Source organism: Grus americana, unplaced genomic scaffold (assembly GCF_028858705.1).
Source record: "Grus americana isolate bGruAme1 unplaced genomic scaffold, bGruAme1.mat scaffold_76, whole genome shotgun sequence".
NCBI lineage: Eukaryota > Metazoa > Chordata > Aves > Gruiformes > Gruidae > Grus > Grus americana.
The window spans coordinates 658320-720895 of NW_026561971.1; the positions used below are offsets into that span (position 1 = coordinate 658320).

General features: G+C 52.1%; 1 long non-coding RNA gene across 2 annotated transcripts; it reads left to right on the forward strand.

Annotated features, from left to right (window-relative positions):
• The first annotated feature begins 29754 nt into the window (after positions 1–29754).
• LOC129201017 (uncharacterized) lies at positions 29755–44726 on the forward strand. Of its 2 annotated transcripts, none has more exons than XR_008575208.1 (3): positions 29755–29962; positions 32137–32371; positions 44509–44726. It is a non-coding gene; the product is annotated as an uncharacterized LOC129201017 (long non-coding RNA). The 2 variants fall into 2 exon arrangements; XR_008575209.1 differs by lacking the exon at positions 29755–29962 and adding an exon at positions 30555–30700.
• Positions 44727–62576: the final 17850 nt, after the last annotated feature.

Genomic DNA, 62576 nt, shown 5'->3' on the forward strand with positions numbered 1-62576 from the left:
ATCCTTATCTAATCGAAGTTTACTTACTGGCAAGATTGGAGTCTTAGATGGACTTTGGCGTTCCTTGAGTATTCCTTTTTCTAAGAAAACTGCAATCCGTTTTTGAGTACTCGGAATAGCCTCATCTGCAATCGGGTACTGTTTCATTGATGGAGGTGACCCTCCTTTTGTGTTCATTATTACCGGTTCTGCGGCTAACGATAATCCTATCTCATCACCAGAGCTGCTCCACAGTTCCCGGGGAAGTGCTTCAAGTCCTTTTGGGATTTTAAAAGCCGACCAAATTCCTGCAAAAGATCACGTCCTAGCAAAGACACAGGTGAATCTGGAGGTACCACAAATCTTCCCCATACCATTTTTTCTGCAATGATCATTGGAAGTGGTGTCGAAATAGATTTTATTTCTTGTCCAACAACCCCTCTTATAAGTACCTTTTCTTTAGAAATCCATGTTTGTGGGAGTGCATCATTCAAAAGGGACAAGGTTGCTCCTGTGTCTACTAAAAAATTCAACAAAAAGTCCGTTTAGCTTTGCAGTGATCTGTCCGTACTCGTTTACCTTCACTCCTGCATTGGACATCTTCGCAGTCCTTCGGCAAGCGTGGAGTTCAGCTTATTATTTTTCTGTTGTGAGTGAGGGCACGGTGGATACGGTGGATTTGATCCTCGTCCAGCACTTCCTGGGCGGAGTGGGCACTCCCGCTGGGCATGTCCTATCTTCCCACAAGAAAAACACTCTAAAAGGTTGGGATTAGATTGGTTAGGGAAAGGAGGAAAGGGAGCCCTTTCCATCAGTCTTTTTCCGTCAGTTGTGGCTAAATTCCAGATGGGGTCCTCAGTGGGCCAGGGATTTAATCCTTGACCTCTCTGAGCAATTTCTCAGTCCTTTAGAAGAATTTTCTCTCCCTCATCCATCTGGAATAGTTCTCTCAGCAAAGTTTTCATGTCACTCCAGTTAGGTGTGTAATCAGTGACTATTCCAGCTAGCATTTGTGCACATCCATCTGCATCGTCTCTTCATCTTGGCATTTTACTTTGCCACGTGATCAAGTCACCTTGTTTCCAAGGTTTGTGGCGCATCACAGCAGTCACTGCAGGGCCATCAGGAGGAGCTCCTGGTCGTGCTCTGGGATTTGGGATGTAATGCATTTTCGTGGCAAACATCCTGACCTGCTTGGGGAAGGTCAGTTTCCTCGGCCTCAGGGGCAGAGGGAAGCGAGCTTACCCGTAGTTTAGATGGCTTACGTCTTTGATAAGACCAATCCTACCAAATATACCAATAATCAATACTTGGACTTGCAGTATCTTCTAAAATGATCCTTCGAAATGTTAACTTATGGGGCTTAAAAGTTCCTTTGCGGGGGGGGGGGGGGGGTGCAAATATCCATAGGTCCTCCCCCTCGAGTTCGAGTTAGGAATGGCCATTCCTCCTGACACAACCCAATCAGTCTTGTCTTTTGTAAAGTCTGTGCCCCATAAATCTTACTCCAATTTTCTAAAACCTCAGCAAGGGGCTTCCCCCTTTCAATGCTGGGTGTAGTTCCCGTTTCTTAAATTTCTTTTCCTCTTACCAAATCTTTAGCAAGTTTAAACACAAGAGTACTCCCAGTATTGTCTGGAATCACCCGTGTCCAAGTCTCTTAGGTGAACGCACCTATTTTTGTTATGCCAGCAATGAGCATTGGTCACGGGTTTGTCCAGAGAATTAGCTGGTGCTCCTTCCTCTTGCGTCCTAGGGTCCCATCTGGGTCGCCATCTGTTAGAGGGTATGAGAAATGGACCAGACGTGAGTTGCCCTGGGTTTGCTTTCTTGCAGCGCTGGATGCACGGGGGAATCAGCTCCGCCCAACGTGCACGCAGGTGATTACCAACGCACAGCTTATATAGACTCAAAACATACATATTCACCATTTTTCTCAAAAAAAGGCAGCCCTATGAGAATCATTTCTTGGAATTCATTTACGTAGTCTCCTCCCCGTCACGCATGCTCAGTGATTTGAGTCGGTGGCCCTCAAGGGGTCTCTGGTGGTCGTCAGTGGTCGCGCAGCCGTGTTTGCTGGATGACCCTCTTCTTGCAGGCACGCGCAGTATCCTCGCCATGGATGCACCTGTCCGTAACAGCTTACTTCATAAGATTAATATTCCCGGGCCTAGTGTCCGGTTGGGTAGGGACTGTACGTGGAACGTAGGAGCATTGTACATTGCCATGGTCAGTTAGCTTCATTACCTGTTACCTTGATTACAAACTAATTATTCCAAGCTAATCATTCTGTAGTTTCTGTCTCACGGCCTCTATGCCACCATTACATTTTCCCCTTTTTGGAAGTTTCCTTCCAGGCCTTGAGTAGCTTTCTGGTTAGCATAAGTTTTCTTAGAGCTAAGCTTCTATATTTTCTACAGTTCCCTCCTTTTGGTTTTTTTTGCATCCCTGCAATTATTTATGTCTCCAAGCTCCTTGCAATTTTGCTATTATACTAGAAAGACAGGGTATACAACATTGAAAAATCACTGTTATACATGCGATCCCTTGATACCAAGAAGCATGATTTTGCAATTGCATTAAAAAAAAAAATAAATTTGCAGGCACAACGAATACTGAGTTCCCTGTTCATCTCCATCCAGAAGGCTCGTTTTCACTGGAATATAAGTTCCAGGTACCGCTAAAACTCTCCCAAATAAAACTTCTGCTGGAGATGCACCCACTGGTTGCCTCGGTGTGTTTCTAATGTCCCAAAGTAGTAAATTTAGCGCTTCTGGCCACTTCAAGCCAGTTTGTTTACAGGTTTTTAGCTAATTTGGCTTTGATGGTCCTAGTCATCCTTTCTACTTGCCCTGATGATTGTGGGTGATAAGGTGTGTGCAATTGCATCTTGATGTTTCATGAATGCTAAATTTGCACTAAAATTGCGGCAGAGAAATGTGCTCCTCTGTCCGAGTCAATTATTTCAGGAACTCTGTACGTAGGTATTCTCTCTTTCAAGAGAGCTTTAACCACCGCTTTTGAGTGGTTCTTTCGAGTTGGGAAAGCCTCCACCCAGCCGTGGAGATATTAGCCTGTGCAGGCTGCCCATGGACGTGCTGGTAGCCGGGGATGGACGCCGGCAACAGCAGGGGGGCTGGGGCCACCGCTGTGCCCTCTGCGCTAGTGCCACCGGATTCCCCAGGCATGGAGCTACTGCCTTGGGTGCCATTTTTCAAGGACCCCCTGTGCTCCCTCCCCCTCCCACACAGGCACGGAGCCGTTCTGGAGAAACAGCTTTTAATTGACAAAACACAAAAGGAAAGGTGCCATCAAAGCTACTCTAACCCCCCTCCCCCCCCCAAATACACCACCCCTCCTCCCCCATCCCCCACTCCCCCCACCTCCTCCTCATCCCTGCTCGGGCTCTACTTCCCCCCCTGCCACCCCCGTGCTGCCTGCCAGAGCCCTGCGCTTGCTGGCCGGCTTTGGCAAGGCGCTCTGCCCCCGCTTCTTGCCCCGCTTCTCGCAGATGGCAGCCTGGGACGGTGGCAGGGCCATCCCCGCAGCCCCCCACGACTCCTGGGGCTCCATCCCCATGGTGTAGAACTCTTCCATGCTCAGGATGGCGTCGGTGATCTCGGGGACGCTGTAGTCGGGGGTGAGCAGCTCCTCGGGCAGGGAGAGCGAGGCAAAGTGGCAGTGGGGGGTGGCTGTGCCGGTGCCACCAAGCTCCCCAGGCCCAGGGCTGCTGCTGAAAGCATCCTGGCTGACCCCCACCGTGTCCAGGGAGCAACCAAGGAGCCTTAGGGCCTCTTCGAGTGGCACCTCCTCGGACACGGTGAGGTCGCCTGCCAGGTCCCCAAGGGCTTGGTTGTTGGGTGCAGCAGAAGGGCAGGAGGGGTCGTAGCTGCCCAGGGGGATGTTGCTGCCCAGCTGTGCCTCCGCAGGGGTTGCTGCGCTGCAGATAGTGAGCTGGGCAGGCTGCTCCTCGGTGTGCCGGTTGCTGGGGATGGACGTTGACAACACCGGGGAGGCAAGGGCCACCGTGCTCCCCTCTCTGCCCATGCCACCATGGTCCCAATGTATCAGGTTACTGCCAGCATACTCCTGGATGACCTCCACCCCGTCCAGGGAGCAACCCAAGAGGCTTAGGGCCTCTTTGAGAAGCTCCTCGTCGGACACCTCAAGGTCTCCTGCCAGGTCCCCCAGGGCTTGGCTAGGGGAGTCATGGCTGCCCGGGGGGATGTTGGTGTCCGGGTGTGCCCCCGCAGGGGTGGCCGTGCCGCAGGTGTTGGTCTGGGCAGGCTGCCCCTCGATGTGCTGGCAGCCAGGGTTGGACGTCGGCAACAGCAGGGGGGCTGGGGCCACCACTCTTCCCTCTGCACGGGTGCCACAGGAGTCCCCAGGCATGGGGCTGCTGCCAGGAACATCCTGACTGGTCCCCACCGCATCCAAGGAGACACCAAAGAGCCTTAGGGCCTCTTGGAGAAGCTCCTCCTCAGAGACTTCCAAGTCTCCATCCGGGTCCCCAGGGGCTTGGTGGTGGGGGCCAGCAGTGGGGCTGCGGGGGGTGTCACGGCCCGGGGGGATGTTGGTGCCCGGGTGTGCCCGCACAGGGGTGGCCGTGCCAGAGCTGTTGATGTGGGCAGGCTGCCCCTGGATGTGCCGGTAGCCAGGGATGGACGTCGGCAGTGCTGGGGGGGCTGGGGCCTCCGCTCTCCCCTGATAGTTTTGGGGTGTGAGGTGTGTCGGCTGTCCCTGCGGGGTCAGAGGGGCTGCCCAGGCTGGGAGGGTCCTGCAGCCCCTGGGGCCCCCCCCACAGGGCAGCAGCCGGCAGAGAAGCGGTGCCATGGCTGAGCATGGAGCTGGCCGGGGCAGGCAGGTTGGTGACCGTCCACTCGATGTGGAAGACCCAGGGGTCGAAGAAGCAGCCGCATGGAGCCCTCTGCAGACCTGTGTGGGTGAGAGGGAGCCGTGCTGGGCCAGGGGGTTGGGGCCCTCCAAGGACAGCCACCGAGCTGGCCCCGATGGCCCACATCCCCCAGCTCTGTGCTGGGCACGTGGGGAGCTTGTGTCCGGGGTGCTCCGCGCGGGGTGAGCTGCTGTGCTGGTGGGACAGGGTTGCAAAGCAGGGAGGAGACTGGCTTCTAGGAGGTGAAGCGGGAGAGATGGCCCCAAGCATTGGGGAAATTCTCTGGGACTTGGATTTCCTGGGCCCGCATCAGCCAGGCGAGAGCAGGGACGCTTGCCTGGGCTTGCTGAAGCCCTGTGCCAAAAGTGCCCTGGGGACAGGGCTGATGGGGATGCTGGGCGTGCGCGGGGGCCGGGGATGGCGAAGGCGGCGGGGTGGCAGAGCAGCCAGGGGTGCCGTACCTGGTGGTGGTAGTGCCTGGGGGCCCTGGGGTGCCACGTGCAGTGAGGGTGGCCAGGCTGCGGGGAAGGGCTGCTGCTGGCGGGGCAGTGGGCACAGGTTGGCTGCGCCTGGAAGAGAGACAGGAGCGATGGCCGATGGTCACCTCCGCTCTTGCCCCCAAGAGTGTCCCTTGGGTGCAGGGGTCAGGGTGGGTCTGTACCTTGGAGGTAGAAGGTTTGGGGAAGGGCAAAAGTCTGCAGGAGTCGGGGTGCCGGGGGGTCCCGGGGGCCGCGTGGTGGGAGCCGCAGTGGTGGCGGCGCCATGTTGCGTTCTGTCTGTTGGCTGCTAAGGACTCTCTGGCGTCTCCCAGGAGGGAATGTGGGGTGTCCGCGTGTTCCGCCCCGCCCCAACAGCCTCCCCAGCCCCTCCTGCCTGGGGAGGGAAAGGGTTCAGGGGGGGCCTTGCTGCGTTCCCAGAGCTGGCATGTCCTTGGGATTGGTGGGACTTGGTGGGACGAGTGCCACGCCTGGAGTGCTGTCATGGAGGCTGCAGGCTGTTCAGGAGGGGTAGGCAGGGCAGGCGAGGTGGAGGGGTCGCACTCTGTGGAAGGGAGAGGTTGGATGGTAGAGCCCTTCCAGTCAGCAAGGATGTGGTGGAGAGCCTCTGGGTGAGGCTGAGGGGCATGGAAAACAAAGCAGCTGTTGCAGCGGGTGTCTGCTACCGATGGCCCAGCCGGGATGCCCGCACTGCGGAGTTATTTGATAGGCCCTGAGGAGAAATCTCTGGACGAGCAGCCCTTGTCTTGATGGCAGATTTCCCAGCCACCACCTGGGAATACCATACTGCTGTGACGAGCAGGTCTTGGCAATTCCTGAAGTTAGTGGGCTGGAACTTCTTTTGTCCCAAGTACTCAGGGAGCCTACTCGGAAAGATGGAGCCTTCCTAGACTTGCTAGTTGTGAATGGGGAAGGGCTCGTTGGTGACGGGATGGCCTTGGCCAGAGTGATCCTGAAATGGTTGAGTTTAAAAGGGTCAGTGTCATGAGAAAATAGGCCGGCAGTGTTGCTACCCTGGAGTTCAAGAGCGCAAAGGTTAAGCCCTTCAGGGAGGTACATAGCAGAGTGCCCTGGGAATGTCGGTTGGGAGCCGAGGAAGGGCGTGATTGTCTTGAGGCTTTGAAGGGCCTTGCAGCGAGCCCTGTCCCCGCTGGAAGGGATGCTGGTGGTGTTCAAGACAAAGGCGTTGCAGCCCTTGTCATCTTGTGTGTCCGTCCATGTGCCCGCCAGCCCGCAAGGTGTGTCCTGCAGGGACGCGTCCTGTCCTGGCTCCCCCGCCAAAGGGCTGCTTCCCCTGGGGAAGGAGATGGGGGAGCTTCCCCCCCACCATTGCCTGCCCCACCGGCGGTGACTCGACCCTGGGGGTGGCTCGGTGCCCTTTGAGACTCGCCGGCCCTGATCTGGGGCTCAGCGGGGCTTTTGCACCTCTTGGGTGCCGTTTCCCTGGACCCACTGTGCTCCCTCCCCCTCCCACACAGGCACGGAGCAGTTCCAGAGAAACAGCTTTTAATTGGTAAAACACAAGAGAAAAGGTCCCATCAAAGCTACTCTGACCCCCCTCCTCCCCGTGAGCTTTTTCACTCCTTCCCAGTTAGACTCCCTTCGGCCTCCAGTGCAGTTACCTGTGGGGATCCCCCTGTCACTCCAGAAATACGGACGGGTTCTGCCCTTTCATAGCCTGATGGCATTAGGGTACACTGTGCACCCGTGTCCACAGGAGCCTTCTACTCTTGTGGGTCTGATGTGTCCGGATCCACACAGTCCAGTAAACCCGGTGGTCCCTTTTCTCCTTGCGGCTGGAGGCAGGGCCCCTCTAATCCTGCCCATCATAGCTGTTCCTCACTTCTTGTTAAAATGACTTAGAAGTCCCTTCAAGAGGATCTTAAGTAAGATCAGCCCTCCACTCGCTCTGGGGAACTGCCCACTGGCAACTGAAGAGGCATTTTTCCTGGAAGAATCCATCTTTGTGATGCTTTTGCCTTGCAGCTCACGTATTCATGCCTGTAGGGTTTTCCATCCGGCGTCCTCATGTCCTGTCTGTGGTCACGCAGGTAAAACCACAGGGTATCTCCTGGTGTGTACCCTCTATATCCTCTCTCTTGAGCAGAGGCACGCTTACTCCTAATAGCTGAGCTACTGTTCCGTACAGGTGGGGAGTAGGACATATCCTCTCTAAATGGCTGGAACTCCCGGGACAGTTTCTCCACGGCCGAGACAAGGCAGGAAGAGAGGCTTTCTTTGTACTGCCGGACTTGGCTAGCCATTTTATCCACTCTTGTCCCCTCTTTCTCTTCCCAGTCCATAACTGCTAATGAGTTTCCATATGACGATGGTGCACTCTCTACAAGCTTCCGCCACGTGGATCACGTGCACTGGACTTCGTCCAGCAGTTCAGCACCTGGTTTGGAGTGGCCCAAATAAACGGTGTTCATAGGAACTCCACTATGATCGTCTCAGCAGAATCTCCTTCTGGGAACAGTGAAAACCAATGGCCTCTTATTGAAATGGGTTATTTCTTGGTTTTCTAGGCTTTTTTTTTAATTTTAGCTTTTGCAAAACTGAGAATTGCAAGTTTCCATGGAGCTCACAAAATGGAAGCCACTTTTTTAGAGCCATAACCTCAGCCCTCTGTACTCTTGGTTACTGCAGAAAAAGCAAAGGTATACAGAGAAACGATCCATTGGCGAGCTGTGTGTTTAATTGACGAATATTATTACTGTCCAAGGAGTTGTATTACAGATTGATCTTTCCTTTTTGAAAAATCAGAGGCTGTGTTTACATTGCCGGGGAGTAAAAAAGTCACCCGAGTGCCTTGGTACCAAGAAGCCACCTCAGCATAGTTGTGGGGTTCTCCTCTGCATAACTTCACCTGCTTCCTAGTAGACACGGTGCTGCCCAAGCTCGGGGGTTTCCAGTGCTCAACCCAGCTTGGCCTGAGCCACATCAGGAGTTTCTACCCTGTGCAGCAAGAATTTCAGAAACTTAGGACAAAGCGTTCCGTCCCTGCTGTTCTGCTCACACATACCTTGGTGTAAGAGAGATTGGTAATTGGCAAGGAAAGAATTCCTTGTTGATTTGAGAAATCTCCAAGTGACCCACAGAGAACCCAGTCATCTGGAGGGTACGTCCCTACTGAGCACGTGGCCCGTGGACTGAGCTGCGAGATAGGGAAGCTCCTGATGTCGGCTTCAAAGCAAGCCTCCTCCATCTGGTTTTGCTCCAGGTGGCTGCTTGGTTGCCATTTGTTTTCAAAAGACACTAGCACTGGGAATTCAGCTTGGGGGCTTGGAGAGGGAGAGAAGAAGCAAGCATGTCTTTCCCAAGGGCAACTGCTTGGTGGAAGGGGAAGGACGCCCCTCTGTAGCAGCGTCAGCGTAGCTTCCGGGTGATGCAAAGCTGAGAGAATCTCCCAAGTCAGTGCTGCAGGAATGTGGCAGTTTGAGGACCGTGTTACAGCTCTTCTTTTGCATATCACTGTTGCTCAGGCAGGGTGAGAGCTTTGGTTTCCATTCCTGTTATCTCCAGGAGGAGACGGCCATGGGAACCACCGCTGCTTATGCAGTTCCGTGCAAAACAAGCCTGTGGCATGAGAAGAAAGATTTGGAAGACTTTTTTACTGCCTTCCAAATGATTTTGCATGCTCAAGTAAAAGAAAATCATCTCAGTTACTGAGACTGAATTAACTTTTTATTTTCCCTCTCCTTCAGGCCCATCCGAGGAAAATGGAGGAACAAATTGTATAGGGGACATTTGGGAGTTGAGGGGGTGTAGGTGTGAGATTTCAAGTAGTTTGTGCGTGGCAATAGTGAGAGAGCCTGTATTGTTCCAATGCATTTAGGGCTAACTGCCTGCTGCTGATCCTCCCTCAGCTCTCCCAGACGCACATCAGTCTGTACAGCCTTAGCACATATGTTGGAGAAAGAACAGAGGGTGCAGAAAATTAGCAGAATGAGCTTTTTTTAACACCTTCATTGTATCATATTACACTGCAGCCTTAAAATCAGGGTTAGCGAGAACGTTTTTCTCCAGCCGCAAGCTTTAAGCAAATACTGGTAACTGATATAAATGAGCAATATCAGGGCAGCAAGTAAGGTCTTTTAAATCTTTTAAATTGTTGTGGGGTTTTTTTCTTTGAATCGCTTTAAGACTTGAGTTACAGTAAGGCAGTTTCTCATCTGCTCTGCCAGTCAGCACAGTAAGCTTATCTGAACATCCCACTATTAGCCCAACTGAGCTACATGAATGTCACATTTGCAGTCGGTGCTTCCATTTCATTGGACTGTTTTACTGTTTTACAGCATAGCTCTGCTCTGAAAATGTTAGAGACTATAGCTAAAGACTGAGAGAAGCTAATGGATGCTGTGTGCTTTTTTCCAACTTGAAGAGCATGGACAAGTTCAGAAATTTTTGATAGAGATGATATGAAGATGAATTAAGAACATAAATGAATTCAGGTGGAATTTCTCTGTATCTGCTAAAATGCTGCCTTTCTTCTTCCCCTTGAGGTAGAGTCCATTTAGTGGAAGACTGTTCTCTAAGTACTGGAGACCTTGAGCGTGAACGGTATCTTCTGGATGGGGGTGCCCTTGCCCTTGAACGGTGATAACCATCTGACCTTCACCTGCAACGATTGTTACGACTCTTCCCTTCGCCTCTTCTTGGATACGGTGGCGATCGCGAGTGGGAACGAGAGTGGGAACGACTAAATGAGTGAGAGCAGGAGGCAGTGTGGGAGAAGCACTGCAGGGAGACTTGGACCTTAAAGAAACCCAAACAAACCGAGGAAAACAATAGAGGAAGTTAATTCAAACCAGTCACTGGGCTGGGAAAGAAGGCCTAAATCTTGGGGGACCTCAAGTCTGGTGGCCTCCTGGAGAAGAAACAATTACCGTGAGAGATTTGGTGCTTCTAGAGAGCAGTGCCTGCCTGGAGTCTGGTCGTCAAAAACCTTTGCAGAAAGGTATGTTGTGAAGGAGCAGCAAAAGACCTTGCTAGTGACTCACACCAAAGGAACTCGGGGGGGAAGACTGCTGCCCCTGCCCGGTTTTGGTTGGGAGGTGTCTGCAGGAATGGTGGGCTGGCTGGTGTCAGGTGTTTCAAAGGTGCTATGCGGCCACAGCACCACTTTGCATGGCAGAAGGTGACGTGGTAACTTTTGGTAGACTGATGACAGGGGTGAGACAGACCAGCTGTTGGATGCATATTTGGCCTTTCCCAGGTCTAGAGCAGCAGCAGCAGCAGCAGCAGCAGCAAGCTGTAAGGCATGACAGCTTGGGAACGACTGCTCTGAGTTCTGCGTCAGGTTTTGCCACCAGGAGCATCTCATGACACTTGTCTCACCCCTGCCTGAGCATCCAGGGCCACCTTGGCCCCAAGTGTCACTGGATGGACAGGCAGCCTTGTGCCGGGTACCGCTGCAAGGCTGGGAAGTGGCAGTAACTCCTGCCCCTAGTCCTGCCCCAAATTCAGCCTCATGGCTATTCCCTGTCTCTCGCAGGTCCTTTGCAATCTACAGCACATGGGCAAGCAGCCTGAAGCACAACGTCCGACACACAAAGCCTGGCTGTCTTCCTGCCGCCACTGGAGTCCCTTCCTGCGAGTGAGCTGCTCGCCCTCTTCTTTCTCTGCTCTGGATCTGCCACCACGAACTGAAGGGCCACTGGAGCTGGGGGGTCTACAGCCCTGATTTACCATTCCAGAGGTAAGGAGAGAAAGTGACCGTCCGAGGGTTTCATGGGGATGGGAGAGCAGAGCTAAAGGTAAAAACAGATTTCCTCTGATTTCCAATATAACCTACAAGTAATCCACAGAACAGAAGATCATCCTTTCACCTCTGGCTAATAAGAAAGCCTTGTCACCTCTTGATCATCTGCTGCCATTTTTTCCCCCTTTTCTCCTGGCAAAACTTGTCAAATTCACTTTCCTCTAACCTGTTCATGGTTTTGGTCAATCTGCTTGCTCTGAGGAATCTATTTCATGGACAAACTCTAACCAGTCCTGCTCAGCATGAAACTTGGGAGTCAAGAGTGCAGCCTGGAAACCGGTGACAACCCACTGACTTCAGTGCTAGAAAACTATTTTCTTGGACTTCACGCTTTTCATATGCAGCAGTAAAGTAAGAAAGTAGAAATTCCTGAGGTGGCCGTAGCATTGTTGTCGCTCAAGCATGTACTGCACATGGTAATGCACCTTTCTTGGATTTTGGTTGTTCAGATGAGGCGCCTCCAGCCTTTCTCTTTCTCCTTGGCACAGCTGAATTTTTCCTGTCAAAAGGAACAGGGCTGTATTGAGGGAGGAGGTTGAATTTCTTCTCAAATTCTTCTTCCAACTGTGCTAAGCTAAAGGGCAGGCAAAGCCAATCCAATTAAATGTAACTCCATTTCTGTAGGAAAAAAAATATCTTGTTTAGGAGAGTGTGTGCCTATATACATTCCTGTCTCCCTAATGTAGAGAGAGAGGGAAAGAGAGAAGCGCGCACACATGGTAAACGTCATACTGTGAACCCAAGTTTGGGAGGAGGATGTACGCTCCAGCTTCTGCATTTGTAACTCAGTACAAATTGATTAGTTGTGTATATGAAAATTAGAAAAAATACAGAAATTAGGAAAACAAGACCGTAAAACCCATAAATAAAGCAACCAATAACATGGTTTGTAAAGCCTCACATGAAAGTCCTACCACTGGAATGGAACCATTCAAAAAGAATGGAACAATTCAAAGCAGAGGAATCACAGAGTCACAGAACGGTAGGGGTTAAAAGGGATCTCTGGAGATCATTGGTCCAGCCTGCCCTGGGAGAGCAGGATCACCTAGAGCAGGTTGCACAGGATAAGAAACATCACTATTGCTCCTGTTTGATATTTTTTGGCATGACATTACTTGGTAGTAGTGTTTGACCTGGAAGCCTTGAGAAGCCCTAAGATGAGGGAAAAGACCACCAGTGGTTCGGTGGCATCTGCCACATCACAAAAGTCATGCTTATGAGCATGACCTTTCCGATGCCAAAATTATCAGCTTAGCCTTTCCATTTTCCTGCAGGCTATTTGAAATATGGTGAATGATACTTGAAGATGCATTAACAGTGGTTTTTAATATTGAACCAAATTAATTCAGAATCCTCGTTTTGCTTTGAGACAGATGAGTGAACCTACTCAGGACCCCACTGGAGTTAAGGGATCTCGTGCACTGCACTTTGCAGGAAGAGGGCCGCAACTTGCTCTCTTCCTGCCGTCACACATTCTCATGATTTCTTCATGCAAGGTTTTGTTGGAATACACACGGCTCCTCCTTTCCACCATCTGCCTGAGAACTTCACCTCAGCGGAGGGGAGTTGTACCTTTTCTGCCGGAACCTGAAGTTCTCAACTTTCCAGGTGAGTAATTCTTTTCTTTTGGGTTTGTCCCACTGCAGGGCCATCGGACACGCCCCCCCCCCCCCGATATATCATCAATGTCTTGGTACGTTTTACCTCTCCCCTCGGGGATGATTTCTGATAGTGCTGGGGCCAGGGCGTGATGTGCCAAGGTAGGCGAATGCCCATATCCTTGTGGCAAAGGAGTAAAGGTCTATTGTATACCTTCCCGTGTGAATGCAAATCTATCTCGGTCGCCTTCCTGTAGAGGAACCATGAAAAACATCTCTGTTACATCAGTGGGGGCTAAAATGTTGTGGGATTGTTCCTGTCTGGTGACAATCAGTTGGGCTGTATTAGGCACGGCCGCTGTCAGGGGACCAGTGCCTGCGTTTAAGGGCCAATAATCGATGGTTAGCCGCCACTTCCCGTTTGGTTTGCAAACTGGCCGCACTGGAGAGTTATCAGGGGAGTGAGTTTGAATAATTACCCCCTGTTCCTGCAGCTCTTTGATCATGGGAGCGATTCCATCTGTAAAAGAAATGTACCAGACGTGAGTTGCCCTAGGTTTGCTTTCTTGCAGCGCTGGATGCACGGGGGAATCAGCTCCGCCCAACGTGCACGCAGGTGATTACCAACGCACAGGTTATATAGAATCAAAACATACATATTCACCATTTTTCTCAAAAAAAGGCAGCCCTATGAGAATCATTTCTTGGAATTCATTTACGTAGTCTCCTCCCCGTCACGCATGCTCAGTGATTTGAGTCGGTGGCCCTCAAGGGGTCTCTGGTGGTCGTCAGTGGTCGCGCAGCCGTGTTTGCTGGATGACCCTCTTCTTGCAGGCACGCGCAGTATCCTCGCCGTGGATGCACCTGTCCGTAACAACTTACTTCATAAGATTAATATTCCCGGGCCTAGTGTCCGGTTGGGTAGGGACTGTACGTGGAACGTAGGAGCATTGTACATTGCCATGGTCAGTTAGCTTCATTACCTGTTACCTTGATTACAAACTAATTATTCCAAGCTAATCATTCTGTAGTTTCTGTCTCACGGCCTCTATGCCACCATTACATTTTCCCCTTTTTGGAAGTTTCCTTCCAGGCCTTGAGTAGCTTTCTGGTTAGCATAAGTTTTCTTAGAGCTAAGCTTCTATATTTTCTACAGTTCCCTCCTTTTGGTTTTTTTTTGCATCCCTGCAATTATTTATGCCTCCAAGCTCCTTGCAATTTTGCTATTATACTAGAAAGACAGGGTATACAACATGGAAAAATCACTGTTATACATGCGATCCCTTGATACCAAGAAGCATGATTTTGCAATTGCATTAAAAAAAAAAATAAATTTGCAGGCACAACGAATACTGAGTTCCCTGTTCATCTCCATCCAGAAGGCTCGTTTTCACTGGAATATAAGTTCCAGGTACCGCTAAAACTCTCCCAAATAAAACTTCTGCTGGAGATGCACTCACTGGTTGCCTCGGTGTGTTTCTAATGTCCCAAAGTAGTAAATTTAGCGCTTCTGGCCACTTCAAGCCAGTTTGTTTACAGGTTTTTAGCTAATTTGGCTTTGATGGTCCTAGTCATCCTTTCTACTTGCCCTGATGATTGTGGGTGATAAGGTGTGTGCAATTGCATCTTGATGTTTCATGAATGCTAAATTTGCACTAAAATTGCGGCAGAGAAATGTGCTCCTCTGTCCGAGTCAATTATTTCAGGAACTCCGTACCTAGGTATTCTCTTTTTCAACAGAGCTTTAAGCACCGCTTTTGAGTGGTTCTTTCGAGTTGGGAAAGCCTCCACCCAGCCGTGGAGATATTAGCCTGTGCAGGCTGCCCATGGACGTGCTGGTAGCCGGGGATGGACGCCGGCAACAGCAGGGGGGCTGGGGCCACCGCTGTGCCCTCTGCGCTAGTGCCACCGGATTCCCCAGGCATGGAGCTACTGCCTTGGGTGCCGTTTTTCCTGGACCCCCTGTGCTCCCTCCCCCTCCCACACAGGCACGGAGCCGTTCTGGAGAAACAGCTTTTAATTGACAAAACACAAGAGAAAAGGTCCCATCAAAGCTACTCTAACCCCCCTCCCCCCCTCCCTCCCCCCCCCCCAAATACACCACCCCTCCTCCCCCATCCCCCACTCCCCCCACCTCCACCTCATCCCTACTCAGGCTCTACTTCCCCCCCTGCCACCCCCGTGCTGCCTGCCAGAGCCCTGCGCTTGCTGGCCGGCTTTGGCAAGGCGCTCTGCCCCCGCTTCTTGCCCCGCTTCTCGCAGACGGCAGCCTGGGACGGTGGCAGGGCCATCCCCGCAGCCCCCCACGGCTCCTGGGGCTCCATCCCCATGGCGTAGAACTCTTCCATGCTCAGGATGGTGTCGGTGATCTCAGGGACGCTGTAGTCGGGGGTGAGCAGCTCCTCGGGCAGGGAGAGCGAGGCAAAGTGGCAGTGGGGGGTGGCTGTGCCGGTGCCACCAAGCTCCCCAGGCCCAGGGCTGCTGCCGAAACCATCCTGGCTGACCCCCACCGTGTCCAGGGAGCAACCAAAGAGCCTTAGGGCCTCTTCGAGTGGCACCTCCTCGGACACAGTGAGGTCGCCTGCCAGGTCCCCAAGGGCTTGGTTGTTGGGTGCAGCAGAAGGGCAGGAGGGGTCGTAGCTGCCCAGTGGGATGTTTCTTCCCCCATGTGCCTCCGCAGTGGTGGCCATGCCGTCGATAGTGAGCTGGGCAGGCTGCTCCTCGACGTGCTGGTAGGCGGCGCTGGATGTTGGTAACACCGGGGAGGCAAGGGCCACCGTGCTCCCCTCTCTGCCCAAGCCACCAGGGTCCCCATGCATCAGGTGACTGCCGGCATCCTCCTGGGTGGCCTCCACCCCATCCAGGGTGCAACCCAAGAGGCTTAGGGCCTCTTTGAGAAGCTCCTCATCGGACACCTCAAGGTCTCCTGCCAGGTCCTCCAGGGCCTGGCTGGGGGAGTCATGGCTGCCCGGGGGGATGTTGGTGTCCGGGTGTGCCCCCACAGGAGGTGCCGTGCCGCAGGTGTTGGTCTGGGCAGGCTGCCCCTCGATGTGCTGGCAGCCAGGGTTGGACGTCGGCAACGCCAGGGGGGCTGGGGCCACCACTCTTCCCTCTGCACGGGTGCCACAGGAGTCCCCAGGCATGGGGCTGCTGCCAGGAACATCCTGACTGGTCCCCACCGCATCCAAGGAGACACCAAAGAGCCTGAGGGCCTCTTGGAGAAGCTCCTCCTCAGAGACTTCCAAGTCTCCATCCGGGTCCCCAGGGGCTTGGTGGTGGGGGCCAGCAGTGGGGCTGCGGGGGGTGTCACGGCCCGGGGGGATGTTGGTGCCCGGGTGTGCCCGCGCAGGGGTGGCCGTGCCAGAGCTGTTGATGTGGGCAGGCTGCCCCTGGATGTGCCGGTAGCCAGGGATGGACGTCGGCAGGGCTGGGGGGGCTGGGGCCTCCGCTCTCCCCTGATAGTTTTGGGGTGTGAGGTGTGTCGGCTGTCCCTGCGGGGTCAGAGGGGCTGCCCAGGCCGGGAGGGTCCTGCAGCCCCTGGGGCCCCCCCACAGGGCAGCAGCCGGCAGAGAAGCGGTGCCATGGCTGAGCATGGAGCTGGCCGGGGCAGGCAGGTTGGTGACCGTCCACTCGATGTGGAAGACCTGGGGGTCGAAGAAGCAGCCGCATGGAGCCCTCTGCAGACCTGTGTGGGTGAGAGGGAGCCGTGCTGGGCCAGGGGGTTGGGGCCCTCCAAGGACAGCCACCGAGCTGGCCCCGATGGCCCACATCCCCCAGCTCTGTGCTGGGCACGTGGGGAGCTTGTGGCCGGGGTGCTCCACGCGGGGTGAGCTGCTGTGCTGGTGGGACAGGGTTGCAAAGCAGGGAGGAGACTGGCTTCTAGGAGGTGAAGCGGGAGAGATGGCCCCAAGCATTGGGGAAATTCTCTGGGACTTGGATTTCCTGGGCCCGCATCAGCCAGGCGAGAGCAGGGACGCTTGCCTGGGCTTGCTGAAGCCCTGTGCCAAAAGTGCCCTGGGGACAGGGCTGATGGGGATGCTGGGCGTGCGCGGGGGCCGGGGATGGCGAAGGCGGCGGGGTGGCAGAGCAGCCAGGGGTGCCGTACCTGGTGGTGGTAGTGCCTGGGGGCCCTGGGGTGCCACGTGCAGTGAGGGTGGCCAGGCTGCGGGGAAGGGCTGCTGCTGGCGGGGCAGTGGGCACAGGTTGGCTGCGCCTGGAAGAGAGACAGGAGCGATGGCCGATGGTCACCTCCGCTCTTGCCCCCAAGAGCGTCCCTGGGGTGTAGGGGTCAGGGTGGGTCTGTACCTTGGAGGTAGAAGGTTTGGGGAAGGGCAAAAGTCTGCAGGAGTCGGGGTGCCGGGGGGTCCCGGGGGCCGCGTGGTGGGAGCCGCAGTGGTGGCGGCGCCATGTTGCATTCTGGCTGTTGGCTGCTAAGGACTCTCTGGCGTCTCCCAGGAAGGAATGTGGGGTGTCCGCGTGTTCCGCACCGCCCCAACAGCGTACAGCCCAACAGCTACTCTGGACGAGTAGCCCTTGTCCTAATGGCAGATTTCGGCTTCCCAGACATCCGCTTGTTGTCTAAACAGCGGATTCGTTACGCGGTGTACACTAAGCCAATTCTCACACACATAGGAGACATATTGCTTTTTATTCAGGCCTGGGTGCTGGGTGGATTTCCACAAATCAAGCACACCTAATGCCCGTTCCCTGTCATATTTATACACAAACCTTCCAAATTAGGAGACTCCCAGTTACAATGATTGGTTCATATTTCTTTTGGTAGTATGCAAACTAGAAGGCATGCTCGGTTCTTTTCTCGGCCTTTATCTTTGGGTAGGTGGCATAATTTGGGTAGGGGGCTCGTGGGTCGGTGGTTGCGGAGACCCTGGCCCAAATTACCTTTCCCCTAGTTTCTCAATACTTCTGGCACTCCCCAATGGTTCTTCAGGGTCTGTTGATCAGACTAACGATGTATGGGTTATGCTTCTACCTCTTGACAAGCACGTCTTCCTTGACACCTTGTCTGGGTAAATAGGAACTGACATAATGGTAGCACTGGACAATGGCCATCCTCAGGAGTCCCTAGCCGCTATTTACAAAACTCTCTGTGACATCCTGAACTGTGAAGAACTATCATCTGTAGCATTCTTAACTATGGAACTATGAAAAACAATTTGTAACTTTTTAGCTGCAGATTCAGGATTAACTTTCAACCTCGATGAAGGATATCCTGGTCCGACTCAAAGCACGTGATGAAACTGTGAAAAAATCAAGGTGTGGAAGGATTATTCACTGTATAAAATCGTCTTATAAGCAGCGCGCTCTGTTGCCCTGTGGATAGTATCATGTCATCACCGGCACGACTGGTAATTTTCCGTTTCTTTCCTAGTACAAGGATGCATTTATGGAGGCAAATCCAGGGGTGCAGGTGGTGCCCCACAACGAAGCAACCTGTGGAACCCCAGACATCGCCTGTTACAAAGAGGAAAAAGCAGGCTCTGCAAAAGAGTTACCAAGCCTGAGGAAAGGGGCCAAAAGTGAAGCAATGGCACAGCATAACTTTGGGATGGCAGGTGAGATTTCCATCCCTGTTCCTCAAAGGGAACAGCCTCGTTTTGTTTGAGGGTGCGGTGTTGGAATCAAAGCGCAAGGCCAGTTTTCTTTACTGCAGACTGCGCTGTAGTGCAAATAGCTTTCGTGTCCCACATGGAGTTGCCAGGTGCGGTGGGTTGACCCTGGCTGGGGGCCAGGTGCCCACCAGAGCCGCTTTATTACTCCCCTCGTTCACCAGACAGGGGAAAAAAAGTATAACAAAAAGCTTCTGGGTCGAGATAAGGACAGGGAGTTTCTTAAGTCTTCTCCCTCCTCTCTCCGGCTGCAAAAGCTCCCTTTCTAACTGTTTTTTTTTCCTTCTTAACTATGTTATCACAGAGGCGCTGATTGGCTTGGCCTTGGCTGGCGGCGGGTCCGTCTTGGAGCTGGCTGGCATTGGCTCTATCAGACACAGGGGAAGCTTCTGGCAGCTTCTCACAGAAGCCACCCCTGTAGACCGCCCCCCCCGCTCCCAAAACCTTGCCACGCAAATCCAACACACTGTGCAATAAAGTTTAAAGGGCTTAGAATAGTCTGGAAGCCCCAAAGCTGGAGCTCGCATTAATGCTCCCTTTAATGCACAAAAGGCTTTTTCTCGTTCAGGACCCCAAGCTATGGGTTCCCCCTCCTCATTTTTCATTGCCTCATTAAGAAGTTTCGCTATTTCACTAAATCCAGGAATCCACGGCCTACAAAATCCCACTTGTCCTAAAAATCCCCTTAATTGTTTCTTTGTTACTGGTCTGGGAATTTCTTGTCTAGCTCTTACCCGTTCTGGATCTACTTCTCTCCCTCCCTGGTTCAAGAATAAACCCCAGATCCTTCTTTACCTGTTGTTGACAGAGTTGCAGTTTGGATAGAGATGCACGGTGACCCTTGTTTGCAAGTTGGCTGCACAGATATTCAATATCCCGCGTACAAGCTTCAGCCGTATGGCTTGCTAGTAACAGATCATCGACATCCTGAATCAAGACAGAACCGCCAGGAAATTTTAAATCTCTTCGATGGTTTCTGAGAACTTGAGAAAAAAATAGTTGGTGAACTAGTGAACCCTTGTGGCAAGTGTGTCCAAGTCAACTGTTTCCCTTGCCAAGTAAAAGCAAAAATGGATTGACTTTCTTCAGCAATGGCTATGCTAAAACCTGCTCCTGTTAAATCCAAACCAGTAACATATTGTGCCCATACAATACAGGTGTTTGGGTAAGAATGAAACTGGGGTCAGGGACAAGAGGGTGTGGGGAAATTACATGCTCATTTACTGCGCGGAGATCTCGAACAAATCTGTCTTCCGGATCCCCATCCTTATCTAATCGAAGTTTACTTACTGGCAAGATTGGAGTCTTAGATGGACTTTGGCGTTCCTTGAGTATTCCTTTTTCTAAGAAAACTGCAATCCGTTTTTGAGTACTCGGAATAGCCTCATCTGCAATCGGGTACTGTTTCATTGATGGAGGTGACCCTCCTTTTGTGTTCATTATTACCGGTTCTGCGGCTAACGATAATCCTATCTCATCACCAGAGCTGCTCCACAGTTCCCGGGGAAGTGCTTCAAGTCCTTTTGGGATTTTAAAAGCCGACCAAATTCCTGCAAAAGATCACGTCCTAGCAAAGACACAGGTGAATCTGGAGGTACCACAAATCTTCCCCATACCATTTTTTCTGCAATGATCATTGGAAGTGGCGTCGAAATAGATTTTATTTCTTGTCCAACAACCCCTCTTATAAGTACCTTTTCTTTAGAAATCCATGTTTGTGGGAGTGCATCATTCAAAAGGGACAAGGTTGCTCCTGTGTCTACTAAAAATTCAACAAAAAGTCCGTTTAGCTTTGCAGTGATCTGTCCGTACTCGTTTACCTTCACTCCTGCATTGGACATCTTCGCAGTCCTTCGGCAAGCGTGGAGTTCAGCTTATTATTTTTCTGTTGTGAGTGAGGGCACGGTGGATACGGTGGATTTGATCCTCGTCCAGCACTTCCTGGGCGGAGTGGGCACTCCCGCTGGGCATGTCCTATCTTCCCACAAGAAAAACACTCTAAAAGGTTGGGATTAGATTGGTTAGGGAAAGGAGGAAAGGGAGCCCTTTCCATCAGTCTTTTTCCCGTCAGTTGTGGCTAAATTCCAGATGGGGTCCTCAGTGGGCCAGGGATTTAATCCTTGACCTCTCTGAGCAATTTCTCAGTCCTTTAGAAGAATTTTCTCTCCCTCATCCATCTGGAATAGTTCTCTCAGCAAAGTTTTCATGTCACTCCAGTTAGGTGTGTAATCAGTGACTATTCCAGCTAGCATTTGTGCACATCCATCTGCATCGTCTCTTCATCTTGGCATTTTACTTTGCCACGTGATCAAGTCACCTTGTTTCCAAGGTTTGTGGCGCATCACAGCAGTCACTGCAGGGCCATCAGGAGGAGCTCCTGGTCGTGCTCTGGGATTTGGGATGTAATGCATTTTCGTGGCAAACATCCTGACCTGCTTGGGGAAGGTCAGTTTCCTCGGCCTCAGGGGCAGAGGGAAGCGAGCTTAGCCGTAGTTTAGATGGCTTACGTCTTTGATAAGACCAATCCTACCAAATATACCAATAATCAATACTTGGACTTGCAGTATCTTCTAAAATGATCCTTCGAAATGTTAACTTATGGGGCTTAAAAGTTCCTTTGCGGGGGGGGGGGGGGGGGGTGCAAATATCCATAGGTCCTCCCCCTCGAGTTCGAGTTAGGAATGGCCATTCCTCCTGACACAACCCAATCAGTCTTGTCTTTTGTAAAGTCTGTGCCCCATAAATCTTACTCCAATTTTCTAAAACCTCAGCAAGGGGCTTCCCCCTTTCAATGCTGGGTGTAGTTCCCGTTTCTTAAATTTCTTTTCCTCTTACCAAATCTTTAGCAAGTTTAAACACAAGAGTACTCCCAGTATTGTCTGGAATCACCCGTGTCCAAGTCTCTTAGGAGACTTTTTTGTTATGAGACATTTTTGTTATGCCAGCAATGAGCGTTGGTCACGGGTTTGTCCAGAGAATTAGCTGGTGCTCCTTCCTCTTGCGTCCTAGGGTCCCATCTGGGTCGCCATCTGTTAGAGGGTATGAGAAATGGACCAGACGTGAGTTGCCCTGGGTTTGCTTTCTTGCAGCGCTGGATGCACGGGGGAATCAGCTCCGCCCAACGTGCACGCAGGTGATTACCAACGCACAGCTTATATAGACTCAAAACATACATATTCACCATTTTTCTCAAAAAAAGGCAGCCCTATGAGAATCATTTCTTGGAATTCATTTACGTAGTCTCCTCCCCGTCACGCATGCTCAGTGATTTGAGTCGGTGGCCCTCAAGGGGTCTCTGGTGGTCGTCAGTGGTCGCGCAGCCGTGTTTGCTGGATGACCCTCTTCTTGCAGGCACGCGCAGTATCCTCGCCATGGATGCACCTGTCCGTAACAGCTTACTTCATAAGATTAATATTCCCGGGCCTAGTGTCCGGTTGGGTAGGGACTGTACGTGGAACGTAGGAGCATTGTACATTGCCATGGTCAGTTAGCTTCATTACCTGTTACCTTGATTACAAACTAATTATTCCAAGCTAATCATTCTGTAGTTTCTGTCTCACGGCCTCTATGCCACCATTACATTTTCCCCTTTTTGGAAGTTTCCTTCCAGGCCTTGAGTAGCTTTCTGGTTAGCATAAGTTTTCTTAGAGCTAAGCTTCTATATTTTCTACAGTTCCCTCCTTTTGGTTTTTTTTGCATCCCTGCAATTATTTATGTCTCCAAGCTCCTTGCAATTTTGCTATTATACTAGAAAGACAGGTTATAGAACATTGAAAAATCACTGTTATACATGCGATCCCTTGATACCAAGAAGCATGATTTTGCAATTGCATTAAAAAAAAAAATAAATTTGCAGGCACAACGAATACTGAGTTCCCTGTTCATCTCCATCCAGAAGGCTCGTTTTCACTGGAATATAAGTTCCAGGTACCGCTAAAACTCTCCCAAATAAAACTTCTGCTGGAGATGCACCCACTGGTTGCCTCGGTGTGTTTCTAATGTCCCAAAGTAGTAAATTTAGCGCTTCTGGCCACTTCAAGCCAGTTTGTTTACAGGTTTTTAGCTAATTTGGCTTTGATGGTCCTAGTCATCCTCTCTACTTGCCCTGATGATTGTGGGTGATAAGGTGTGTGCAATTGCATCTTGATGTTTCATGAATGCTAAATTTGCACTAAAATTGCGGCAGAGAAATGTGCTCCTCTGTCCGAGTCAATTATTTCAGGAACTCCGTACGTAGGTATTCTCTCTTTCAAGAGAGCTTTAACCACCGCTTTTGAGTGGTTCTTTCGAGTTGGGAAAGCCTCCACCCAGCCGTGGAGATATTAGCCTGTGCAGGCTGCCCATGGACGTGCTGGTAGCCGGGGATGGACGCCGGCAACAGCAGGGGGGCTGGGGCCACCGCTGTGCCCTCTGCGCTAGTGCCACCGGATTCCCCAGGCATGGAGCTACTGCCTTGGGTGCCGTTTTTCCTGGACCCCCTGTGCTCCCTCCCCCTCCCACACAGGCACGGAGCCGTTCTGGAGAAACAGCTTTTAATTGACAAAACACAAAAGGAAAGGTGCCATCAAAGCTACTCTAACCCCCCTCCCCCCCCCCCAAATACACCACCCCTCCTCCCCCATCCCCCACTCCCCCCACCTCCTCCTCATCCCTGCTCGGGCTCTACTTCCCCCCCTGCCACCCCCGTGCTGCCTGCCAGAGCCCTGCGCTTGCTGGCCGGCTTTGGCAAGGCGCTCTGCCCCCGCTTCTTGCCCCGCTTCTCGCAGACGGCAGCCTGGGACGGTGGCAGGGCCATCCCCGCAGCCCCCCACGACTCCTGGGGCTCCATCCCCATGGTGTAGAACTCTTCCATGCTCAGGATGGCGTCGGTGATCTCGGGGACGCTGTAGTCGGGGGTGAGCAGCTCCTCGGGCAGGGAGAGCGAGGCAAAGTGGCAGTGGGGGGTGGCTGTGCCGGTGCCACCAAGCTCCCCAGGCCCAGGGCTGCTGCTGAAAGCATCCTGGCTGACCCCCACCGTGTCCAGGGAGCAACCAAGGAGCCTTAGGGCCTCTTCGAGTGGCACCTCCTCGGACACGGTGAGGTCGCCTGCCAGGTCCCCAAGGGCTTGGTTGTTGGGTGCAGCAGAAGGGCAGGAGGGGTCGTAGCTGCCCAGGGGGATGTTGCTGCCCAGCTGTGCCTCCGCAGGGGTTGCTGCGCTGCAGATAGTGAGCTGGGCAGGCTGCTCCTCGGTGTGCCGGTTGCTGGGGATGGACGTTGACAACACCGGGGAGGCAAGGGCCACCGTGCTCCCCTCTCTGCCCATGCCACCATGGTCCCAATGTATCAGGTTACTGCCAGCATACTCCTGGATGACCTCCACCCCGTCCAGGGAGCAACCCAAGAGGCTTAGGGCCTCTTTGAGAAGCTCCTCGTCGGACACCTCAAGGTCTCCTGCCAGGTCCCCCAGGGCTTGGCTGGGGGAGTCATGGCTGCCCGGGGGGATGTTGGTGTCCGGGTGTGCCCCCGCAGGGGTGGCCGTGCCGCAGGTGTTGGTCTGGGCAGGCTGCCCCTCGATGTGCTGGCAGCCAGGGTTGGACGTCGGCAACGCCAGGGGGGCTGGGGCCACCACTCTTCCCTCTGCACGGGTGCCACAGGAGTCCCCAGGCATGGGGCTGCTGCCAGGAACATCCTGACTGGTCCCCACCGCATCCAAGGAGACACCAAAGAGCCTGAGGGCCTCTTGGAGAAGCTCCTCCTCAGAGACTTCCAAGTCTCCATCCGGGTCCCCAGGGGCTTGGTGGTGGGGGCCAGCAGTGGGGCTGCGGGGGGTGTCACGGCCCGGGGGGATGTTGGTGCCCGGGTGTGCCCGCGCAGGGGTGGCCGTGCCAGAGCTGTTGACATGGGCAGGCTGCCCCTGGATGTGCCGGTAGCCAGGGATGGACGTCGGCAGTGCTGGGGGGGCTGGGGCCTCCGCTCTCCCCTGATAGTTTTGGGGTGTGAGGTGTGTCGGCTGTCCCTGCGGGGTCAGAGGGGCTGCCCAGGCCGGGAGGGTCCTGCAGCCCCTGGGGCCCCCCCACAGGGCAGCAGCCGGCAGAGAAGCGGTGCCATGGCTGAGCATGGAGCTGGCCGGGGCAGGCAGGTTGGTGACCGTCCACTCGATGTGGAAGACCCAGGGGTCGAAGAAGCAGCCGCATGGAGCCCTCTGCAGACCTGTGTGGGTGAGAGGGAGCCGTGCTGGGCCAGGGGGTTGGGGCCCTCCAAGGACAGCCACCGAGCTGGCCCCGATGGCCGCCATCCCCCAGCTCTGTGCTGGGCACGTGGGGAGCTTGTGGCCGGGGTGCTCCGCGCGGGGTGAGCTGCTGTGCTGGTGGGACAGGGTTGCAAAGCAGGGAGGAGACTGGCTTCTAGGAGGTGAAGCGGGAGAGATGGCCCCAAGCATTGGGGAAATTCTCTGGGACTTGGATTTCCTGGGCCCGCATCAGCCAGGCGAGAGCAGGGACGCTTGCCTGGGCTTGCTGAAGCCCTGTGCCAAAAGTGCCCTGGGGACAGGGCTGATGGGGATGCTGGGCGTGCGCGGGGGCCGGGGATGGCGAAGGCGGCGGGGTGGCAGAGCAGCCAGGGGTGCCGTACCTGGTGGTGGTAGTGCCTGGGGGCCCTGGGGTGCCACGTGCAGTGAGGGTGGCCAGGCTGCGGGGAAGGGCTGCTGCTGGCGGGGCAGTGGGCACAGGTTGGCTGCGCCTGGAAGAGAGACAGGAGCGATGGCCGATGGTCACCTCCGCTCTTGCCCCCAAGAGTGTCCCTTGGGTGCAGGGGTCAGGGTGGGTCTGTACCTTGGAGGTAGAAGGTTTGGGGAAGGGCAAAAGTCTGCAGGAGTCGGGGTGCCGGGGGGTCCCGGGGGCCGCGTGGTGGGAGCCGCAGTGGTGGCGGCGCCATGTTGCATTCTGGCTGTTGGCTGCTAAGGACTCTCTGGCGTCTCCCAGGAAGGAATGTGGGGTGTCCGCGTGTTCCGCACCGCCCCAACAGCCTCCCCAGCCCCTCCTGCCTGGGGAGGGAAAGGGTTCAGGGGGGGCCTTGCTGCATTCCCAGAGCTGGCATGTCCTTGGGATTAGTGGGACTTGGTGGGACGAGTGCCACGCCTGGAGTGCTGGCATGGAGGCTGCCGGCTGTTCAGGAGGGGTAGGCAGGGCAGGCGAGGTGGAGGGGTCGCACTCTGTGGAAGGGAGAGGTTGGATGGTAGAGCCCTTCCAGTCAGCAAGGATGTGGTGGAGAGCCTCTGGGTGAGGCTGAGGGGCATGGAAAACAAAGCAGCTGTTGCAGCGGGTGTCTGCTACCGATGGCCCAGCCGGGATGCCCGCACTGCGGAGTTATTTGATAGGCCCTGAGGAGAAATCTCTGGACGAGCAGCCCTTGTCTTGATGGCAGATTTCCCAGCCACCACCTGGGAATACCATACTGCTGTGACGAGCAGGTCTTGGCAATTCCTGAAGTTAGTGGGCTGGAACTTCTTTTGTCCCAAGTACTCAGGGAGCCTACTCGGAAAGATGGAGCCTTCCTAGACTTGCTAGTTGTGAATGGGGAAGGGCTCGTTGGTGACGGGATGGCCTTGGCCAGAGTGATCCTGAAATGGTTGAGTTTAAAAGGGTCAGTGTCATGAGAAAATAGGCCGGCAGTGTTGCTACCCTGGAGTTCAAGAGCGCAAAGGTTAAGCCCTTCAGGGAGGTACATAGCAGAGTGCCCTGGGAATGTCGGTTGGGAGCCGAGGAAGGGCGTGATTGTCTTGAGGCTTTGAAGGGCCTTGCAGCGAGCCCTGTCCCCGCTGGAAGGGATGCTGGTGGTGTTCAAGACAAAGGCGTTGCAGCCCTTGTCATCTTGTGTGTCCGTCCATGTGCCCGCCAGCCCGCAAGGTGTGTCCTGCAGGGACGCATCCTGTCCTGGCTCCCCCGCCAAAGGGCTGCTTCCCCTGGGGAAGGAGATGGGGGAGCTTCCCCCCCACCATTGCCTGCCCCACCGGCGGTGACTCGACCCTGGGGGTGGCTCGGTGCCCTTTGAGACTCGCCGGCCCTGATCTGGGGCTCAGCGGGGCTTTTGCACCTCTTGGGTGCCGTTTCCCTGGACCCACTGTGCTCCCTCCCCCTCCCACACAGGCACGGAGCAGTTCCAGAGAAACAGCTTTTAATTGGTAAAACACAAGAGAAAAGGTCCCATCAAAGCTACTCTGACCCCCCTCCTCCCCGTGAGCTTTTTCACTCCTTCCCAGTTAGACTCCCTTCGGCCTCCAGTGCAGTTACCTGTGGGGATCCCCCTGTCACTCCAGAAATACGGACGGGTTCTGCCCTTTCATAGCCTGATGGCATTAGGGTACACTGTGCACCCGTGTCCACAGGAGCCTTCTACTCTTGTGGGTCTGATGTGTCCGGATCCACACAGTCCGGTAAACCCGGTGGTCCCTTTTCTCCTTGCGGCTGGAGGCAGGGCCCCTCTAATCCTGCCCATCATAGCTGTTCCTCACTTCTTGTTAAAATGACTTAGAAGTCCCTTCAAGAGGATCTTAAGTAAGATCAGCCCTCCACTCGCTCTGGGGAACTGCCCACTGGCAACTGAAGAGGCATTTTTCCTGGAAGAATCCATCTTTGTGATGCTTTTGCCTTGCAGCTCACGTATTCATGCCTGTAGGGTTTTCCATCCGGCGTCCTCATGTCCTGTCCGTGGTCACGCAGGTAAAACCACAGGGTATCTTGTGGTGTGTACCCTCTATATCCTCTCTCTTGAGCAGAGGCACGCTTACTCCTAATAGCTGAGCTACTGTTCCGTACAGGTGGGGAGTAGGACATATCCTCTCTAAATGGCTGGAACTCCCGGGACAGTTTCTCCACGGCCGAGACAAGGCAGGAAGAGAGGCTTTCTTTGTACTGCCGGACTTGGCTAGCCATTTTATCCACTCTTGTCCCCTCTTTCTCTTCCCAGTCCATAACTGCTAATGAGTTTCCATATGACGATGGTGCACTCTCTACAAGCTTCCGCCACGTGGATCACGTGCACTGGACTTCGTCCAGCAGTTCAGCACCTGGTTTGGAGTGGCCCAAATAAACGGTGTTCATAGGAACTCCGCTATGATCGTCTCAGCAGAATCTCCTTCTGGGAACAGTGAAAACCAATGGCCTCTTATTGAAATGGGTTATTTCTTGGTTTTCTAGGCTTTTTTTTTAATTTTAGCTTTTGCAAAACTGAGAATTGCAAGTTTCCATGGAGCTCACAAAATGGAAGCCACTTTTTTAGAGCCATAACCTCAGCCCTCTGTACTCTTGGTTACTGCAGAAAAAGCAAAGGTATACAGAGAAACGATCCATTGGCGAGCTGTGTGTTTAATTGACGAATATTATTACTGTCCAAGGAGTTGTATTACAGATTGATCTTTCCTTTTTGAAAAATCAGAGGCTGTGTTTACATTGCCGGGGAGTAAAAAAGTCACCCGAGTGCCTTGGTACCAAGAAGCCACCTCAGCATAGTTGTGGGGTTCTCCTCTGCATAACTTCACCTGCTTCCTAGTAGACACGGTGCTGCCCAAGCTCGGGGGTTTCCAGTGCTCAACCCAGCTTGGCCTGAGCCACATCAGGAGTTTCTACCCTGTGCAGCAAGAATTTCAGAAACTTAGGACAAAGCGTTCCGTCCCTGCTGTTCTGCTCACACATACCTTGGTGTAAGAGAGATTGGTAATTGGCAAGGAAAGAATTCCTTGTTGATTTGAGAAATCTCCAAGTGACCCACAGAGAACCCAGTCATCTGGAGGGTACGTCCCTACTGAGCACGTGGCCCGTGGACTGAGCTGCGAGATAGGGAAGCTCCTGATGTCGGCTTCAAAGCAAGCCTCTTCCATCTGGTTTTGCTCCAGGTGGCTGCTTGGTTGCCATTTGTTTTCAAAAAACACTAGCACTGGGAATTCAGCTTGGGGGCTTGGAGAGGGAGAGAAGAAGCAAGCATGTCTTTCCCAAGGGCAACTGCTTGGTGCTGGGAAGGACGCCCCTCTGTAGCAGCGTCAGCGTAGCTTCCGGGTGATGCAGAGCTGAGAGGATCTCCCAAGTCAGTGCTGCAGGAACGTGGCAGTTTGAGGACCGTGTTACAGCTCTTCTTTTGCATATCACTGTTGCTCAGGCAGGGTGAGAGCTTTGGTTTCCATTCCTGTTATCTCCAGGAGGAGACAGCCATGGGAACCACCGCTGCTTATGCAGTTCCGTGCAAAACAAGCCTGTGGCATGAGAAGAAAGATTTGGAAGACCTTTTTACTGCCTTCCAAATGATTTTGCATGCTCAAGTAAAAGAAAATCATCTCAGTTACTGAGACTGAATTAACTTTTTATTTTCCCTCTCCTTCAGGCCCATCCGAGGAAAATGGAGGAACAAATTGTATAGGGGACATTTGGGAGTTGAGGGGGTGTAGGTGTGAGATTTCAAGTAGTTTGTGCGTGGCAATAGTGAGAGAGCCTGTATTGTTCCAATGCATTTAGGGCTAACTGCCTGCTGCTGATCCTCCCTCAGCTCTCCCAGACGCACATCAGTCTGTACAGCCTTAGCACATATGTTGGAGAAAGAACAGAGGGTGCAGAAAATTAGCAGAATGAGCTTTTTTTAACACCTTCATTGTATCATATTACACTGCAGCCTTAAAATCAGGGTTAGCGAGAACGTTTTTCTCCAGCCGCAAGCTTTAAGCAAATACTGGTAACTGATATAAATGAGCAATATCAGGGCAGCAAGTAAGGTCTTTTAAATCTTTTAAATTGTTGTGGGGTTTTTTTCTTTGAATCGCTTTAAGACTTGAGTTACAGTAAGGCAGTTTCTCATCTGCTCTGCCAGTCAGCACAGTAAGCTTATCTGAACATCCCACTATTAGCCCAACTGAGCTACATGAACGTCACATTTGCAGTCGGTGCTTCCATTTCATTGGACTGTTTTACTGTTTTACAGCATAGCTCTGCTCTGAAAATGTTAGAGACTATAGCTAAAGACTGAGAGAAGCTAATGGATGCTGTGTGCTTTTTTCCAACTTAAAGAGCATGGACAAGTTCAGAAATTTTTGATAGAGGTGATATGAAGATGAATTAAGAACATAAATGAATTCAGGTGGAATTTCTCTGTATCTGCTAAAATGCTGCCTTTCTTCTTCCCCTTGAGGTAGAGTCCATTTAGTGGAAGACTGTTCTCTAAGTACTGGAGACCTTGAGCGTGAACGGTATCTTCTGGATGGGGCTGCCCTTGCCCTTGAACGGTGATAACCATCTGACCTTCACCTGCAACGATTGTTACGACTCTTCCCTTCGCCTCTTCTTGGATACGGTGGCGATCGCGAGTGGGAACGAGAGTGGGAACGACTAAATGAGTGAGAGCAGGAGGCAGTGTGGGAGAAGCACTGCAGGGAGACTTGGACCTTAAAGAAACCCAAACAAACCGAGGAAAACAATAGAGGAAGTTAATTCAAACCAGTCACTGGGCTGGGAAAGAAGGCCTAAATCTTGGGGGACCTCAAGTCTGGTGGCCTCCTGGAGAAGAAACAAGTACCGTGAGAGATTTGGTGCTTCTAGAGAGCAGTGCCTGCCTGGAGTCTGGTCGTCAAAAACCTTTGCAGAAAGGTATGTTGTGAAGGAGCACCAAAAGACCTTGCTAGTGACTCACACCAAAGGAACTCGGGGGGGAAGACTGCTGCCCCTGCCCGGTTTTGGTTGGGAGGTGTCTGCAGGAATGGTGGGCTGGCTGGTGTCAGGTGTTTCAAAGGTGCTATGCGGCCACAGCACCACTTTGCATGGCAGAAGGTGACGTGGTAACTTTTGGTAGACTGATGACAGGGGTGAGACAGACCAGCTGTTGGATGCATATTTGGCCTTTCCCAGGTCTAGAGCAGCAGCAGCAGCAGCAGCAGCAAGCTGTAAGGCATGACAGCTTGGGAACGACTGCTCTGAGTTCTGCGTCAGGTTTTGCCACCAGGAGCATCTCATGACACTTGTCTCACCCCTGCCTCAGCATCCAGGGCCACCTTGGCCCCAAGTGTCACTGGATGGACAGGCAGCCTTGTGCCGGGTACCGCTGCAAGGCTGGGAAGTGGCAGTAACTCCTGCCCCTAGTCCTGCCCCAAATTCAGCCTCATGGCTATTCCCTGTCTCTCGCAGGTCCTTTGCAATCTACAGCACATGGGCAAGCAGCCTGAAGCACAACGTCCGACGCACAAAGCCTGGCTGTCTTCCTGCCGCCACTGGAGTCCCTTCCTGCGAGTGAGCTGCTCGCCCTCTTCTTTCTCTGCTCTGGATCTGCCACCACGAACTGAAGGGCCACTGGAGCTGGGGGGTCTACAGCCCTGATTTACCATTCCAGAGGTAAGGAGAGAAAGTGACCGTCCGAGGGTTTCATGGGGATGGGAGAGCAGAGCTAAAGGTAAAAACAGATTTCCTCTGATTTCCAATATAACCTACAAGTAATCCACAGAACACAAGATCATCCTTTCACCTCTGGCTAATAAGAAAGCCTTGTCACCTTCTGATCATCTGCTGCCATTTTTTCCCCCTTTTCTCCTGGCAAAACTTGTCAAATTCACTTTCCTCTAACCTGTTCATGGTTTTGGTCAATCTGCTTGCTCTGAGGAATCTATTTCATGGACAAACTCTAACCAGTCCTGCTCAGCATGAAACTTGGGAGTCAAGAGTGCAGCCTGGAAACCGGTGACAACCCACTGACTTCAGTGCTAGAAAGCTATTTTCTTGGAATTCACGCTTTTCATATGCAGCAGTAAAGTAAGAAAGTAGAAATTCCTGAGGTGGCCGTAGCATTGTTGTCGCTCAAGCATGTTTTGCACATGGTAATGCACCTTTCTTGGATTTTGGTTGTTCAGATGAGGCGCCTCCAGCCTTTCTCTTTCTCCTTGGCACAGCTGAATTTTTCCTGTCAAAAGGAACAGGGCTGTATTGAGGGAGGAGGTTGAATTTCTTCTCAAATTCTTCTTCCAACTGTGCTAAGCTAAAGGGCAGGCAAAGCCAATCCAATTAAATGTAACTCCATTTCTGTAGGAAAAAAAATATCTTGTTTAGGAGAGTGTGTGCCTATATACATTCCTGTCTCCCTAATGTAGAGAGAGAGGGAAAGAGAGAAGCGCGCACACATGGTAAACATCATACTGTGAACCCAAGTTTGGGAGGAGGATGTACGCTCCAGCTTCTGCATTTGTAACTCAGTACAAATTGATTAGTTGTGTATATGAAAATTAGAAAAAATACAGAAATTAGGAAAACAAGACCGTAAAACCCATAAATAAAGCAACCAATAACATGGTTTGTAAAGCCTCACATGAAAGTCCTACCACTGGAATGGAACCATTCAAAAAGAATGGAACAATTCAAAGCAGAGGAATCACAGAGTCACAGAACGGTAGGGGTTAAAAGGGATCTCTGGAGATCATTGGTCCAGCCTGCCCTGGGAGAGCAGGATCACCTAGAGCAGGTTGCACAGGATAAGAAACATCACTATTGCTCCTGTTTGATATTTTTTGGCATGGCATTACTTGGTAGTAGTGTTTGACCTGGAAGCCTTGAGAAGCCCTAAGATGAGGGAAAAGACCACCAGTGGTTCGGTGGCATCTGCCACATCACAAAAGTCATGCTTATGAGCATGACCTTTCCGATGCCAAAATTATCAGCTTAGCCTTTCCATTTTCCTGCAGGCTATTTGAAATATGGTGAATGATACTTGAAGATGCATTAACAGTGGTTTTTAATATTGAACCAAATTAATTCAGAATCCTCGTTTTGCTTTGAGACAGATGAGTGAACCTACTCAGGACCCCACTGGAGTTAAGGGATCTCGTGCACTGCACTTTGCAGGAAGAGGGCCGCAACTTGCTCTCTTCCTGCCGTCACACATTCTCATGATTTCTTCATGCAAGGTTTTGTTGGAATACACACGGCTCCTCCTTTCCACCATCTGCCTGAGAACTTCACCTCAGCGGAGGGGAGTTGTACCTTTTCTGCCGGAACCTGAAGTTCTCAACTTTCCAGGTGAGTAATTCTTTTCTTTTGGGTTTGTCCCACTGCAGGGCCATCGGACACACACCCCCGCCCCAAGATATCATCAATGTCTTGGTACGTTTTACCTCTCCCCTCGGGGATGATTTCTGATAGTGCTGGGGCCAGGGCGTGATGTGCCAAGGTAGGCGAATGCCCATATCCTTGTGGCAAAGGAGTAAAGGTCTATTGTATACCTTCCCGTGTGAATGCAAATCTATCTCGGTCGCCTTCCTGTGGAGGAACCATGAAAAACATCTCTGTTACATCAGTGGGGGCTAAACTGTTGTGGGATTGTTCCTGTCTGGTGACAATCAGTTGGGCTGTATTAGGCACGGCCGCTGTCAGGGGACCAGTGCCTGCGTTTAAGGGCCAATAATCGATGGTTAGCCGCCACTTCCCGTTTGGTTTGCAAACTGGCCGCACTGGAGAGTTATCAGGGGAGTGAGTTTGAATAATTACCCCCTGTTCCTGCAGCTCTTTGATCATGGGAGCGATTCCATCTGTAAAAGAAATGTACCAGACGTGAGTTGCCCTAGGTTTGCTTTCTTGCAGCGCTGGATGCACGGGGGAATCAGCTCCGCCCAACGTGCATGCAGGTGATTACCAACGCACAGCTTATATAGACTCAAAACATACATATTCACCATTTTTCTCAAAAAAAGGCAGCCCTATGAGAATCATTTCTTGGAATTCATTTACGTAGTCTCCTCCCCGTCACGCATGCTCAGTGATTTGAGTCGGTGGCCCTCAAGGGGTCTCTGGTGGTCGTCAGTGGTCGCGCAGCCGTGTTTGCTGGATGACCCTCTTCTTGCAGGCATGCGCAGTATCCTCGCCGTGGATGCACCTGTCCGTAACAGCTTACTTCATAAGATTAATATTCCCGGGCCTAGTGTCCGGTTGGGTAGGGACTGTACGTGGAACGTAGGAGCATTGTACATTGCCATGGTCAGTTAGCTTCATTACCTGTTACCTTGATTACAAACTAATTATTCCAAGCTAATCATTCTGTAGTTTCTGTCTCACGGCCTCTATGCCACCATTACATTTTCCCCTTTTTGGAAGTTTCCTTCCAGGCCTTGAGTAGCTTTCTGGTTAGCATAAGTTTTCTTAGAGCTAAGCTTCTATATTTTCTACAGTTCCCTCCTTTTGGTTTTTTTTTGCATCCCTGCAATTATTTATGCCTCCAAGCTCCTTGCAATTTTGCTATTATACTAGAAAGACAGGTTATAGAACATTGAAAAATCACTGTTATACATACGATCCCTTGATACCAAGAAGCATGATTTTGCAATTGCATTAAAAAAAAAAATAAATTTGCAGGCACAACGAATACTGAGTTCCCTGTTCATCTCCATCCAGAAGGCTCGTTTTCACTGGAATATAAGTTCCAGGTACCGCTAAAACTCTCCCAAATAAAACTTCTGCTGGAGATGCACTCACTGGTTGCCTCGGTGTGTTTCTAATGTCCCAAAGTAGTAAATTTAGCGCTTCTGGCCACTTCAAGCCAGTTTGTTTACAGGTTTTTAGCTAATTTGGCTTTGATGGTCCTAGTCATCCTTTCTACTTGCCCTGATGATTGTGGGTGATAAGGTGTGTGCAATTGCATCTTGATGTTTCATGAATGCTAAATTTGCACTAAAATTGCGGCAGAGAAATGTGCTCCTCTGTCCGAGTCAATTATTTCAGGAACTCCGTACGTAGGTATTCTCTTTTTCAACAGAGCTTTAAGCACCGCTATTGAGTGGTTCTTTCGAGTTGGGAAAGCCTCCACCCAGCCGTGGAGATATTAGCCTGTGCAGGCTGCCCATGGACGTGCTGGTAGCCGGGGATGGACGCCGGCAACAGCAGGGGGGCTGGGGCCACCGCTGTGCCCTCTGCGCTAGTGCCACCGGATTCCCCAGGCATGGAGCTACTGCCTTGGGTGCCGTTTTCCCTGGACCCCCTGTGCTCCCTCCCCCTCCCACACAGGCACGGAGCCGTTCTGGAGAAACAGCTTTTAATTGACAAAACACAAGAGAAAAGGTCCCATCAAAGCTACTCTAACCCCCCTCCCCCCCCCCCCAAATACACCACCCCTCCTCCCCCATCCCCCACTCCCCCCACCTCCACCTCATCCCTACTCAGGCTCTACTTCCCCCCCTGCCACCCCCGTGCTGCCTGCCAGAGCCCTGCGCTTGCTGGCCGGCTTTGGCAAGGCGCTCTGCCCCCGCTTCTTGCCCCGCTTCTCGCAGACGGCAGCCTGGGACGGTGGCAGGGCCATCCCCGCAGCCCCCCACGGCTCCTGGGGCTCCATCCCCATGGTGTAGAACTCTTCCATGCTCAGGATGGTGTCGGTGATCTCAGGGACGCTGTAGTCGGGGGTGAGCAGCTCCTCGGGCAGGGAGAGCGAGGCAAAGTGGCAGTGGGGGGTGGCTGTGCCGGTGCCACCAAGCTCCCCAGGCCCAGGGCTGCTGCCGAAACCATCCTGGCTGACCCCCACCGTGTCCAGGGAGCAACCAAAGAGCCTTAGGGCCTCTTCGAGTGGCACCTCCTCGGACACAGTGAGGTCGCCTGCCAGGTCCCCAAGGGCTTGGTTGTTGGGTGCAGCAGAAGGGCAGGAGGGGTCGTAGCTGCCCAGTGGGATGTTTCTTCCCCCATGTGCCTCCGCAGTGGTGGCCATGCCGTCGATAGTGAGCTGGGCAGGCTGCTCCTCGACGTGCTGGTAGGCGGCGCTGGATGTTGGTAACACAGGGGAGGCAAGGGCCACCGTGCTCCCCTCTCTGCCCAAGCCACCAGGGTCCCCATGCATCAGGTGACTGCCGGCATCCTCCTGGGTGGCCTCCACCCCATCCAGGGTGCAACCCAAGAGGCTTAGGGCCTCTTTGAGAAGCTCCTCATCGGACACGTCAAGGTCTCCTGCCAGGTCCTCCAGGGCCTGGCTGGGGGAGTCATGGCTGCCCGGGGGGATGTTGGTGTCCGGGTGTGCCCCCACAGGAGGTGCCGTGCCGCAGGTGTTGGTCTGGGCAGGCTGCCCCTCGATGTGCTGGCAGCCAGGGTTGGACGTCGGCAACACCAGGGGGGCTGGGGCCACCACTCTTCCCTCTGCACGGGTGCCACAGGAGTCCCCAGGCATGGGGCTGCTGCCAGGAACATCCTGACTGGTCCCCACCGCATCCAAGGAGACACCAAAGAGCCTGAGGGCCTCTTGGAGAAGCTCCTCCTCAGAGACTTCCAAGTCTCCATCCGGGTCCCCAGGGGCTTGGTGGTGGGGGCCAGCAGTGGGGCTGCGGGGGGTGTCACGGCCCGGGGGGATGTTGGTGCCCGGGTGTGCCCGCGCAGGGGTGGCCGTGCCAGAGCTGTTGATGTGGGCAGGCTGCCCCTGGATGTGCCGGTAGCCAGGGATGGACGTCGGCAGGGCTGGGGGGGCTGGGGCCTCTGCTCTCCCCTGATAGTTTTGGGGTGTGAGGTGTGTCGGCTGTCCCTGCGGGGTCAGAGGGGCTGCCCAGGCTGGGAGGGTCCTGCAGCCCCTGGGGCCCCCCCACAGGGCAGCAGCCGGCAGAGAAGCGGTGCCATGGCTGAGCGTGGAGCTGGCCGGGGCAGGCAGGTTGGTGACCGTCCACTCGATGTGGAAGACCTGGGGGTCGAAGAAGCAGCCGCATGGAGCCCTCTGCAGACCTGTGTGGGTGAGAGGGAGCCGTGCTGGGCCAGGGGGTTGGGGCCCTCCAAGGACAGCCACCGAGCTGGCCCCGATGGCCCACATCCCCCAGCTCTGTGCTGGGCACGTGGGGAGCTTGTGTCCGGGGTGCTCCGCGCGGGGTGAGCTGCTGTGCTGGTGGGACAGGGTTGCAAAGCAGGGAGGAGACTGGCTTCTAGGAGGTGAAGCGGGAGAGATGGCCCCAAGCATTGGGGAAATTCTCTGGGACTTGGATTTCCTGGGCCCGCATCAGCCAGGCGAGAGCAGGGACGCTTGCCTGGGCTTGCTGAAGCCCTGTGCCAAAAGTGCCCTGGGGACAGGGCTGATGGGGATGCTGGGCGTGCGCGGGGGCCGGGGATGGCGAAGGCGGCGGGGTGGCAGAGCAGCCAGGGGTGCCGTACCTGGTGGTGGTAGTGCCTGGGGGCCCTGGGGTGCCACGTGCAGTGAGGGTGGCCAGGCTGCGGGGAAGGGCTGCTGCTGGCGGGGCAGTGGGCACAGGTTGGCTGCGCCTGGAAGAGAGACAGGAGCGATGGCCGATGGTCACCTCCGCTCTTGCCCCCAAGAGCGTCCCTGGGGTGTAGGGGTCAGGGTGGGTCTGTACCTTGGAGGTAGAAGGTTTGGGGAAGGGCAAAAGTCTGCAGGAGTCGGGGTGCCGGGGGGTCCCGGGGGCCGCGTGGTGGGAGCCGCAGTGGTGGCGGCGCCATGTTGCATTCTGGCTGTTGGCTGCTAAGGACTCTCTGGCGTCTCCCAGGAAGGAATGTGGGGTGTCCGCGTGTTCCGCACCGCCCCAACAGCGTACAGCCCAACAGCTACTCTGGACGAGTAGCCCTTGTCCTAATGGCAGATTTCGGCTTCCCAGACATCCGCTTGTTGTCTAAACAGCGGATTCGTTACGCGGTGTACACTAAGCCAATTCTCACACACATAGGAGACATATTGCTTTTTATTCAGGCCTGGGTGCTGGGTGGATTTCCACAAATCAAGCACACCTAATGCCCGTTCCCTGTCATATTTATACACAAACCTTCCAAATTAGGAGACTCCCAGTTACAATGATTGGTTCATATTTCTTTTGGTAGTATGCAAACTAGAAGGCATGCTCGGTTCTTTTCTCGGCCTTTATCTTTGGATAGGTGGCATAATTTGGGTAGGGGGCTCGTGGGTCGGTGGTTGCGGAGACCCTGGCCCAAATTACCTTTCCCCTAGTTTCTCAATACTTCTGGCACTCCCCAATGGTTCTTCAGGGTCTGTTGATCAGACTAACGATGTATGGGTTATGCTTCTACCTCTTGACAAGCACGTCTTCCTTGACACCTTGTCTGGGTAAATAGGAACTGACATAATGGTAGCACTGGACAATGGCCATCCTCAGGAGTCCCTAGCCGCTATTTACAAAACTCTCTGTGACATCCTGAACTGTGAAGAACTATCATCTGTAGCATTCTTAACTATGGAACTATGAAAAACAATTTGTAACTTTTTAGCTGCAGATTCAGGATTAACTTTCAACCTCGATGAAGGATATCCTGGTCCGACTCAAAGCACGTGATGAAACTGTGAAAAAATCAAGGTGTGGAAGGATTATTCACTGTATAAAATCGTCTTATAAGCAGCGCGCTCTGTTGCCCTGTGGATAGTATCATGTCATCACCGGCACGACTGGTAATTTTCCGTTTCTTTCCTAGTACAAGGATGCATTTATGGAGGCAAATCCAGGGGTGCAGGTGGTGCCCCACAACGAAGCAACCTGTGGAACCCCAGACATCGCCTGTTACAAAGAGGAAAAAGCAGGCTCTGCAAAAGAGTTACCAAGCCTGAGGAAAGGGGCCAAAAGTGAAGCAATGGCACAGCATAACTTTGGGATGGCAGGTGAGATTTCCATCCCTGTTCCTCAAAGGGAACAGCCTCGTTTTGTTTGAGGGTGCGGTGTTGGAATCAAAGCGCAAGGCCAGTTTTCTTTACTGCAGACTGCGCTGTAGTGCAAATAGCTTTCGTGTCCCACATGGAGTTGCCAGGTGCGGTGGGTTGACCCTGGCTGGGGGCCAGGTGCCCACCAGAGCCGCTTTATTACTCCCCTCGTTCACCAGACAGGGGAAAAAAAGTATAACAAAAAGCTTCTGGGTCGAGATAAGGACAGGGAGTTTCTTAAGTCTTCTCCCTCCTCTCTCCGGCTGCAAAAGCTCCCTTTCTAACTGTTTTTTTTTCCTTCTTAACTATGTTATCACAGAGGCGCTGATTGGCTTGGCCTTGGCTGGCGGCGGGTCCGTCTTGGAGCTGGCTGGCATTGGCTCTATCAGACACAGGGGAAGCTTCTGGCAGCTTCTCACAGAAGCCACCCCTGTAGACCGCCCCCCCCGCTCCCAAAACCTTGCCACGCAAATCCAACACACTGTGCAATAAAGTTTAAAGGGCTTAGAATAGTCTGGAAGCCCCAAAGCTGGAGCTCGCATTAATGCTCCCTTTAATGCACAAAAGGCTTTTTCTCGTTCAGGACCCCAAGCTATGGGTTCCCCCTCCTCATTTTTCATTGCCTCATTAAGAAGTTTCGCTATTTCACTAAATCCAGGAATCCACGGCCTACAAAATCCCACTTGTCCTAAAAATCCCCTTAATTGTTTCTTTGTTACTGGTCTGGGAATTTCTTGTCTAGCTCTTACCCGTTCTGGATCTACTTCTCTCCCTCCCTGGTTTAAGAATAAACCCCAGATCCTTCTTTACCTGTTGTTGACAGAGTTGCAGTTTGGATAGAGATGCACGGTGACCCTTGTTTGCAAGTTGGCTGCACAGATATTCAATATCCCGCGTACAAGCTTCAGCCCTATGGCTTGCTAGTAACAGATCATCGACATCCTGAATCAAGACAGAACCGCCAGGAAATTTTAAATCTCTTCGATGGTTTCTGAGAACTTGAGAAAAAAATAGTTGGTGAACTAGTGAACCCTTGTGGCAAGTGTGTCCAAGTCAACTGTTTCCCTTGCCAAGTAAAAGCAAAAATGGATTGACTTTCTTCAGCAATGGCTATGCTAAAACCTGCTCCTGTTAAATCCAAACCAGTAACATATTGTGCCCATACAATACAGGTGTTTGGGTAAGAATGAAACTGGGGTCAGGGACAAGAGGGTGTGGGGAAATTACATGCTCATTTACTGCGCGGAGATCTCGAACAAATCTGTCTTGCGGATCCCCATCCTTATCTAATCGAAGTTTACTTACTGGCAAGATTGGAGTCTTAGATGGACTTTGGCGTTCCTTGAGTATTCCTTTTTCTAAGAAAACTGCAATCCGTTTTTGAGTACTCGGAATAGCCTCATCTGCAATCGGGTACTGTTTCATTGATGGAGGTGACCCTCCTTTTGTGTTCATTATTACCGGTTCTGCGGCTAACGATAATCCTATCTCATCACCAGAGCTGCTCCACAGTTCCCGGGGAAGTGCTTCAAGTCCTTTTGGGATTTTAAAAGCCGACCAAATTCCTGCAAAAGATCACGTCCTAGCAAAGACACAGGTGAATCTGGAGGTACCACAAATCTTCCCCATACCCTTTTTTCTGCAATGATCATTGGAAGTGGCGTCGAAATAGATTTTATTTCTTGTCCAACAACCCCTCTTATAAGTACCTTTTCTTTAGAAATCCATGTTTGTGGGAGTGCATCATTCAAAAGGGACAAGGTTGCTCCTGTGTCTACTAAAAATTCAACAAAAAGTCCGTTTAGCTTTGCAGTAATTTGTCCGTACTCGTTTACCTTCACTCCTGCATTCGACATCTTCGCAGTCCTTCGGCAAGCATGGAGTTCAGCTTATTATTTTTCTGTTGTGAGTGAGGGCACGGTGGATACGGTGGATTTGATCCTCGTCCAGCACTTCCTGGGCGGAGTGGGCACTCCCGCTGGGCATGTCCTATCTTCCCGCAAGAAAAACACTCTAAAAGGTTGGGATTAGATTGGTTAGGGAATGGAGGAAAGGGAGCCCTTTCCATCAGTCTTTTTCCCGTCAGTTGTGGCTAAATTCCAGTTGGGGTCCTCAGTGGGCCAGGGATTTAATCCTTGACCTCTCTGAGCAATTTCTCAGTCCTTTAGAAGAATTTTCTCTCCCTCATCCATCTGGAATAGTTCTCTCAGCAAAGTTTTCATGTCACTCCAGTTAGGTGTGTAATCAGTGACTATTCCAGCTAGCATTTGTGCACATCCATCTGCATCGTCTCTTCATCTTGGCATTTTACTTTGCCACATGATCAAGTCACCTTGTTTCCAAGGTTTGTGGCGCATCACAGCAGTCACTGCAGGGCCATCAGGAGGAGCTCCTGGTCGTGCTCTGGGATTTGGGATGTAATGCAGTTTCATGGGAAACATCCTGACCTGCTTGGGGAAGGTCAGTTTCCTCGGCCTCAGGGGCAGAGGGAAGCGAGCTTACCCGTAGTTTAGATGGCTTACGTCTTTGATAAGACCAATCCTACCAAATATACCAATAATCAATACTTGGACTTGCAGTATCTTCGAAAATGATCCTTCGAAATGTTAACTTATGGGGCTTAAAAGTTCCTTTGCGGGGGGGGGGGTGCAAATATCCATAGGTCCTCCCCCTCGAGTTCGAGTTAGGAATGGCCATTCCTCCTGACACAACCCAATCAGTCTTGTCTTTTGTAAAGTCTGTGCCCCATAAATCTTACTCCAATTTTCTAAAACCTCAGCAAGGGGCGTCCCCCTTTCAATGCTGGGTGTAGTTCCCGTTTCTTAAATTTCTTTTCCTCTTACCAAAGCTTTAGCAAGTTTAAACACAAGAGTACTCCCAGTATTGTCTGGAATCACCCGTGCCCAAGTCTCTTAGGTGAACGCACCTATTTTTGTTATGCCAGCAATGAGCGTTGGTCACGGGTTTGTCCAGAGAATTAGCTGGTGCTCCTTCCTCTTGCGTCCTAGGGTCCCCATCTGGGTCGCCATCTGTTAGAGGGTATGAGAAATGGACCAGACGTGAGTTGCCCTAGGTTTGCTTTCTTGCAGCGCTGGATGCACGGGGGAATCAGCTCCGCCCAACGTGCACGCAGGTGATTACCAACGCACAGGTTATATAGACTCAAAACATACATATTCACCATTTTTCTCAAAAAAAGGCAGCCCTGTGAGAATCATTTCTTGGAATTCATTTACGTAGTCTCCTCCCCGTCACGCATGCTCAGTGATTTGAGTCGGTGGCCCTCAAGGGGTCTCTGGTGGTCGTCAGTGGTCGCGCAGCCGTGTTTGCTGGATGACCCTCTTCTTGCAGGCACGCGCAGTATCCTCGCCGTGGATGCACCTGTCCGTAACAACTTACTTCATGAGATTAATATTCCCGGGCCTAGTGTCCGGTTGGGTAGGGACTGTACGTGGAACGTAGGAGCATTGTACATTGCACCATTGTACATGGTCAGTTAGCTTCATTACCTGTTACCTTGATTACAAACTAATTATTCCAAGCTAATCTTTCTGTTGTTTCTGTCTCACGGCCTCTATGCCACGATTACATTTTCCCCTTTTTGGAAGTTTCCTTCCAGGCCTTGAGTAGCTTTCTGGTTAGCATGGTCACCGAAATCCGGGAATAAACCTCGTAACACCAATGTAGTGTTAAAAGGCAGGCATTCTTTATTGCAGCGCTGGATGCACGGGGGATAGCTCCACCCAATGTGCATGCCAGGTGATCACCAACACACAGGTTATGTAGCATCAAAACATACATATTCATCGTTTTTCTCAGAAAGGGCAGTCCTATGATAATCATTTCTTGGAATCCATTTCCATATTCTCCTCCCCGTCACGCATGCTCAGTGATTTGAGTCGGTGGTCCTCAAGGGTCTCTGGTGGTCGTCAGTGGTCTTGCACCTGTGTCCGCTGGATGACCCTCTTCTTGCAGGCATGCGCAGTATCCTTGCTGTGGGTGCACCTGTCCATAACGACTTACTTCATAAGATTAATATCTCCAAACCTATTGTTCAGTTTGGTAGGGACTGTACAAGGAACATAGCAGCATTGTACCTTGCCATGGTCAGTGAGCTTCATTACCTATTACCTTGGTTACAAACTAATTTTCCCAATCTGATTCTATAGCTACATTAAGTTAAAATCTTACAAATATAATCAAATCATCCTAACTTTTATAGAATCAACTTTTGATTGCTTTATCAAAATAGATGTAACATTTCCCCCCTTTGAAAGTTTTGAAAATTATTTCAATACTTTCACTATACTAATCATTTTCTATGTTGGAGGAAACTCTGGGATTGCTTGTCTCTTTTGCTGTTCTGCAACAGCTTGGACGATCATATGAGTGAAAGAAGCTTCACGAGTAATTTGCTTTTTCAGATATGTTAACCGATTCATCATTTTCCAGGCTATGACATACAATATTGCTGACAAGGTCAAACTGATCAAAACCAATATTAAGAGAATCACGATGGGGTGACACAACTTGTTTAGGATGCCTGTAGCAGTAGGTGACCATCCAAAAAGTGTGTCCCACCATCTAAGTTCTGCATCTCTCTGCGCTCTTTCAAAAACTCGGTGTATTTCTTTCACATTGTGATGAACAGTTATTAGGGGTTTTTTGTCCGTTTTCCTTAATTTTTTTTCCAGAATTGCAATCAAATCCTTGCGTTGTAATAACTGTTTCACTAAAGCGAGATTCATTCCAATGGGTATAGGTAACAATTCATGAATCAACATGTAGTTAGACTGCAAAAGTTGGTGAGATGTGACTGGGGTCGAATAAGAAAAGTCACATCCATCAATCGTAGTAAAATTACAAACACAAAAATTTGAATGATTTTTAATCTCTACGACTACCTTATCTACATATAAAAAATCACAAACAGTCCTCAAACATACACAGCCCTTACCAATATATATAATAACTGTTTTAGGGTTCTCGTTAGGATGAACCTCAAAATGGCAAATATTTTGTTCAGTATCCAGACAAATATCTTGTGCCTCAATTGCATTACCTTCACAGACAAATCCTTGTTGTTCTCGCACGATGCAAGATTCCAAATTAACAGTTTGCCATTTTTCATTCATCTTTCGGGCCCATACTCTATGCTCGGAAGGCTAGAGTATAGTTCCGTTGTGGTTCAACCCTAATGCCCCAATGGGATAAATTGAGTATATAGTAGCATTAGATATAGTGAGCACAAAAGTTGTAGCCGTGTTTGTAACGGGATCCTAAGTAAAGTTTACCAGGCTCCACCAGGACTGGAGTTCTTTCTCAAAATCAGTAGCACTGTCCCAAACTATTTTCCTAATTTCAGTGGGGAGAGTGCCGCCTTCACCTTCTCTTATAATTGAGGCGGCTACCGACTGCATCCATAATTGAGCCTGGATACAACTAAGAGCCAAAGAGAGGTTATTTTGGACCACCCCAAGTGCGTCTGTAACTAATTTGTGGTCCCTTACATTTACTCTTTCCCATGTTGGTAATATATTTGACAACAGCCACTGGTTAGTTCCTAAAGCCAATAAAGAGGATCGTAAAGGTTGTTGTAATTTAGCCAAATCACTAATTGAGGCAGCCAGTTTGTTCATTATTACTTCTGAATCAATGCTATTTAAAACTCCCAATCCTGTTCCCAAAACACCGGTCAAGTCTCTCCGTGTCCTTTACATAGTAAGAGTTCGTTTCTGCAGCCAGGTGGTCCATCCCTCATATGAAATTTTTAAGAAAGGTGAACAAGCTGGTTGAATATCTGAAACATTGTTTTGCATTGACAATTCCACTTGTTTGAGAGACCATGCCGGGTTAAACAACATTTGTTGCAAGCCTGTATTTCTAATCACATACGGTCCAATTTCAAAGATTTTCGAATTAAGCGCAACAATTGGTTGGGTAGTAGGTATTATGACGTCTATTTTAAGTTCTCCCCAGTATTTGGTGTTATTTTTACCACATATCACTCTAAAGATTTTCTAAAAGAAAATCATCTCAGTTACTGAGATTGAATTAAGTTTTTATTTTCCCTCTCCTTCAGGCCCATCCGAGGAAAATGGAAGAACAAATTGTATGGGGGACATTTGGGAGTTGAGGGGGTGTAGATGTGAGATGGGGTTTTTTTTCTTTTAATCGCTTTAAGACTTGAGTTACAGTAAGGCAGTTTCTCATCTGCTCTGCCAGTCAGCACAGTAAGCTTATCTGAACATCCCACTATTAGCCCAACTGAGCTACATGAATGTCACATTTGCAGTCGGTGCTTCCATTTCATTGGACTGTTTTACTGTTTTACAGCATAGCTCTGCTCTGAAAATGTTAGAGACTATAGCTAAAGACTGAGAGAAGCTAATGGATGCTGTGTGCTTTTTTCCAACTTGAAGAGCATGGACAAGTTCAGAAATTTTTGATAGAGATGATATGAAGATGAATTAAGAACATAAATGAATTCAGGTGGAATTTCTCTGTATCTGCTAAAATGCTGCCTTTCTTCTTCCCCTTGAGGTAGAGTCCATTTAGTGGAAGACTGTTCTCTAAGTACTGGAGACCTTGAGCGTGAACGGTATCTTCTGGATGGGGCTGCCCTTGCCCTTGAACGGTGATAACCATCTGACCTTGACCTGCAACGATTGTTACGACTCTTCCCTTCGCCTCTTCTTGGATACGGTGGCGATCGCGAGTGGGAACGAGAGTGGGAATGACTAAATGAGTGAGAGCAGGAGGCAGTGTGGGAGAAGCACTGCAGGGAGACTTGGACCTTAAAGAAACCCAAACAAACCGACGAAAACAATAGAGGAAGTTAACTCAAACCAGTCCCTGGGCTGGGAAAGAAGGCCTAAATCTTGGGGGACCTCAAGTCTGGTGGCCTCCTGGAGAAGAAACAATTACCGTGAGAGATTTGGTGCTTCTAGAGAGCAGTGCCTGCCTGGAGTCTGGTCGTCAAAAACCTTTGCAGAAAGGTATGTTGTGAAGGAGCACCAAAAGACCTTGCTAGTGACTCACACCAAAGGAACTCACTCGGGGGGAAGACTGCTGCCCCTGCCCGGTTTTGGTTGGGAGGTGTCTGCAGGAATGGTGGGCTGGCTGGTGTCAGGTGTTTCAAAGGTGCTATGCGGCCACAGCACCACTTTGCATGGCAGAAGGTGACGTGGTAACTTTTGGTAGGCTGATGACAGGGGTGAGACAGACCAGCTGTTGGATGCATATTTGGCCTTTCCCAGGTCTAGAGCAGCAGCAGCAGCAGCAGCAGCAAGCTGTAAGGCATGACAGCTTGGGAACGACTGCTCTGAGTTCTGTGTCAGGTTTTGCCACCAGGAGCATCTCATGACACTTGTCTCACCCCTGCCTGAGCATCCAGGGCCACCTTGGCCCCAAGTGTCACTGAATGGACAGGCAGCCTTGTGCCGGGTACCGCTGCAAGGCTGGGAAGTGGCAGTAACTCCTGCCCCTAGTCCTGCCCCAAATTCTGCCTCATGGCTATTCCCTGTCTCTCGCAGGTCCTTTGCAATCTACAGCACATGGGCAAGCAGCCTGAAGCACAACGCCCGACGCACAAAGCCTGGCTGTCTTCCTGCCGCCACTGGAGTCCCTTCCTGCGAGTGAGCTGCTCGCCCTCTTCTTTCTCTGCTCTGGATCTGCCACCACGAACTGAAGGGCCACTGGAGCTGGGGGGTCTACAGCCCTGATTTACCATTCCAGAGGTAAGGAGAGAAAGTGACTGTCCGAGGGTTTCATGGGGATGGGAGAGCAGAGCTAAAGGTAAAAACAGATTTCCTCTGATTTCCAATATAACCTACAAGTAATCCCCAGAACATCAGATCATCCTTTCACCTCTGGCTAATAAGAAAGCCTTGTCACCTTCTGATCATCTGCTGCCATTTTTTCCCCCTTTTCTCCTGGCAAAACTTGTCAAATTCACTTTCCTCTAAACTGTTCATGGTTTTGGTCAATCTGCTTGCTCTGAGGAATCTATTTCATGGACAAACTCTAACCAGTTCTGCTCAGCATGAACTTCCAGAGTGCAGCCTGGAAACTGGTGACAACCCACTGACTTCAGTGCTAGAAAACTATTTTCTTGGACTTCACGCTTTTCCTATGCAACAGTGTGGTGGGTGGACCCTGGCTGGGGGCCAGGCGCCCACCAGAGCCACTCTATCACTCCCCTGGTTTACCAAACAGGGGAGAGAGAAAAAGTCTAACAAAAAGCTTCTGGGTCGAGATAAGGACAGGGAGAGATCACTCACTAGTTTTCGTCACGAGCAAAACGGACTGAACTTAGAGAGGAAATTCATCTAACTTATTACTAAGCGAAACAGAGTAGAGGAATGAGAAATAAAATCAAACCTTAAAACACCTGCCCCCACCCCTCCCATCTTCCCAGGCTCAACTTCACTCCTGGCTTCAACCTCTGCCCCCCCTCAGCAGCACAGGGGGACGGGGAATGGGGGTTAGGGTCAGTTCATCACACGTTGTTTCTGCCGCTTCTTCCTCCTCAGGGGGAGGACTCCTCTCATTGTTCCCCTGCTCCAGCATGGAGGAGTCCCTCTCACGGGAGACAGTCCTTCACCAACTTCTCCAACGTGAGTCTCTCCCACGGGGTGCAGACCTTCAGGAGCAGACTGCTCCAGCGTGGGTCCCCCACGGGGTCACAAGTCCTGCCAGCAAACCTGCTCTGGCGTGGGCTCCTCTCTCCACGGGTCCACAGCTCCTGCCAGGAGCTTGCTCCAGTGTGGGCTTCCCACGGGGCCACAGCCTCCTTCAGGTGCCTCCCCCTGCTCTGGTGTGGGGTCCTCCATGGGCTGCAGGTGGACTCTCTACACCCCCTCATCCTTCCTCCATGGGCTGCAGGGGGACAGCCTGCTTCACCATGGTGTCTGCAGAGTTTCTACATCTTGTCACTCCTCTTTCCGGCTGCAAAAGCTCCCTCTCTAACTGTTTTTTTTCCTTTTTAAATATGTTATCACGGAGGTGCTGATGGGCTTGGCCTTGGCCAGTGGTGGGTCCATCTTGGAGCCGGTTGGCATTGGCTCTGTCAGACACAGGGGAAGCTTCTAGCAGCTTCTCACAGAAGCCACCCCTGTAGACCGCCCCCCCGCCCCCCCCACCCCAGCTACCAAAACCTTCCCATGCAAATCCAACACAAGGGTGCTGGAAGAACTGTGCCCGGCACACTTTGCCCACCTTCCTCTTCACTCTCCCCCTGGATCTTAATGCAGAAGGAGCTTTTGGAAACCAAAATTATCCTGCTCTTCCCACAGAAAAAACCACAAGTGCAGAAAAGGGGGAGGGGGAGAGAAAAAGAGATACTGGGAAAAGAAAGTGCTACAGAAAAGTCAGGAGACCAGAAGGAAAAAACCAGGAACCAGTACAATAACAGGGAAAAAAACCCCAAAGCAACAAAAAACCCAACAGACTAAGAGAAAGCAAGAGGAAGAGAAGCCATTGCAAAGGATTATTGTTCTCGCCTGTTTTTTTCTTTCTCCATTACCTGAACCTGTCCCCAGGTGACTACAGGATTTCATTAAGGCACTGTGTGACCCCTAGAAGAGTTTTATGGCCCAGGACAGACCCCAGTGGCCATGATGACCCAAAGTCACTGGCCCACTAGCCAACAGATCTGCCGAAGCCCTGCCAGCACAGGGGACCCTGTGTCCCCTGCGCTGAGCCCTCCAGGCTGCAGAGCAAGAGCCATCAGAGCTTCAGATGTTGCAGGGTCCTGGATGGGGTTTCCATTCCTCCCCTGGAAGGTGCTGCCCCTTCAGAGCAGAACAGGGTACAGGAGCATCCCTTAAAGCTGAGTTAAACGGCTGTCAGGAGCCCCTGGCTGATTTTGCAATGCAGGGGGCACTCGCGCGTCCCCTTCCATGGGCCGAGTGGAGCCCGGACACAGTTACCAAAGTACCAAAGAAGAGAGAGGGAAAGCATTTTCACTGTTACTTTCATTTATTTATTTATTTTTCACTTGTCCAACCTTGAAAAGAACGAACGAGACAGCTAGAAGGGGCCTTAATGCTGAAGGCCAGCACTCCTTCCTGGCAGGCCTGTGGTGGTCTGCCTCTCCAGAGGAGCGGCTGTCTCTTACGTCTTTGCTTGACACACTGCTGTTCTTCGTGTGCCGCCATGGAGCGTCTGGCTTCCTCTGCAGCCTCCCGTCGGGCAGCCTTCTCGTCTCCAGGCCGAAGAGACCCCGTCTCCAGGCCCCAGGGACCTCGGTGGCCCGCTGAGGGACTTCTCCTGGCGCAGCGGCTGAAGCTGTGACGCCATGTTGTCTTGTCCCCTTTCTTTTCTCGGGGCTCAGTGCAGAAGAGATGACACCCCTTCAGAAGGGGTGAGGGGTAGGGCAGAGGACGGGGGACGGGAAGGAAGCCTGCAGGCCGGCCAGGCGCGGAGGGTCAGCCTCCCGGCTAGCGCCGAGCGCGGAGGCAGGGCCGGCGGTAGGGCACTGGCCGGATGACCCTACGGCACCGCGTCGATGGTGGTGTGGAGGGGAGCCCTGGCACGATGTTGTGGTGCCAGGGGAGCCATCCTGGAGGTGGATCCACCTCCATCGGCTCCTCCTCGTCTTCAGGTGGATCCACCTCCATTGGCTCTGCACCATCAGCTACGTGGAAGAGGACCGCGTAGCTGATGGTGCCTCCCCTCTGACGCAGCCTCTTCCTCCGCGCCTCCTGCAGCTCCTCCTGTGGGCGCCCACACAGAGGTGAGCGCCCGCTCGCTTCCCATCGTTGAGCCTTCATTCTTCCAACTAGTGGAGAGTCTGAGGACTCGAAAGCTCAGCGAATGTGGGACAAGTGCTGGGGGGCCAGTATTTATAGGGTCCGGAACAGAATGTGGTGAGGTAGCTTGTGACATCAGGAGGCCACTGTGATGGCTATGCAAATCTGCTGCCATTTTTCACTTTCCTCTAAACTGTTTGTGGTTTTGGTCAATCTGCTTGCTCTGAGGAATCTATTTCATGGACAAACTCTAACCAGTTCTGCTCAGCATGAAACTCGGGAGTCAAGAGTGCAGCCTGGAAACTGGTGACAACCCACTGACTTCAGTGCTAGAAAACTATTTTCTTGGACTTCACGCTTTTCATATGCAGCAGTAAAGGAAGAAAGTATAAATTCCTGAGGTGGCCGTAGCATTGTTGTCGCTCAAGCATGTACTGCACATGGTAATGCACCTTTCTTGGATTTTGGTTGTTCAGATGAGGCGCCTCCAGTCTTTCTCTTTCTCCTTGGCACAGCTGAATTTCTCCTGTCAAAAGGAACAGGGCTGTATTGAGGGAGGAGGTTGAATTTCTTCTCAAATGCTTCTTCCAACTGTGCTAAGCTAAAGGGCAGGCAAAACCAATCCAATTAAATGTAACTCTATTTCTGTAGAAAAAAATATCTTGTTTAGGAGAATGTGTGCATATGTACATTCCTGTCTACATAATGTAGAGAGAGAGGGAAAGAGATAAGCGCGCACACACGGTAAACGTCATACTGTTAACCCAAGTTTGGGAGGAGAATGTACACTCCAGCTTCTGCATTTGTAACTCAGTACAAATTGATTAGTTGCGTATATGAAAATTAGAAAAAATACAGACATGGGTTTCACGCCGGGGACATTTAGCTCTGTTTGCTGCACAGATTGGTACAGGAGCTGTGTCTGCTGTGTGAGGGGAAGGAAAACAAGACCATAAAGAAACCAACCAATAACATGGTTTGTAAAACCTCACGTGAAAGTCCTAACATTGGAATGGAAACAATAACAATTCAAAGCAGAGGAATCCGAGTGTCCCAGAACAGTAGCTTGTTTCCCACTTCTCTTACCCAGCAGAGAGATGCATCAGCCCCAGTGCGTGAGGATTTACAAGCGGTGACTCAGACTGCAGCGTGGGGCTCTGCAGGGCTACAGCCCCCTCTCCCTCCGGTGCTGCTTTGCCAGCACCCGTTTCTCCTGACTTTTGTGGTACCCACCCCACGGATAGATTTTCACTGGGCTTTTTGTCCTGCCGGCTCCATCTGTTTCTCAGCCCCAGCTCTGTCTGCTTGGGAAGGGCGACGTGAGGCTGTGCCCCCTTTCCCACTGCTGGCACTCTTCCTCCAGGTGCCACCGCTCTGCCAGGACCGGTCATCTCCGGTGACACATGCCACCCTGTTTGTGCTGTAGCCAGGACTGCCTCTGGTCTGCTCCCGTTTACAGCAGTATCGCTTCGGAGTAAGACCGTCCATGCCAGTGCTGTGCTTTGGGGGAGCTGCATTCAAGCCCTGACAAGGAAGAAGAAAAATCAGAGGTGGCATTCCAGATTTTTCAGTTTCAATGGGAAAAGACTCACAAGGCAGGTTCCCTCCAATCCGTGGGCCAGTCTCGATGCACCAGGTGTTTTGGAGAGGATAGCACTGTTCTGGTGTCAGATTATGTTCTTCTGTCCTGACACCCACCAAGGCTTTGTTTTAAGATATTTAGGAACTGGATCACATTTCTGTGAACCCTGCAACCACCTGCAGGCTTTGAAACCTGCCAGTTGCATGGTCTTGGGGTGCAAGTCTGAGGGGTTTTTCGGTTTGCGCGCTCCCATGCCCGCTCCAGCAGTGGCACGGCTGATGGTGTGCCCCAGCTGAGGATGCCTCTGCAGATACGCCTCATTTTGCAGAGCCAAGAATAGGAACCCTGACAAGCATCAGCATTTCCAAACCTGAATCTAGATAAAGTTAGTGCCAGGTGAGAGGTGGGTGACAGGGTCTCAGCTTGGGCTGAGCCCATGCAGAGGAGCTGCTGCAAGGCAAGAGTCCCTTTTCCTCAATGACAAGTGGCTTGAAGGGTTTGCGTTCTCCGCTCCACAATAACTTGTAGTAAGCAGGGTGCAATCTGCTAAACCTTATTGCGATTGGTTGTTTTTCCTGGTGGAAAAAGGGTTTACAATGGGTAGAGATCATTATGAAAGGAGGACCACAGCCTTTCACACATGCTGGTCCTCCAGGTACATGCAAAGAGAGGTCTGTGTGGATACCAGAGCTCCTGCGAAGGAGCTCAAACACCCAACCAGCATGTTTCCAGCCAGCTGAGACCTCTGGACACCAGTGGCCTGGGGGAGCGAGGGAGGGAGGGAGGGAGAAGTGAGTTTTCTTACCAGCTGGGGAAAAAAGGCAGTGAAGCCTATGGATGGAGACGGACTGCAGGGTCAGATGCCAAAGCAGCCTTCCTAGGGCTGCTGGTCAGACCCCTGACAAGCCCCGGTACCCTGGGAGGCAGCAGCCAGCCCTGCAGCCTGCTAGCGAAACACTTCAGCTCCAACACGGCTCCTCCTTCTGTGCTTTTCAACAGCCCTGCAGCCCCCCAGCCCCAGCCCGCTGCGCTGGTGGGCCGGGGAGCTGGAGGCATTTTCCCAGCGCTCTGATCTAACAGCACCAGTGGGACTGTTTCCAGCACGCTGCCACTGGAGGGCTTATCGGCCTCCCTCCCTATCTCCCACCACCCCGGCCTGATAAACGAGGGGCTGGTGGCAGCCGGGGGAAGCGCCCAGAGCAGGGGCTGGAGCTGGGGACTGGCCAAACACAAAGGTGGCAGGGCTGGGGTGCTTCTCCCGTGAGCCCCTCCCTGTCAATGAGGATGTTGATACCTGTGACTATGGAAATCTTAAGATCAATTCAAGCAATTAGAGCCATTGCTCAATCCATGTAACCAAACAAAAGGGAAACCATTGTCACTTAGGAAACAATTAGTTGTAAGCTAAGGAGCTCTGGAACAATCTCATTGTAAAGAGCTGGGCCTTGGAAGAACAGATGTGCAAAAAAAGATAAGAGAGTTACAAGGTGATCCCAAAACCGGCCTTGAGGGATAAGGTATATGTGATACCAGGAGTGAGTCTGAAGACCCCCGAGGAGGTGTCAACAAACATGGGGGAAAGACCTTAGCATATGCTAACGAGTTCCCAAGGAAGATCCCTGCCTGTGATAAGCACTACTGGGAAAGATACTGAATATGTCTATGAACATAGTAGAAATACTTGCTAGTTTTGTCTTTTGGGTGTGCACCTTAGGTGGAGTTATCCCCCGTGCACCCAGCGCTGCAATAAAGAATGCCTGCTTTCTAAAACTTCCAAATAAGCCTTAGAGAGTGAACTATTTTGCCGCTTTCTGGTGACAGATTTTGGCACCGCAGATGGGACACTGCTCTGGAACATGGGCGGATCCGAGGGATCGCAGGACCTCCAGCCGGCACCGAGGGATTCTCGGGGAAAACCTGCGATCCCCGGACCAAAGAATTCTGAGCAAGGACCATCAACAAGGCAAAGGCATTCTTTCAGTATTATTTTCTGTTGCCTGTCCGCGGGTCGTAGCGAAAGCTGCGCAGGGTTGGGCCGTATCCCTGGGGCAAAGGGAAAGTACCCTTTGATTGAAACTGAAGGGTGAGTCTCCTTCCCGAAAGGGAAGCTCAGACGTTTGTCTGTTGAACCTTGAATACGGCCGTGATCGTAATGGTGTGGTTTTGTGTTTGTTGCTGTAGTGTTTGTAAGTGTGTAGTATTGTTGTAAAAAGCTGGGGTGAAATTGTTTTAGTGCCCTGTTTTTAAAATGGGAACTGGAACTTCTAAAAGGGAATTGATCTGAAAGAATTCTCCTCTTGGGTGCATTTTATTAAATTGGAAGCAAATAGCAGGACCCCCAGGAGGAGTGGCAAAGAGAGAGGATCTAATCAACTATTGTAATCAGTGGTGGCCATTGTATGGACTGAATGAGGGAGAAAAGTGGCTGGTTAATGGGACTTTTAGGATACTCTGTTCGAGTTGTTGTTATTCTTAAGAGGGGAAGGAAAATGGGATGAAGTTCCCCATGTTGATTTATTCTCTGCTTTACGAGATCATCCTGAATGGAGCAGGGAATGTAAATGAATAGGGAGAGATCCTTTGGTTCTGACCTGGGCAAAAGATAATCAGAAACTCTGTAAGCGTTGTTGTTCGGCGTGTAGTATGAGTCAATGGTGCGTCCAATACGGAGGAGCGGACGAGGAGGATGTTTCTGATGAAGGGGACTCTTTTGCTGGAAATGAGAAATTCAGTGCTATTGCAGGGAGAACGAGGGGAGGATGGGGAGGTCGAGTTGTGCAAGCTCTCAAGCCGTGCACCCAGCGCTGCAATAAAGAATGCCTGCTTTCCAAACCTTCAGAATAAGTCTTAGAGAGTGAATTCTCTTGCCGCTTTCCGGTAACAGGACGGTGACAATCAGTTGGGCTGTATTAGGCAGGGCCGCTGTCAGGGGACTAGTGCCTGCCTTGAAGCGCCACTAATCGATGGTTAGCCGCCACTTCCCGTTTGGTTTGCAAACTGGCCACACTGGGGAGTTATGAGGGGACTGAGTTTGAATACTTCCCCCCTGTTCCTGCAGCTCTTTTATCACCGGAGCGATTCCCTCCCTCCCTCTCTCTCCCCGCGGTAAGGGACAGCCTTTCACACTCACGAGTTTAATCGGGGGAAGCGTAAGGGCAGTCTGTAAAAAGCCTTATCAGGGTTGACGGAACCCCAAACTTCCACTGCCTCCCTGCCGAGTCCGTCCAGGACTTCCCCTTCACTGAATCCGATCCCAGACTATTGGTGGGGAGCACTGCCAACACCATAGTGGTCTCGGTGGGGGTGGTGTCTGCCAGCAACCAGCACTTTACTCGGGCTGTAGGTTGGGGTTTGCCATATCCAAATACATCGGTAACCCATATCTGTTATGAATCAGGGACGATCCCACTCCGGCCTGCGGTATCGGCATTTAAAGCAGAGATTTGGGCCCCTGTGCCTAGCAGAAAAGTGACCGGAGTCTTCAAAGAGCCAAGGAGAAAGGCACAGAGCGGTTCTGGAGAAGCAGCTTTTAATTGACAAAACACAAAAGGAAAGGTCCCATCAAAGCTACTCTAACACCCCTCCCTCCCTCCCTCCCCCCCCCCCCAAATACACCACCCCTCCTCCCCCATCCCCCACTCCCCCCACCTCCTCCTCATCCCTGCTCGGGCTCTACTTCCCCCCCTGCCACCCCCGTGCTGCCTGCCAGAGCCCTGCGCTTGCTGGCCGGCTTTGGCAAGGCGCTCTGCCCCCGCTTCTTGCCCCGCTTCTCGCAGACGGCAGCCTGGGACGGTGGCAGGGCCATCCCCGCAGCCCCCCATGGCTCCTGGGGCTGCATCCCGATGGTGTAGAACTCTCCAAGGATGAGCATGGCGTCGGTGGTCTCAGGGACGCTGTAGTCGGGGGTGAGCAGCTCCTTGGGCAGGGAGAGCGAGGCAAAGTCACAGTGGGGGGTGGCTGTGCCGGTGCCACCAAGCTCCCCAGGCACAGGGCTGCTGCCCAAACCATCCTGACTGACCCCCCCCCTGCATCCAGGGAGACACCAAAGAGCCTTCGGGCCTCTTTGAGAAGCTCCTCCTCAGAGACTGCAAAGTCTCCATCCGGGTCCCCAGGGGCTTGGTTGTGGGGGCCAGCAGAGGGGGGGGGGGGGGGGGCACGGCCCAAGGGGGAATGTTGGTTCACCTGGCTTCTAGGAGGTGAAGCAGGAGAGATGGCCCCAAGCATTGGGGAAATTCTCTGGGACTTGGATTTCCTGGGCACGCATCAGCCAGGCGAGAGTAGGGACGCTTGCCTGGGCTTGCTGAAGCCCTGTGCCAAAAGTGCCCTGGGGACAGGGCTGATGGGGATGCTGGGCGTGCGCGGGGGCCGGGGATGGCGAAGGCGGCGGGGTGGCAGAGCAGCCAGGGGTGCCGTACCTGGTGGTGGTAGTGCCTGGGGGCCCTGGGGTGCCACGTGCAGTGAGGGTGGCCAGGCTGCGGGGAAGGGCTGCTGCTGGCGGGGCAGTGGGCACAGGTTGGCTGCGCCTGGAAGAGAGACAGGAGCGATGGCCGATGGTCACCTCCGCTCTTGCCCCCAAGAGTGTCCCTTGGGTGCAGGGGTCAGGGTGGGTCTGTACCTTGGAGGTAGAAGGTTTGGGGAAGGGCAAAAGTCTGCAGGAGTCGGGGTGCCGGGGGGTCCCGGGGGCCGCGTGGTGGGAGCCGCAGTGGTGGCGGCGCCATGTTGCATTCTGGCTGTTGGCTGCTAAGGACTCTCTGGCGTCTCCCAGGAGGGAATGTGGGGTCTCCGCGTGTTCCGCCCCGCCCCAACAGCGTACAGCCCAACAGCTACTCTGGACGAGCAGCCCTTGTCCTAATGGCAGATTTCGGCTTCCCAGACATCAGCTTGTTGTCCAAACAGCGGATTCGTTACGCGGTGTACACTAAGCCAATTCTCACACACGTAGGAGACATATTGCTTTTTATTCAGGCCTGGGTGCTGGGTGGATTTCCACAAATCAAGCGCACCTGATGCCCGTTCCCTGTCATATTTATACACAAACCTTCCAAATTAGGACACTCCCAGTTACAACGATTGGTTCATATTTCTTTTGGTAGTATGCAAACTAGAAGGAATGCTCGGTTCTTTTCTCGGCCTTTATCTTTGGGTAGGTGGCATAATTTGGGTAGGGGGCTCATGGGTCGGTGGTTGCGGAGACCCTGGCCCAAATTACCTTTCCCCTAGTCTCTCAATACTTCTGGCACTCCCCAATGGTTCTTCAGGGTCTGTTGATCAGACTAACGATGTATGGGTTATGCTTCTACCTCTTGACAAGCACGTCTTCCTTGACACCTTGTCTGGGTAAATAGGAACTGACATAATGGTAGCACTGGACAATGGCCATCCTCAGGAGTCCCTAGCCGCTATTTACAAAACTCTCTGTGACATCCTGAACGGTGAAAACCTATCTGGAACATTCTTAACCGTGGAACTATGAAAAACAATTTGTAACTTTTTAGCTGCAGATTCAGGATTAACTTTTAACCTCAATGAAGGATATCCTGGTCCGACTCAAAGCACGTGATGAAACTGTGAAAAAATCAAGGTGTGGAAGGATTATTCACTGTATTAAATTGTCTTATAAGCAGCGCACTCTGTTGCCCTGTGGATAGTATCATGTCATCACCGGCACGACTGGTAATTTTCCGTTTCTTTCCTAGTACAAGGATGCATTTATGGAGGCAAATCCAGGGGTGCAGGTGGTGCCCCACAACGAAGCAACCTGTGGAACCCCAGACATCGCCTGTTACAAAGAGGAAAAAGCAGGCTCTGCAAAAGAGTTACCAAGCCTGAGGAAAGGGGCCAAAAGTGAAGCAATGGCACAGCATAACTTTGGGATGGCAGGTGAGATTTCCATCCCTGTTCCTCAAAGGGAACAGCCTCGTTTTGTTTGAGGGTGCGGTGTTGGAATCAAAGCGCAAGGCCAGTTTTCTTTACTGCAGACTGCGCTGTAGTGCAAATAGCTTTCGTGTCCCACATGGAGTTGCCAGGTGCGGTGGGTTGACCCTGGCTGGGGGCCAGGTGCCCACCAGAGCCGCTTTATTACTCCCCTCGTTCACCAGACAGGGGAAAAAAAGTATAACAAAAAGCTTCTGGGTCGAGATAAGGACAGGGAGTTTCTTAAGTCTTCTCCCTCCTCTCTCCGGCTGCAAAAGCTCCCTTTCTAACTGTTTTTTTTCCTTCTTAACTATGGTATCACAGAGGCGCTGATTGGCTTGGCCTTGGCTGGCGGCGGGTCCGTCTTGGAGCTGGCTGGCATTGGCTCTATCAGACACAGGGGAAGCTTCTGGCAGCTTCTCACAGAAGCCACCCCTGTAGCCCCCCCCGCTCCCAAAACCTTGCCACGCAAATCCAACACACTGTGCAATAAAGTTTAAAGGGCTTAGAATAGTCTGGAAGCCCCAAAGCTGGAGCTCGCGTTAATGCTCCCTTTAATGCACAAAAGGCTTTTTCTCGTTCAGGACCCCAAGCTATGGGTTCCCCCTCCTCATTTTTCATTGCCTCATTAAGAGGTTTCGCTATGTCACTAAATCCAGGAATCCACGGCCTACAAAATCCCACTTGTCCTAAAAATCCCCTTAATTGTTTCTTTGTTACTGGTCTGGGAATTTCTTGTCTAGCTCTTACCCGTTCTGGATCTACTTCTCTCCCTCCCTGGTTTAAGAATAAACCCCAGATCCTTCTTTACCTGGTGTTGACAGAGTTGCAGTTTGGATAGAGATGCACGGTGACCCTTGTTTGCAAGTTGGCTGCACAGATATTCAATATCCCGCGTACAATCTTCAGCCCTATGGCTTGCTAGTAACAGATCATCGACATCCTGAATCAAGACAGAACCGCCAGGAAATTTTAAATCTCTTCGATGGTTTCTGAGAACTTGAGAAAAAAATAGTTGGTGAACTAGTGAACCCTTGTGGCAAGTGTGTCCAAGTCAACTGTTTCCCTTGCCAAGTAAAAGCAAAAATGGATTGACTTTCTTCAGCAATGGCTATGCTAAAACCTGCTCCTGTTAAATCCAAACCAGTAACATATTGTGCCCATACAATACAGGTGTTTGGGTAAGAATGAAACTGGGGTCAGGGACAAGAGGGTGTGGGGAAATTACATGCTCATTTACTGCGCGGAGATCTCGAACAAATCTGTCTTGCGGATCCCCATGCTTATCTAATCGAAGTTTACTTACTGGCAAGATTGGAGTCTTAGATGGACTTTGGCATTCCTTGAGTATTCCTTTTTCTAAGAAAACTGCAATCCGTTTTTGAGTACTCGGAATAGCCTCATCTGCAATCGGGTACTGTTTCATTGATGGAGGTGACCCTCCTTTTGTGTTCATTATTACCGGTTCTGCGGCTAACGATAATCCTATCTCATCACCAGAGCTGCTCCACAGTTCCCGGGGAAGTGCTTCAAGTCCTTTTGGGATTTTAAAAGCCGACCAAATTCCTGCAAAAGATCACGTCCTAGCAAAGACACAGGTGAATCTGGAGGTACCACAAATCTTCCCCATACCCTTTTTTCTGCAATGATCATTGGAAGTGGCGTCGAAATAGATTTTATTTCTTGTCCAACAACCCCTCTTATAAGTACCTTTTCTTTAGAAATCCATGTTTGTGGGAGTGCATCATTCAAAAGGGACAAGGTTGCTCCTGTGTCTACTAAAAATTCAACAAAAAGTCCGTTTAGCTTTGCAGTAATTTGTCCGTACTCGTTTACCTTCACTCCTGCATTCGACATCTTCGCAGTCCTTCGGCAAGCATGGAGTTCAGCTTATTATTTTTCTGTTGTGAGAGAGGGCACGGTGGATACGGTGGATTTGATCCTCGTCCAGCACTTCCTGGGCGGAGTGGGCACTCCCGCTGGGCATGTCCTATCTTCCCGCAAGAAAAACACTCTAAAAGGTTGGGATTAGATTGGTTAGGGAATGGAGGAAAGGGAGCCCTTTCCATCAGTCTTTTTCCCGTCAGTTGTGGCTAAATTCCAGTTGGGGTCCTCAGTGGGCCAGGGATTTAATCCTTGACCTCTCTGAGCAATTTCTCAGTCCTTTTGAAGAATTTTCTCTCACTCATCCATCTGGAATAGTTCTCTCAGCAAAGTTTTCATGTCACTCCAGTTAGGTGTGTAATCAGTGACTATTCCAGCTAGCATTTGTGCACATCCATCTGCATCGTCTCTTAATCTTGGCATTTTACTTTGCCACATGATCAAGTCACCTTGTTTCCAAGGCTTGTGGCGCATCACAGCAGTCACTGCAGGGCCATCAGGAGGAGCTCCTGGTCGTGCTCTGGGATTTGGGATGTAATGCATTTTCGTGGCAAACATCCTGACCTGCTTGGGGAAGGTCAGTTTCCTCGGCCTCAGGGGCAGAGGGAAGCGAGCTTACCCGTAGTTTAGATGGCTTACGTCTTTGATAAGACCAATCCTACCAAATATACCAATAATCAATACTTGGACTTGCAGTATCTTCGAAAATGATCCTTCGAAATGTTAACTTATGGGGCTTAAAAGTTCCTTTGCGGGGGGGGGGGTGCAAATATCCATAGGTCCTCCCCCTCGAGTTCGAGTTAGGAATGGCCATTCCTCCTGACACAACCCAATCAGTCTTGTCTTTTGTAAAGTCTGTGCCCCATAAATCTTACTCCAATTTTCTAAAACCTCAGCAAGGGGCGTCCCCCTTTCAATGCTGGGTGTAGTTCCCGTTTCTTAAATTTCTTTTCCTCTTACCAAATCTTTAGCAAGTTTAAACACAAGAGTACTCCCAGTATTGTCTGGAATCACCCGTGTCCAAGTCTCTTAGGTGAACGCACCTATTTTTGTTATGCCAGCAATGAGCGTTGGTCACGGGTTTGTCCAGAGAATTAGCTGGTGCTCCTTCCTCTTGCGTCCTAGGGTCCCCATCTGGGTCGCCATCTGTTAGAGGGTATGAGAAATGGACCAGACGTGAGTTGCCCTAGGTTTGCTTTCTTGCAGCGCTGGATGCACGGGGGAATCAGCTCCGCCCAACGTGCACGCAGGTGATTACCAACGCACAGGTTATATAGACTCAAAACATACATATTCACCATTTTTCTCAAAAAAAGGCAGCCCTATGAGAATCATTTCTTGGAATTCATTTACGTAGTCTCCTCCCCGTCACGCATGCTCAGTGATTTGAGTCGGTGGCCCTCAAGGGGTCTCTGGTGGTCGTCAGTGGTCGTGCAGCCGTGTTTGCTGGATGACCCTCTTCTTGCAGGCACGCGCAGTATCCTCGCTGTGGATGCACCTGTCCGTAACAACTTACTTCATAAGATTAATATTCCCGGGCCTAGTGTCCGGTTGGGTAGGGACTGTACGTGGAACGTAGGAGCATTGTACATTGCCATGGTCAGTTAGCTTCATTACCTGTTACCTTGATTACAAACTAATTATTCCAAGCTAATCATTCTGTAGTTTCTGTCTCACGGCCTCTATGCCACCATTACATTTTCCCCTTTTTGGAAGTTTCCTTCCAGGCCTTGAGTAGCTTTCTGGTTAGCATAAGTTTTCTTAGAGCTAAGCTTCTATATTTTCTGCAGTTCCCTCCTTTTGGTTTTTTTTGCATCCCTGCAATTATTTATGTCTCCAAGCTCCTTGCAATTTTGCTATTATACTAGAAAGACAGGTTATAGAACATTGAAAAATCACTGTTATACATGCGATCCCTTGATACCAACAAGCATGATTTTGCAATTGCATTAAAAAAAAAAATAAATTTGCAGGCACAACGAATACTGAGTTACCTGTTCATCTCCATCCAGAAGGCTCGTTTTCACTGGAATATAAGTTCCAGGTACCGCTAAAACTCTCCCAAATAAAACTTCTGCTGGAGATGCACCCACTGGTTGCCTCGGTGTGTTTCTAATGTCCCAAAGTAGTAAATTTAGTGCTTCTGGCCACTTCAAGCCAGTTTGTTTACAGGTTTGAACTAATTTGGCTTTGATGGTCCTAGTCATCCTTTCTACTTGCCCTGATGATTGTGGGTGATAAGGTGTGTGCAATTGCATCTTGATGTTTCATGAATGCTAAATTTGCACTAAAATTGCGGCAGAGAAATGTGCTCCTCTGTCCGAGTCAATTATTTCAGGAACTCCGTACGTAGGTATTCTCTTTTTCAACAGAGCTTTAAGCACCGCTTTTGAGTGGTTCTTTCGAGTTGGGAAAGCCTCCACCCAGCCGTGGAGATATTAGCCTGTGCAGGCTGCCCATGGACGTGCTGGTAGCCGGGGATGGACGCCGGCAACAGCAGGGGGGCTGGGGCCACCGCTGTGCCCTCTGCGCTAGTGCCACCGGATTCCCCAGGCATGGAGCTACTGCCTTGGGTGCCGTTTTCCCTGGACCCCCCTGTGCTCCCTCCCCCTCCCACACAGGCACGGAGCCGTTCTGGAGAAACAGCTTTTAATTGACAAAACACAAGAGAAAAGGTCCCATCAAATCTACCCTGACCCCCCTCCCCCCCTCCCTCCCCCCCCCCAAATACACCACCCCTCCTCCCCCATCCCCCACTCCCCCCACCTCCTCCTCATCCCTGCTCGGGCTCTACTTCCCCCCCTGCCACCCCCCGTGCTGCCTGCCAGAGCCCTGCGCTTGCTGGCCGGCTTTGGCAAGGCGCTCTGCCCCCCACTTCTTGCCCCGCTTCTCGCAGACGGCAGCCTGGGACGGTGGCAGGGCCATCCCCGCAGCCCCCCACGACTCCTGGGGCTCCATCCCCATGGTGTAGAACTCTTCCATGCTCAGGATGGCGTCGGTGATCTCGGGGACGCTGTAGTCGGGGGTGAGCAGCTCCTCGGGCAGGGAGAGCGAGGCAAAGTGGCAGTGGGGGGTGGCTGTGCCGGTGCCACCAAGCTCCCCAGGCCCAGGGCTGCTGCCGAAAGCATCCTGGCTGACCCCCACCGTGTCCAGGGAGCAACCAAAGAGCCTTAGGGCCTCTTTGAGTGGCACCTCCTCGGACACGGTGAGGTCATCTGCCAGGTCCCCAAGGGCTTGGTTGTTGGGTGCAGCAGAAGGGCAGGAGGGGTCGTAGCTGCCCAGGGGGATGTTGCTGCCCAGCTGTGCCTCCGCAGGGGTTGCTGCGCTGCAGATAGTGAGCTGGGCAGGCTGCTCCTCGGTGTGCCGGTTGCTGGGGATGGACGTTGACAACACCGGGGAGGCAAGGGCCACCGTGCTCCCTCTCTGCCCATGCCACCATGGTCCCCATGCATAGGGCTGCTGCCGGCATCCTCCTGGGTGGCCTCCACCCCGTCCAGGGAGCAACCCAAGAGGCTTAGGGCCTCTTTGAGAAGCTCCTCGTCGGACACCTCAAGGTCTCCTGCCAGGTCCTCCAGGGCATGGCTGGGGGAGTCATGGCTGCCCGGGGGGATGTTGGTGTCCGGGTGTGGGCCCCCACAGGAGGTGCCGTGCCGCAGGTGTTGGTCTGGGCAGGCTGCCCCTCGATGTGCTGGCAGCCAGGGTTGGACGTCGGCAACACCAGGGGGGCTGGGGCCACCGCTGTGCCCTCTGGCCGGTGCCACTGGATTCCCCAGACATGGAGCTACGGCCTTGATTGTCCTGGCTGGCCGCCACCGTGTCCAGGGAGACACCAAAGAGCCTGAGGGCCTCTTGGAGAAGCTCCTCCTCAGAGACTTCCAAGTCTCCATCCGGGTCCCCAGGGGCTTGGTGGTGGGGGCCAGCAGTGGGGCTGCGGGGGGTGTCACGGCCCGGGGGGATGTTGGTGCCCGGGTGGTGCCCGCGCAGGGGTGGCCGTGCCAGAGCTGTTGATGTGGGCAGGCTGCCCCTGGATGTGCCGGTAGCCAGGGATGGACGTCGGCAGGGCTGGGGGGGGCTGGGGCCTCCGCTCTCCCCTGATAGTTTTGGGGTGTGTGAGGTGTGTCCGGCTGTCCCTGCGGGGTCAGAGGGGCTGCCCAGGCCGGGAGGGTCCTGCAGCCCCTGGGGCCCCCCCACAGGGCAGCAGCCGGCAGAGAAGCGGTGCCATGGCTGAGCGTGGAGCTGGCCGGGGCAGGCAGGTTGGTGACCGTCCACTCGATGTGGAAGACCCGGGGGTCGAAGAAGCAGCCGCATGGAGCCCTCTGCAGACCTGTGTGGGTGAGAGGGAGCCGTGCTGGGCCAGGGGCTTGGGGCCCTCCAAGGACAGCCACCGAGCTGGCCCCGATGGCCCACATCCCCCCAGCTCTGTGCTGGGCACGTGGGGAGCTTGTGGCCGGGGTGCTCCGCGCGGGGTGAGCTGCTGTGCCG